The sequence below is a fragment of the Homarus americanus genome, unplaced genomic scaffold, assembly GCF_018991925.1.
Source record: "Homarus americanus isolate GMGI-L3 unplaced genomic scaffold, GMGI_Hamer_2.0 scaffold5086, whole genome shotgun sequence".
Taxonomy (NCBI): domain Eukaryota; kingdom Metazoa; phylum Arthropoda; class Malacostraca; order Decapoda; family Nephropidae; genus Homarus; species Homarus americanus.
In genome coordinates, this window is record NW_024735416.1 from 3193 (window position 1) to 75281 (window position 72089).

General features: G+C 42.3%; 3 protein-coding genes across 3 annotated transcripts; 2 read left to right on the forward strand and 1 right to left on the reverse strand.

Annotated features, from left to right (window-relative positions):
* Positions 1-1849: 1849 nt before the first annotated feature.
* Positions 1850-10715, forward strand: LOC121870866 (aspartyl/asparaginyl beta-hydroxylase-like; the record flags this gene model as incomplete). Its single annotated transcript, XM_042372843.1, is given in 4 exon segments — positions 1850-2017; positions 4969-5096; positions 6435-6666; positions 8367-10715. Coding segments are annotated over 4 exon segments (810 nt in total), but the record flags the coding sequence as incomplete, so codon positions are not given.
* Positions 10716-11936: 1221 nt separating this feature from the next.
* On the reverse strand, positions 11937-27632 carry LOC121870867. The gene is made up of 8 exons (XM_042372844.1): positions 26809-27632; positions 24028-24256; positions 22049-22182; positions 21611-21781; positions 20076-20209; positions 16442-16630; positions 15452-15756; positions 11937-13009 (listed from the first exon to the last, which is right to left on the reverse strand). The coding sequence occupies exons 1-5, from the start codon at positions 27037-27039 to the stop codon at positions 20186-20188; spliced, it is 789 nt and encodes a 262-aa protein (XP_042228778.1). The 5' UTR covers positions 27040-27632; the 3' UTR covers positions 11937-13009; positions 15452-15756; positions 16442-16630; positions 20076-20185.
* A 6820-nt stretch (positions 27633-34452) lies between these two features.
* On the forward strand, positions 34453-41729 carry LOC121870868. The gene is made up of 7 exons (XM_042372845.1): positions 34453-35238; positions 35835-36063; positions 37767-37900; positions 38884-39054; positions 39447-39581; positions 39808-39996; positions 40634-41729. Exons 1-7 carry the CDS (start codon positions 35002-35004, stop codon positions 40928-40930), a joined length of 1392 nt encoding a protein of 463 aa, XP_042228779.1. The 5' UTR covers positions 34453-35001; the 3' UTR covers positions 40931-41729.
* The last annotated feature ends 30360 nt before the right edge of the window (positions 41730-72089 follow it).

A 72089-nucleotide genomic window follows, 5' to 3' on the forward strand; every position in this document is an offset into this window, starting at 1 on the left:
TTGTGTCTCTTCACAGACTTGAGAATTTCCAGGACAAACATCAACTTCCTCTGAACATCTCTTGAGTCTTACAAAAAATGCATCAAAAGATTCTCCATCAAGCTGCTTACATTGGAGGAGTTCTCTTCTAAGTGCTTCGTTGCGCTGTCCCTTAACATGTTCCTGTAACTTGTCAAGCTCGGCCTCTACAGTCAGAGTTGTCGTAGGAGGCACTTGAAGTGTGTGCTCGAGAGTACGTTGTGTCTCTAAGGACAAGCACATACAAAGCTGTATCATCTGTTTAGGCTGTGGTAAACTTAACAGGTCAACCATTGTTGCATAGTCTTGCCAACGTCGATGCCATTCCCGAAATATCTGATAAGAAGCGTCAGACTTCAGAGAGGGAGGCGTTTGTGCTGCAGCCTTTTGAGGAATTGTTGAATCGACTCTGGGAAATGAGGTACCAGTACCTCTAGTCGTATCAGCATTAGTAGTAGCAGAGGAATCTTGTACAGTAGATCGTTGTGGGGAGGCTAACAGGGAAATCAAGACTTCAAATCTGGCTTGATCCTCTCTTCTTCTCAGGTCATCCTCACTTCTACGTATATCTTCTAGTTCTCTGCGTCTTTGTTCATCTTCGTGGCGTCGTCTTTCAGACTTTCTGTACCGAATTTCTTCCTCTTCTCTCCTTGCAACATAATCCTGGCGTCGAGAAGTTTCCATCCACTTAATCAGTTGAAAGAGATCTGTGGACGCAGGCACCGCAGGAGAGCTTGCTCGTGACGAACAAGGAGATTCTGTGGGTGATTGGGCGTTGTCACTGTGGGGAGCGTGGGGCCTGAGTGTGGGTGGGGAGAGGTCTCCCAAGCTTAAACTCATAACCCCGTCGTCCAGGGTATCATTTTGATCCCTGTGAGACATGCCGACAGCTTCTGTACTCTATCTGTGCAAAAGACCGGGTCAACCCCTCGTAATCTATGCACAGAATTACAGAAGCCTAAAGTAATTCGCAAGAATTTAATATAAGGTGGGCCATTGAGTGCGTGTGTGTGTGTATGGCTCGTTGCCGGGAGGCTTGGCGCGCGCTGGCAGCTGGGCAGAGTCGCGCACTGAACCGAAGTTGTCCTCAGTTACCCAATGACCGGAGACGAGAGTGCACGTACTGCTGGACAAGCTCCCTCAGTCATCTGACTGCAGTTTGCACAGACAATTCTGATTAAAATACACAACACAGCACTTCACAAAACACTTCACTTCACAGCACAGCACTGTACACAGCATAGCACTTCACAACACTGTAAGTCCTGAAGCTTGTAGTCTGGCTGTAAATCCTTGAAGCTGAAGACGAGACGCCATTAACACAGTCCGGCGGGAAGGCTTAGTCCTCTGAATCTCACTGAGAAATCTCACTGCGCCATCTATGTTTGTCTTTGGTACCCCCAAAATGTTCTACACTACTGAGGGTATACACAAACACTTATTATCTTGAAAATAGGTTCTTATTCTCGTACGGGAGATATACAGGGGAACTAATAAGACAGAGCACTTCCACACCTTAAGGACTGGTGATCTTCACTCTTTGTATCACTGCGCGCTGGCATGTACAGATGCCAGCATTCACAAGCTGAATACATAAAATGTAAATATGATAATTCACATACATAACATGGTGCATAATAAATGGAAATATTACATTGGATTAATACATGTTCTGTAATACTTTACTATACATAATTAATAGAGTAATATAAGAATACACAGCTTAAGGTACTACTTCGTGTCCATATTATACACTATGTATTTTCATACTCATAAATTTTATTGTACATGCTGTATCTATAATGTGAAATTTCCCTCCATTCCCTTTTAGGTTCATTATGGATTTATCCTGAAAAACACTTACAAAAATAACTCCGGTGGAGCTTTGTACATGCTGAAAGGAATTGAAAGTGGAGCTGAGGGAACGGATGATGGGCGCTTCTACTTCCACCTTGGTGATGCACTACAGCGTGAAGGGAAGGTAGAAGAGGCATACAAGGTATGATTAACAAATTTGTGAGCACCATTTTATGGCCTTTCTTTACTCTTACATGAATTTGCTAAGATACCTGATGATATGGGGTCCTGGTTGTCTTCAGGAAAATTTGAAGCAAGTTCTATGGCTGTATGACATTAACTGTATTATAGAAATCAAGTAAAAACCTAAGAGACCCAGAAATAATACCTTTTCTAACTTACTGCAGTCCATAAAAAAGGATAGCAACTGATGAGCAATTCATTGGAGGCTGAGAGCTAAAAGTCGGCCACTGTCATACTACTGTGTATGTATTGGCAGTCCAAGTGAGCTATAAAATGGGATGTTTGTTCAAATCCTCAATTGCCAGTCACACTTCCTGCTATTTTGATGTCTTCTCAGATGACTCTGCATTGTTGTCAGCTTAGTGCTCCCTTTATGTGTTTCTTATAGCTGTGCACTAATACTACACCTATGATGTATTTATTATTTTGCAAGAGTGTTTTCAATTAAATGATGACCTTGTTGAAAGTTAAATGGTCAATGATCTTCAACACTGCCCAGCATAGTGTTGATGTTAAACAGTGTGTAAATCATTTTTGCTTTGGCCTAAAGCTTCTAAGAAGATCTTCAGGTTTCTGAAATGGGTTTATTTTGAAACCAGTTATCAGGGAAATTCCTTTTTGGGTGTGCATGCTTGTTAACCCTCCTTATTGTAAGTCTGATCTACTTGTAATACAGCAAGTCCTCGCTTAACGTCGGGGTTATGTTCCTGAAAACACGACGTTATACGAAACAACATTAAGAGGATCAATTTCCCCATAAGAAATAAATAAAATATGGGAGTTACGTTCCTGAGCTTCCATTTGCCCCATGAATACAGAAAATTATTGCCAATTCTATGGAAAATAGTGCATGCATATACAACTACTGTACTAAGTTTGTACGGGTACTCACCAATGGGCGGAGGTGTCTGGTGGGTAGTGAAGAGGAAGAGGAGGGTGGCGGGAGCAGAGGAGGAGGGTGGCGAGTCACTGAGACTCTGCGGCTGCCTCCTCCTCCTCCTGCGCTGACTGGGGCTCCTCCGCCACTGCTTGCTCCTCCACCCGTTGATTCTGGTCCTCCATCCACATTGCCAGCAACTTTTCCACCTTCTCTATCACAGTGCTTCTAGTACGAGTTGTCTTAGTAGCACTCAAGAGAAGAACCACTTCCAGCACTAACTTTAATCTTGTCAGCGTTGGTCTGGATAGTACGCACCATTGTGGGGGTTAGACCAAGCACAGCAGCTATGTCCACAGCACATTCCCCCTTTTTCAAAACGGGCTAATGCATCCATTTTCATAGCCAGGGTAATGGTCTTATGTTGCCTCTTCACTAGTAGCACTTGATGGGTACTTGGAAGCCATTTTGAATGGTTAGAGTACAGTTTTAGAGCAACAGCACTTAAGCACACACGAATGAAGTTAAGACATAACAAAGACTGGCTTGGCATCGCGTGGGGACACTGCGACGTTCCGCAAGTGAGGGCAGCGCGCCGAGCCGAGAGAGCGTACCACGGCCAGATGAGAGCGGGTGATGCGCCGTAAAAGTAGTCCCTGACGACACAAAATGACGTAGTATCCAATCACCAGGAAGTTAAACGAATTTTAGGTCTCAAAAAGTTTAGCGACGTAGTACCGAAGCAACGTTAAGCGGGACGACGTTAAGTGAGGACTTACTGTATTGCGGATTTCCTCATACAACAGCCTATGACAGGAATTTTCTCTCATATTTTGACCAAACTACTTTTTTTCTTGCACTTTGAATTTAAGGGGTTTAACCAATTAAGTATTTCCAGAATAACAAAAACACCAAAAGGTCACTTTGGAAACCGATAGTTGGCGAGTAATTAGCATTGATAAAATGTCATTAAAATCTTCTAAGCAACAAGTAATTACCCAACAATCAAATTGTTAACCTTAGATTCAATCAGCATGTTTAGGAGTACAGGTATCTATACTGTGATTTTTAACAAAATCCAATTTTGGGCCATGAGTTAGGGCTCCACCCTCTTGATTATCACCCATTTTGCCTAGTAATTTTTACAGTACTGTACAGTACTTGTAACCGAGTTGTTTCGACCCAAAGCAGTGTGGGAATTTAAATAGTTAATTGGCGATTTGGCGGCTATAATTCGGCTATAATTTTTCAGGGAATATATACTCATCCTTAATGGGTGAATATTAATACAGTGATATCCCCTTTAGCTGGAACAATTGGTGCAGAGCTCTTCCGGGAATGAGAGATTTCGGGGGTAAAGAGACGATTCTCTCAAAGCCGGAAAAAATCCCTCATCCCTGGAATTTTCCGGGTAACGGAAAAATTTTATCGGTAGTTCCAGAAATTGCCCATTACATCATCGCTTAAACCTGGAAAAATATCCCTCATCCCCGGAATTTTTTGGGTAACGGAAAAATTTTCTCAGAATCTTCAGAAAATGGGCCTGATTTTCATCTCTCAAACCTGGAAAAAAACTCCCATCCCCATAATTTTCCAGGTATCGGAAAAAATTTGTGGAATTTTTCGGAAAATCATTACCAAAGCCGGAATTTTCCAAAAAATTCCGGCTTTGGGAATGATTTTCCGAGAAAATTTCAATTCAAGCCATCAGAGAGTTCTGGGTTTGAGGGATTCCGGCGAACGGAGATATTACTGTAATGGATTTGCGGTCTTCAAGAAAGGAAGGGAACGTTTGCCTCTTGCTCTCGATTTCCTTGATGCTAGGCAGAAAGGAGTGATTTTTAGCTGGCCACAGCTAAGAGGCAGGATATGTTTCCAAGGGGGATGGTGTTCCTTAGGTTTATTGTCCAGACTTGATGGCCATTCTTGTACTGGTTTATAGTTAGTGTACAAATCATTCCTGAATTCATGTAATATTGCATAATTATTTGTAGCAGAAGTTTAATTTATTACTACGCATATTTTTTCTTCAGATATATGACCGTGCAGTAGCGAAAGGACTGTTTCTAGGCAGGTACCAGCGGTCTCTCTACAATGTGGATAGGCTCTCTTCAAGACCCTTCTGGACCCCGGAACAGACCACATATCAAATGTTCTTCAGGTGTGTATATGAGCATGTGGGATAAGTCGTCTCTGAGGGGGTCCAGGTGTTTGAACCTGACAAGAAAGTTGTCGTTCAGAGCCTTTATACAGACATTTCCATAAATTATTTAACTAGCACATAAGTGCCTCAGAAATTTTTCTAGGGTAAGGCTAAACAAAAATCAGAGAGCCAGGCCATAAAAAATGGTGGTGATAGAAGCAAGTGGAGTGTACAGTAGTGTTAAAAATGTAGACTTCCACTTTTTGATAGTAGTTTTCCTACCCTTTTAATTTTCTCTCATTGACATGATGTGATGGACCAGACATAGTGAGATAAGATGGACCGGACACAAAGGTTGCGTCGGGGGCCACGCCCTTTGCCTGTGTAGATTCAGAATGATATATGACAGTGCAATACCCAAACTAAATTTTAGCTTTGATCATTTGTTTGGCATCTACACATGTATTAAACTTTCTCTTATCATATGCTTCATTTTATTTGTCGTTTCTGTACCTCTTTACCCGCCCTTACAAAGGTGGGAAAAATTAAGATAGTAAAATGGTAGTCTGTTCGTGAATGGAGAACTTCACTAGTACAAAAAGATCGATGAAAGTATGATACCAGGTATATGATATAACTGTTTCATCTCTTTATGTCCAGTGAATTGTGATATCGTACCAAGTTATTTTGGTATTATGTATTATATAAAGAAATTTAAAAGGAAGAATAGCAGACTGCCAGCCACCTACCACAATTGTGCAGTATCTGTAATGATCCACCAAAATGTCAAGTTATCCACCTTGGAAAGCATAACCATTCATTCTGTTGCTTGTTAGGTGTAGAATACATTAATGCTCAGTCATCACATGAGAAAGTGTGTTCATACCAAGGGCAGGTTTTAGAAGGTTTTACAAGTGAAACTTTATTTACAGTACAATACTATGTTTTTTATAGTTTATAGCAACCCAGTACTGTATATTATAATGCATATAATGTACTAGGTAATTTTCCTACTATCATCTTAGTATTTATAGACATGGGGCCTTCCTAGTAAATGTAAGGAACATTGTTGGGCAAAGGATATTTAATTTTTTTCTTTCTTAGGCTTTTTGCGTAACATGGAAGATAATTAAAATTGACAAAAAATTCCTTTGAAAACATAGTATGGTATTGCTAGGTGATCTTACCAATATGCAAAACTCCAGCCAGTCCCATGGTACAGCTTACCATATAGATATGTAATCAAAGTTGTCATTCATCACCAATGTTTTACAGCCATTTTTCACACTTGCAACCCCTGTATTACCACATATGATGATTGTAAACAGTTTTATAGATTCCCCTAATTTTTTACAGGAAGCTCGAGGAAAATTGGGAGGCCATACGTGATGAGGGTGCAGCACTACTAACAGCTCCACCTCAAGATGGTTTTCGTCCCGAGGCAGAAAATCTTAGAGATGTGGGAGATTGGAAACAATATGACTTGTTCACTCGGGGTCGCAAGATCACAGCTAATTGTGTAAAGGCCCCCAGAACATGTTCTTTGATTGAAAACTTCCCACCAGCTGCTGTTTGTAAAAGAGGGCAGGTATGCATTTATTTTTATTCATGTTGTCCAATGAAAAAGTAGAATGAATGGAGAGCAAATAAGGGGAAGGACGTACAGTATTGAATCAGAAAAGGATAAGAGTGTAAGTATCATGTGTTTTTATTAGGAGTTTATTTATTATGCATATAAGCCTTTTCTTGTTGGCAGGATGCTAGTCCACTGAAGGTTTGTTTTGGCATTGGAAATTGCACCCTAGAGTACATAAATATGGCTATATCTGTATGCTCAAGGGTTGGTTGATCTAATGACCATTCACTTGCAGGGTAGCTATGAGAATAAGATATATACCAGGATAAGAATATGTGTGTGGCATTTATTGATGTGGAAGTAGCATATAGACTAGACTCAATAAAAAAATAATGAGAATTGTTAATACATGTACAGAACAATAGAGAAACTGTTGAATGGTGTTCCCAAGTTTTTTAGTGTGATAGTGAAGCATTTGTTAAGGGAGTCTCAAAAGATGAGAACTGGTTCCTTGTGAAAGTTGGACTGTATCTAGGTTGTTCAGAATTTATGTGGATGGAATGGTAACAGATGAAGACAAGTAAAGTGGAAAAGATGCAAATTTGATTGATAAAAGATGGGGATACATAATGGGATGTAAGACAGCTTCCGTTTTAAGATGACACTATGCATGAGGGTGATTCTGAAGAAAAAAAAGTTGCATATGTTAGTTTGGACGTTTGTGTGTAGTGAGGAGATTGATGGGTAAATATGAAGAAAAAAGATGAAAATAAGAAGAGAATGGAGATGGAGGGCAAGGTTGAATGTCAGCATGAATGGAGGTGTCTGGGATTGGATGTGTCAATAATGGACAGCGAGCGAATGTTGAGTCAGACTTGCAAAGGAAATAGAAAATAATCATTGCTTTGAGAAATGTATAGACAGAATTGTATCAAGGAAGGTTAAGATTAAGATGTATAGAGGAACAGTTGAGTTTGACAGTGATACCTTGGATATAAAAATAAGAAGCAAGCTGGAAATGGCAGAAATTATGTGCTCAAGTTAAATTGGATTGTATAGGATGTAAGAATATATAAAAAGCAAAAAGATAGGAAAGTGAAAGTGGTGTTAGACATAGCTGACATGAGCTTGCTTTGGTCTTCTTGACATTTACAGGATAGAGAATGAAAGATAACTAAAAAGTGTAATACTGTATATAAGTGGATGGTAGGAGAGGGAGGGGAAGACTTTGGCAGTGAAAAGATGGGGTGAAGGAGGGACCAGATGATAAGGAATGGATATCCAAAAAGCATGACATTGAGTGGATTTTGGGGACAGATTCCTCCTGATGAATGATATAGGGTTCAATTGAAGCCATTAGGGTAAATTACAAGGCTATCTTGAGGCATTATTTTGAAAGTAGAACACTGTGGCAAAATGCAGGTTACAGCCATATGAGTTAGGTTGATGGAGAATGAAGGATAAATTGTGTTTGCTCTTAATTTCAACCACCTTGCATTACTTCAGCTATGCCTTGTAGGCACTTCTGTGTAATCTCATTGTACATTCAAGACTCACACTGGTTCCTTGTAATACTCTGTTTAGTTTAAGATCATTGTCATTGGTACTCAAGGTGTTAAAGGTTTATATATTTATGAATTCCTGCTATTCCAATTATTTGAAATGGGTCTCAGTTAAATCAGAATAGAAATTAATTTTTATGTTATTTGTAGGTCAAGTTCAGTGTGATGCATCCAGGTACACATGTACATGCTCACACTGGCCCCACCAACTGTCGCCTGCGTGCTCACCTGGGTCTAGTTGTGCCAGATGGCCTCCGCCTACGAGTTGGAAATGAATTTACCACTTGGCAAGAAGGTAAGATCTTCATATTTGATGACAGCTGGGAACATGAAGTTTGGCATGAAGGAGACTCACCTCGGCTCATTTTGATTGTGGACGTGTGGCATCCAGAGCTCACAGAACACGAGAGAAAAACGCTGGTACCTATATAAATAGTTTGTTTACTCTTTAGAATGAATACATCATTTCTCTGAAATTTTTTTAAGTCATTTAGTGAAATGAGTAATGGCCAGTAATGGTTTTATTCTAAAATTTGCTGTCTATGGACAGTAAACCTGCCATTTTTATATTTTAAATAACTAAACATATTATCACTCCTTGCATGGGCCACTGTAATTAATGTTATGATTTCAGATTTCTTGTGGATTAGGTCATAGTTATATAACCCCCAAAAAGTAGTAAAGCAGTGCAAATCGTTCTTTGGATATATGATCCGTCACTACTTTGTCTATTTTCAATATCTTTTAATGAGCCTGATACAAATATTCACCCTAGTTAATACCAACTAGCTAGCTATGTATTATAACTCCATTGAAGTTGAACCTTTGTTTTCTGTTGAGTGGGGTTTACCTCACTCAGCATTAAAGATCTAACATATTATTGAGCAACTATTTTGAGAATAAAATATTCATAAAGTTTAATTTAACTAATAGGTATCCAAAATTTGAAAAGTGAAACATTGCATATACAAAATACGTGAAAATAAGGGAAATTGACTCACAGAGACAAAGTACTTTGTAGTTTGTAGACCAGAGTTATATTTATCAACATTTGGCGATACCTGTAATTTAAAAATTATTCATAATTTTTTATTTGATGAATAAAAGTCTCATGGCTCAGGTAGGCTTTTATACTCTTTCAAAATATAGAGTGGCTGGCTTTAGCCTACAAGCAATTGACCTTGTAATACTTAAATAAAAGTTATTTTAGCTTACAGGCATGTGACCTAGTAATACTGGAATGACTTGTTTTAGTTACAAGTGTCTGACTTTGTAATACAGGGTTTTAAATATTTTTGTGTTACCTATTGATGGGTTGCAGCTTATTGGTGCTTATAATTAAATTTTATGCACAAATTTAATTTTCATTTGGTGCTTTTTAGTTAAATTTGAAGACAAAAATAAAGCAAATGATTGGTGCTCGAGTTTTTGAATGATGCACACTTCAGAGGTACTGACAGAGATATTTATTTATATGCTTCAGGAAATATGCAGTGCATAGTAATTAACAAGTACATGTTCAGTATTTCTATATTCCACATGCTCTGCTAGTCAGGACCAGGTAATGGTCATAGACTACTTCCTAGTGTGCCTTACCACTGCTCAATATTCAGGAGTCAGTGGCCACGAGAGTTTTTGACTTTCACATAAATTTTATTGGTTTAGTTATTTCCTTGTATTAACTAAAAGTGGTGTCATCTTAAATAACTCTGAGGAACTGGAAGTGTTTTTTCTTGTATAAATGAGTTTTGAATGTGTGCAATTTTGTTCATCTGCTTGTGTGTGTGATCATGATATGTCTAAGTGGTGCACATAGCTACATATGAAATAATCTTTTATTTCCACTTATAGAATATAAAGATTCGTGGCCACTGTACTACACAGAAATGTTAACTAATGTACGAAAGGCTTGATCAAAAGAGAGAACCCTTGAGAAAGTTTGAATGGTACCAGTGTTTAATTTTTTTACATGCATCTCATTATTTATTGAAATTACTGTATGCTACTCTTTTAAACAAGCCTTTCAGATGTTAATATCTTACCATCATTGAAACTGCTAATCATGCAAGATAGTCATAATTATGGTTTGTCAGCATTAAAAAATGTTAGATTAAGGGAAGAAAGTTTGTAAACTCGTACAAATATTTAAAGAAAATCAAGATCGCAATTATATATGGCTGGAAAAGTTTGTGCAATGTGATTTTTTATATACCATTATTCTACGTTATCGACTTCAGTGCTGGATGATCAGCGGCTATTCAATTTTCTCAAGATTAATAGATACAAATTAATAGAGTCTGGTGGAAAGATGGCTTAAGGTAATATTTTGTAGTGTTGTACCTATCCTGCATAATGAGAGCTATATATCCTGCATAAGGGATAATGGGTATTGTATTATTTTCCTCCTATTTTAAGAAGCCTGCTAGGATGGTTTTGTTCTGTGTACAAGGACATTTTTTATGGATGGTTCCTTTTTTGCTAAATAAAGGGATATTGTTATATATTATATTTATTACCCCTAAGAAAGAAAGCTTCCGTGCATTAAAATTAGTGTAATTATCACAAACCCCGGTGGAAATGTAACATCCAATGGAAAACGGGTTATATTAGTTTGCAGCAGTTACAAATGTTAGGCAAAATAATAATGTTAGTGCCACAACAGATGTATTATTGATTACTTATTATTTACAAGCCTCCTTTAAATAGCAATTAGGAACTTTTGGAATTTTAGTTACACATACTTTTCCGTATATTCAGAAACATGGCCTTTCCTTCTTTCCACGAAAGGGAACTAGGTTACATTTCACCCAAGTTAAATACAGTACCACAATTATTTATATTCATTTGCTTACGTTCATTATATATTGGTGATGAATGGTATCGGGTATCACACACATTATAAATTATCATAAAATTTATTGGTATGTGCAGTATTGGTATGTTATGAAGGCTGCTTTAGTTACAAAAACACGTGTATTAATAACTTAACTATTGGTACCAAATAATATTAATTTTGATATATTTATAAAAGAATTTAATAACTTACTGGTACAATACTTAAATCACTTTACTTCTTGATATTTGCAGTAAAACTCCCATAATTTGAAATAATGGGGGCTCTGGCCCTTTTGAATTGGGAGATTTTACGAAATACAGTATGGGGGACACCTCTTCCCGAGGGAAAAACAAATGTTTCTAAGTACAGTACCTTTTGAGGTGCTTGGTCCAGGGCTATCAGATATAATGGCTCAAACACTGGGCAATGATGGAAAAACAAGTGGAAAAAGCTTGTGCAATAGACCATAGATGTGTACTCCACAACTGACCAAAGTGAACTGACCAACACACGTGATGTGTATAGTACTAGTTTACACTCGAGATGGGCCGGACAGTCATATCCCATGGTGACACCTGTGTCATACATATTCGCAAATGTCTCTCATAATCCGAAATTATACCAAATATGAAAATTATGATATACAGTCTCTCCTCGACTTACGACAACCCGGACATACGACGGCCATGGTCGTATAAAATATTTTTCGCGTTACGTATTTTCGAGTCCTGACGTTAGTGATCGTGCTGTGTACTGACAAAATTTTTGTTTGTAATTCCCTTTAAAATGGCTGGCAAGCGTAAAAGTGAGAGCTCTCGTGGTGCTGAGAAGTAAAAGAGACACCCATTTTAGAATTTCTATGTATTATTTTCGCCTTTTTGACTTACGACCAATTCGACTTACGACCTGGTCGTGGGGACGGAAGTCCATCGTAAGTCGAGGAGAGACTGTATATTGTATAGTAATACAGACACTCCCTGGTTTACAGAAATTCGAGGATACAGAATACCTCCCATAAGTCCCATTATAAAATTTTGTGGGCTACGTAAGAGTTTCTGTTACGTAATGTAACTAGTACAGCATAACAACACTATTTGCGGAGGATTATGCTTAAGGCGGCTGAGTGCATCCCCTTGTGAGATGCCATCTGTGATTCAGTACAGAGTACAGTACCCTATACATGTTTACCTTATGGAAGGGTCCTTTTCGGTTTAAAGAAAATTCGGCTTACAGATAGGGTCCAGGAACGGAACCTTTCCGTAAACCAAGGAGTAGAGTGTATTTTAATATGTCGCTCCTACTGTATTTCAAAATTTTAACAAATACTGTACTGTTTTACAAAATTTTTACAGTAATATAAATTTCATAACGGCAAAACGTTACAAATTATGAGTGATTTTGAATTTGAGGGGTAAGAATTATAGAGTTTTACTGCATAGACAAATTTAAATCCTGTACTGTTAATCAATTTGATATTTGTCCTAAAATTCCATTTTGAAATTCTTTTTATAACTGATTTTGTGCTTTATCTATTACTTACTTGTCATCACCCATTCCTTGTGTCATTGTTCCTTGAAGTTTGTTCCAGATTTGCACAATTCTGTCTTTAGTGTCTAGTTGTAGCTTCAGTTATGTAACTTGCAGTGATGCTATTACTTGAGGTTGAAGATATATAACTAATCATTCAACTAATTAATGTAGTCCTGGAGATCTTGAATAGTTTTTCAACATCCTTGATCCAACACAGCATTAGCATAATTTGTGCTTACGATAGTGCAGTAAAATTCACAAATCTTGTGCTGGTCAGTAACATTTCATGATTGCCATCTACATGTGTACAGTACTTCTCTTCTATAAAAATCCATTACTCTTTCATTTTAATCCAGGGCTTGAGAGAGAGGCAATAATACAGCCTCCATGTTGTCATTGGCTGGGCAAACTACCTCCATCTTGAATTCTGCAAATAAAAATTCAGTCTTAATTACAGTTATTCGAAGAGGTTTTCATGTCAATGAACACAGTGAATACAGTACTGTATAAATTAAGATTTTATATCCATCTGAAATTCTTTCTTGTGGAAATTATCTGTGCATACAATATCTTGAAATTTGCTTCCTGACAATGGTGAGATGGATGTGTAATATGACAGAGAGGTTGGAAACCCTGTTCAGAGCTAAGAGGGCAGCTGGGTATTGAGAACATTAGCAAGATTTTGAGCAGAGGCAAGTCGAGTTGGTTCGGGCATGTGGAGAGAATGAAGGAGACCAACTGTATCAAAAGATGCCCAAGTTTGAATGTGAAGAGGAGGAAAGCTAGGGATAGACCATGAATGACATGGGGAAAGGTTATGAGAAATGATCTCAGAGATAAAAACCTGATGAGAGAGGCTGCAAGAGAGAATGCAGTTTGGAGAGCTGCTTGTCATGAGTAACCCCTCTGATTTATGCACCTTAAATACTATTTCAGCCTCAGGGGATGAGTTGCAAAATAGGAATTTAACATTACTAGTTTTCATGAACCAAGGTTACAATAGAATTGCTTCGAACGAAATATGAAACACTGTAATCCAACATTACACTCATTTGCAAATATAAATATAATAATTACATGTGTATTATGATGCCATATCCAATTACAAAGACATAAGGTTTTAGTGCATTTTGATATTATTTCTACTGCAATTGATGAGGTAACATTTATAAATATAAAGTATCATCACATGATTCGTGCTGGCAACAGAACATTATCTGATACACACTATTAGACGATGTTGTCAAGTCCTCCCATTGGATTGACAGTCACTAAGGAGACATCACAGGCAACACGAGGCAGTATCATCCCCCTTCATAACATAGGCCTAAGCAATGAGGTAAACATTATGCTAATTATATATAGCTACTGTTATTCGGAGAGTGACATTTCTCCATGTCTGTTGGTGTATGCTGTGTTTTCCAATGAGTCTCAGGTAGTAGTGATGATCATGGATTTCCAGCAGAAAACGCCCATTATTTGACTGCCGTTGATATATTTTCACTACACTAATATCCTTATATTATTCTACTAAAGATGAATCATGGTGATTCACCATAATTACAACAAATGCCAGAAATAATAACTGGCAACCTTACATACAGTATATATTAGGAAGGCAGCCCTACCAACATATTGTAATGCAGGAATCACAATTTGTGATCAGAAATATTTGTCTATTGTGACATACTGTATCAACGAGAAAAGGGCCCGATACTTTTTTGGTTGTGTAAAAGAGTTCTATAAATGTGCTTAACTCTCCTCGTGCAGAAAATAAAAATGTAATATAGAGTAAACACAGTAACTATTGACTGCATATGGTTCATTCAATAAAATTTACAGTACTGTATTAAATTGCTATTAGTACTATATGCATGACAACCTGGTACAAGACATTCAAAAGAGGGACTTTGCCTGATGCTAGGATTGTAACTCCGTCTTACTACAGAAACATATCTTTACCTACACAGTAATTTTCGGCCTCTTTAGGAATATATCCCCCGGTACAGTGAGAGCAACTTGTACTCGGCTATGTATGGGGTCCCCCAAATTCGCTGGGGTTAGGTTCTAAAAATGGCCGCGAATCGCCAAATCCGTGAATAACATTTGCAAATGTATATTCCCTCTATGTGTTTTCCCTTAGGACAATTATTTCTTTTACTTGTAGTATTGTATATGTTTGTGTGTGTGTGTGTAGACACACATACATACTGTACACACAAAACACTTTCAAATAAATAATAATTGTTAATTGCTCTCAAATAATCAGAAACAAATTTATTAAAAGTGTGACAGTCTACCCTCAAGTCCGTGCTCTATTACAGTACTGTACTTTGTTACTAGAGCACCGACTTGAGAGTAGACTGTCACATTTATAATAAATTTGTTTCTGATTATTTGTGAAAGGATTTTCCAATTACAGTATTATTTATTTGTACAGTATGTGTGTGTGTGTGTGTGTGTCTACACTCGCACACATATATATACAATACAGGTAAAGGAAATTACTGTCTAGAACAAATGGCTCCCTGTCCCAGCTGCGAAAATGCAGGCAACTTTAAAACTACCCACAGCCATTCTTGGGTACATCCAGGGTGTCATCCGCGAAGTAAAAATATGCGAACTTTGGGAGCCCCCTGTATAAGGTAATGTGTAGTTTGCTAGGTGAATGGAAGCATAAGCAACATCAAGTATTAAATAGTCATTCAAAAAGAACATAGGCAACAAGTAGATCAGTAGATGTGCATACTATTGTAATACTGTATTAGCAAGAAGACTGGGAATTTCACTGAACACAAAACTAGAAAATATTCAATTGCATTTCATTCCAAAGAATACTGTAATGTGCAGTGAGCCACTTAGCAATTACATGGAGCAGCTGGGTTCTGTTCCTTCATAGAGAGGGTTTGACATGCCTTCTCCAGGACCTTCTGTCAATGTGTTGACCTCTGGATTATTTGATACATTTTCCTTTGAAGATCTTAGGCCATTAAGAAAGTAGAAGGAGTTGCCTCTTCTATACTCGCATTTCTGTTGATATTGACTTCGCCACTGATACACACAACCAATTATAATGGGCAGAAGCAGGAGCAGCAGAACAGTCAGCAGTACCCAGGTGGCTGTGCTGGTCACCTCCTCAGTTAGTGGTTGTGATGGACTCACTACCATGAATACCTGATGAAAAAATATATATTTACTTTTGTCAACTTATTGGCTATTCCTTTAATGTGTCTTTTTATGCACAGTACAAGTATTATCAGAACGGTATAAGGAGTGAAAATGTAAATAATGGTTTGAGTATACTTCTGTATGGTGTTGTAGATAAATTTAACTCATGTATAATATTAAAAAAATAAAAACAGTACAATACAGTGCTGCATGTGATACTTTGTATGCCACTAGAAATAGGGTTTTTATTTTTAAGAAAAAGAAAGGGTGGCTGGCTAGGCCATTGCTCCTGAACAGTTTCCGATACCATGTTAACCATACAGTATTTGGTTTAATGAAATATGATGAAATTAGTTCTGGATGGTAGCTGTACCCACTATGCCTTTCTCAAGTCTCTTTAATTACCAATACACTTCTAATGCAAGACCTTTCTGATAAAATATGCAGTACAGTACATGACTTCTGTACATTAATTAGTTACCTGAAAAAGATATACATACAGAGCTTGGCTTTATAGGTACAGTACAGAATAGTTTATGAAAAGGTGTAGTGTCCAGCAGCAAATAAAGCATTGATACAGATAGAACAAATATAAATGCACGTGTTTTACAAGTACTATATGTCATCAAATAATTAGAAGGTATACAAAATTCATGAAGGTGAACAACACCTGTGTTTAACTGGTACTGACCTGTGGGTTGCCACATGACACATGAAAAGGGATGGCAGAGGAGTTGTTTGGTACAACTGGTAAGGTGTCAAGGTGTACAGTGTTCTTCTCCAGGGAGGTGAGTTCGTGGCACATAAGACCCTCCAGGGCATGCAGGTCCACAGAGATAGCTATGTTATCTTCAAACTTTAACTCCTTCTTCACATCAACCTGATCAATCATGGAACAAATGCAGTTATTTTATCATTATGTATATATACAGTACATGTTTACTGGTAGTAACAATACTTTGATTTTTTTCTCACAATGAAATTAGCATTAATTGTGGTTTAAATTAATATCAATCATCAGTACTGACAGACTTTCAGGTACCGGTATTTATAGCTGGTAAAACACTTTTTTATTATAATTATAGTGAGGTAATAACACTGATCTCAGGAGCATGACATAAGAACATGAGAATGGAGGAAACAGCAGCAGGCCTATTGGCCCATACTGGGCAGTCCCGTTTACACCCAACCCCTATCACTCATATATCAGTCCAACCTATGTTTGAAGCTGCCCAGCGAGTTATGAGTTAATGATGTTTGGTAACTTGTTCCACTCATCCACTACTCTATTTCCAAACCAGTGTTTACCTATCTTGTGCCTAAATCTAAATTTGTCTAATTTAAAACCATTGCTACGAGTTCGCTCCTGGTTGGACAGTGTAAGTGCCTCTGTTATATCACCTTTGTTTAGCCCTGATTTCCATTTATAAACCTCAATCATTTCGCTCCTCACTCTATATCTCTCAAGGGAGTGCAAATTCATATGCTTTAATCTGTCCCTATACTCAAGGTTCCTAATGCTCGGGATTAACCTTGGCATTCCTCTGTATTCTTTCTAGGGATTCGATATCCATTCTGTAGTACGGTGACCAAAACCGAACTACATAATTGAAGTGAGATCTCACAAGTGCAAGATATAGTTTTAGGATAACCTTGCTAGTCTTGTAACCAACACTCATTTGCATGAATCAAAGTACTTTTTTAGCCTTGTTTCAAGCAAAAACACATTGTTGTCTTGATTTAAGATCCCTACAGTACTTATCATTACCCCTGATTCTTTCAGTCGGATTTCTCTATATCAATGTTGTTTGTCTGATATCTGGTTTCTCTGTTTACATCCCCTAAGCTAAGTACTTCCTCTCATTACAGGTGTCCCCAACTTCATGTAACTTCACTTAATGTGATTTTGTTATGATGCAAAGACCCTATTTCTACCACTTTCTTAGCGTGTAAGAAAAATTTGCAATTATTTGACTTGCCGAGTTGGATATGTGAAGTTTATGCAACCAGTGTAGGTGCACGTAGATTTCACTATGTAGTTTGGGGGATTGAGGCCTTATGGGAGTGGGTAGTCTTGCAAGGCAGCCCACGTCTTCCCTCAGTGTCATGTTGTCCACTGCTGTGTGGGGACCTATGCCACTCATCTCATATTATAGTGCATGGATCTGCCATTACTGTTGAATAGTGCAATGTTGTCTAAGTGACCTAATGCAGTGGTTCTTAACCTGGGCCAGGGGAGTGACCCTCTGTTCATCGCATCTGACTCAATTTTCATTCCCAATTATTCACATACACTTACAGGTATGTACACAGAACAATACTGTAACTAGATTTTAATCTTTGGGGTTCAGGGGTTGAAACTCCACAAAGGTTACAAAATGCTGTTCTAACCAACAAATGAAAACTCAGTGATGCACTCTACATCTCTTTTGGTAAAGATAATGGCAACAATAATATATCCCCAATTCATAAAATGGAAATACTCAAAATGGGGATTGAGTATCAGATTCAGAGGACAATGGCAGACACCAATGGTGTCTGTATTAGGAGTAAGGCCCTAAAGATTACAAGCATTTTGTTTAATTTGTTTTAGTGTTTTTAATACATAGTTAGAATTTTTTATTTCATTAGGGTTTTTTCTCAAGCGATGGGGTGATTAACTGCTTGTATGAACCCCTATTTTCTCATGAGACACTGTACAAAGCCAGTGTAAGATTTAGGGATGCCAACTTTTTGCTCATACCTTATACACAGTGAACAATTTTTTGTTTTTGTTTTTTATGGAATCACTTACATGTGAAGTTGATACCGGTATTAAGAAAAAAATGTCTCCCCTAAATAAATTGTTAAACAATGTATTGTTTTAGTTACCTAATCATTGTATGGAGGAAAGTCAAATACTGTAGATTATTGTATATATATGGTTACAAGGCCACCACAAGCCATTTATTAATTTAGTTTATTCAATAACTCCCTCCCTCCCCCTCTCTCTGACCAACATACTACCTCCACTCTCTCAACAACATACTAACTCCACTCTCTCACCAACATACTACCTCCTCTCTCTCACCAACATACTACCTCCTCTCTCTCACCAACATACTACCTCCTCTCTCTCACCAACATACTACCTCCTCTCTCTCATCAACATACTACCTCCTCTCTCTCATCAACATACTAACCTCCTCTCTCTCACCAACATACTACCTCCTCTCTCTCATCAACATACTACCTCCTCTCTCTCCTCAGCATACTACCTCCTCTCTCTCATCAACATACTACCTCCTCTCTCTCCTCAACATACTACCTCCCTCTCTCTCACCAGCACTACCTCCACTCTCTCCTGCCAACACTACTACCTCCTCTCTCATCAACATACTACCTCCTCTTTCACCAACTTATACTACCTCCTCTCTCTCATCAACACTTACTACCTCCTCTCTCTCGCAACATACTACCTCCTCTCTCAACAACATACTACCTCCTCTCTCTCTCACCAACATACTACCTCCTCTCCTCACCAACATACTACTCCTCTCTCTCATCAACATACTACCTCCTCTCTCTCCTCCAACATACTACCTCCTCTCTCTCAAAAACATACTACCTCCACTCTCTCGCCCAACCATGCCTGCCTCCTCTCTCACACGACCATACTACCTCCTCTCTCTCACTAACATACTACCTCCTCTCTCTCACTAACATACTACCTCCTCTCTCTCACTAACATACTACCTCCTCTCACTCACCAACATACTACCTACTCTCTCTCACCAACATACTACCTACTCTCTCTCACCAACATACTGCCTCCTCTCTCTCACCAACATACTACCTCCTCTCTCTCACCAACATACTACCTCCTCTCTCTCACCAACATACTGTACTACCCTCTCTCTTTAATATACTGTACAGTAATACTCCCTCTCTTCAACGTACTACCCCCTCTTTCTCCAACATAATATCTCTTTTCTCTCTCCAACATATCCGCCCTCTCTCTTTAATACTGTACAGTGTCTCCCTCTTCAACATTACTACCTCTTTCTCCAACATAATATCTCTTTCTCCAACATATCCCCTCTCTTTCTCAACATATCCCCTCTTCTCTCCCTTTTACTATCCCCATCTCTCTCTTCAACATACTATTCACCTCTCTCCAACATTCTATCTCACCTATTTCTCTTTCAAAGTTCAATTTACATCGTGATGCCTCCACCTCCCTCCCAGGTAAGATGCCAATGAGAGGTTATGACCCTCATCCATCTCCCAATGTCTACACCAATGGCCATTTAGCCACAGAGTGCAGAAGATCTGTCATGCCTCACCTTAAAAGCCTCTTTCTCAAGTCTTTGGAAGCGGTTGCCCTTGATGGTAACAGCAATGTCTCCAGTTGCTGCAATGGCCCCTGTGGCCACCCTGCCAAGGTGACAGTTCCTCACTTGGTACTACTCGATCTTCCCTGCCATACAGATACACCATTAAACTCCTCACTGGATACAGGTAATGATATTCTGTCTATGTTTTAAATTCACAGTTTTGTCTATATATTCTAGGCTAAAACTAAATGGTCAAGAAAACAGGTAACAGAAATTCATACAAACTATTAAGCTCTCAAATGGCTAAGAATTATGTTTTACACATGTTCACAAATTGGCTCACCCACTCAAGTGTGGCAAGTGGGCGTAAAAAACAATATTGATGATGAATTAGTTTCATTTACAGGTAAAATAAACAAATAAATAAATAAATAGACAAGAGACAGATGAAGAGCAACACAAGACACCCATGAGTCCATTTATCTCCTCACCGAATATTTGGAATATATATGGACTAAATATCACTTTGAAATTAGCTATAAGAAAGTACTTCTACACACAGTAGTTAGAATGGGTACGAGGTAGGGTGGGTACGAGGTAGGGTGGCAAAGGACTTCAACAGCCCATGTCAAGTTAATTTGATGACATTCTAAAGCCTATGTTATAAAGAAATATGAAACTTTCTCTAAACAACTCAAAATGGATGAAGAGTGGGTGATGGATGAGAAAAGGGTAATGGCATTTGGGTGTTAGGTGAAAAAAGGGTGATGGTAAGTACAGTACTTGATGGGTGAGACAAGTCCAGTAAGTACACATCCTTAGTGTCTGAAACAGCACTCAAAATCTGCTCATGTGAACTGCATTGCAAGATGTACGTAATTCTGAATTAAAATTTTGCTACTCAGGTATTAAAACTGTCATTCAGATTCACAGGTAACAAAAGGTGTTTGGAATTAGTAATTACCTTTACTTTTTTTTTAAAGAACCACAGATACTTAGGGTGATCGGGGGGAGGGGGTCCTGAGGGTCCGGATCCCCCTTTTCATCAGAAAATTACAATACCTTTCCTTTAAAGCAGTATTGTGCTCAGGCATTTTTGGATGGTAAAATGTAATTACTATTGACTTAAGAATATCTCCTAATATCAAGTGCACATGGCTTCAAAGTGGCCATGATATTGGTCAGATTTAAAAAAAAATTCATGTTTGTGCCGGGAGTCATTGTCTAGTAACGTCGATATATTTATTAATGTGTCCGTGTCATTCAGTTAACTAATAAATAGCTGTACTTAGAAGCAGTGCTTAGAAAATTTCCCCTAAGAATATATTAAGTCAAATAACTAATAATCAATGCTACCAACTTTCCTCACTTCACAATCCTACAACTAATAACTCATACTTTACCCTCATTACAAACCTAATGAATGAGATGAGGGTGATGGCACCAACTTGATGAATGAGACAAGGATGATGGCACCAACTTGATGAATGAGACAAGGATGATGGCAGGAACTTGATGAATAAGATGAAGGCGATTTTAGGAACCTGATGGACAAGGTTGAAGGCTTCAGCACCGACATTCTTAATGGTGACATTGGAAAGGAGCAGACCACTCCACTTGTATTCTTGTCTCCTGCTGAGGTTGATGTATCCCTCTGTGGCCACCGATCCCTCGACCGCCTCCACCACCGAGTTCTCCATCACAAGGTACCGCATCTGTTGTGGTAAACGCCTGCTTTTATTCACATCTGTTGTAGAACACACACACATCTGCATCTGTTGTGCCTCTTAGTTAACCTCCATCTGTTATGCCAGTTATATAACCTGCATCTGCTGTGTTAACTCCTATTACTACTTGCATCTGTTGTGACAAACACATTATCAGTTTCTACAGTGGCTGTAACTGATGCCTGGTATTAAAACATTGGTTGTAGGAAACACTCTACAACATACACAATTATTACAAAATACAATTCCACACACCTCATTAACGTTGTGGATAAAGCCTTTTCTAATCACTCCCACTTCACTGTTGATGATTCTGAAACTGCCTGCTTTTCTGTCTCTCAGTAATTTGGGTGGGATTTCCGGCACATAGCAGCCAGCGATGCCGATACCTAAAACATAGTAGGCATGATGTGAGGTTGAACCAAGGTAAATATTATAGATTAATTTTATATACAATAGCTTTGCACAACCGTTTTTATCTTGCATGGTTTATCTTGTGAATTCATTTGATGTTCAGTGAAATCTAGGCTCTATTTATGGGTGCATTTGAAACTACACTTAAAAATTCTTATGAAACACGGTGATAGTATATCCTAGTAGATACTGGTACAATGCCAACAAGAGAAACCCAAATATTTATGGAGCATATGCGCGCGCGCACACGTACACACACACACACACACACACATAAAAAGCTAAAGAATATCTTCTTAAACAAAAGGGAACGTCTTACTCAAGCCCTAGGGTTTATTATTCTACAAGTGTTGCAATTATCTACAACTGTCCAGCAGGGTGGATCATTCACATTAATAACTCATATTCCTTAAAACACTAAATGAATGTTAATGCCGAAGAGGTTGAGTTTAAATAAAGTGGATTTCTAACGAAGTTCAGAAAAAATATTTTGCCATAAATAGGATTTCTGGGGCAAGTATAAAAATTTATATCCCAGAAAAAGGGGAGTAACAAAGAATGATTCTTTAATTTACACTATCCTCTTTGCCACTGATAGGTTTGTTAGCTACTTGGGCGATCGGTGCTGTTGTTCTGCGAAATATCTACTACAACGAAAGAAGCCACATGCACAATACTAAGCAAAATATGTACTGTGATATCAGTGTCGGGATAATGTGCCCCTGTGTGTGTGGTGACTGCTAGCAATATCCCTATTTTAAGCTACATATAATCGACCCTCAATAACTAAAATCACCTACCACCACCTGAATTCCAATATTGGAGCAAAGAGTTGGGGGATATTCTACAATCTGGGTAGTTATTTTGCAGGCCTTTTTTTACGTGCACCGAGCGGGTTTTTTTGGTTCTGCACATATGCAGTGTAGTAAACAGTGATAGGTAATTCGCATGTTCCAGGTATAAACACTTGTTTTGAGTAATGTCCTCTGAGGTGTTTATAGACTTCTATCAAGTCATCCCTTGCCTTAACCGCCTTTGGATATAAGCTAAGCAATTGCAGGTGTTTTCACTACACAGATTTTGGAGAATGTTTAAGAGGCCAAGGTATCACTACAGAAAAATTATATTACAGTACTGTACAGTATGTTTAAGTCTAGATAAATGCTAATGGATTTTGAATATACAGGTACTTCAAATGGGCTTTTAATATCTTGTGTACGGGCTTCCCTCGGAGTCTAATAAAATCGTCTTGCATTAGCCAAATAAAATCTCTGGCATTAGCCAGTGCAGGGGTTAGTGGAGATAGTCTATTAAGTACAGTAGCTTAAGATGTTTGATAACAACAAATGGGGTGACCTAATTTTCTAAACATCTCAGAGGGCACTAGTTAGTCGAGTGTCCATACCTGGAGGACACCCACCCTACAAGAGGTCACAACTCAAGGTTGAAGAAGCCACAAGTCCAGAAAACTCTGAGGGTAAACTTTTTCAGTGTGAAAATTGTGAACTCTTGGTACAATCTGCCAGTGTGTGTTGTGATGGCACTAAATATGAGCTGTTTCAAGACCAGACTTGACCAACACTAGAGCATTAGATGCATTGCCAGTACTGTACTTGTCAACAGTGCGTAACAAAGATGACCTGACCTCCCAAGCGGTTAACGACCTGACCAGTAATGGTAAAACATGTGATTTCTGAGCATGTCAAACAAGTCAAATAAAAAAAAAGAAGGTTTTTAGTGTTTTTGGAGTTAGGTTACCCCCAAAGAGATGCCCAAGTGCCATAAAACAAAGCTTTACCATTTGTTACTTAAAGACTCACCGACATAAGTGGTGAAGAGGGTTGGGTTTCTGTTGGAGGTCAGCTCAGGGGTTGCATCCAGTATGAGTGTCCCACTCCTCCACACATCCAGGGAGGCTGAGGGAGCGTCTTGCCACTCCCGCAGGAATGCGCCCGTCACCTGTACACTAGTCGCATTCACCACCCGCACATAAGCGCTCAACAATTTAGACTCCCGGAAGGGGTACAGAGCATCCGTCAGCAAGACTCCCTGTGAGATGTAAACAAAATGGGTAATATATGTTAACAGGCCATTTAAAAATTTTTCGTCCATTGTGAAAAAAACTGAATAAATAGTATTGAAAGACCGTGGCCATTAAAGACAGAATCATTTGGAATAAGACGATACTCTGGAAAACAATCTACCTGCTCCCTCTGAACAATTCCAGATAGCTGATTCTCAAACCCCTGAAGAAACCCAACATACTTATCCTCTGATTCTGAAGCGGCAGGCAAAAATCCCCCAAAGTTCACAGGGACAGCTTAGAACCTATAAGTCCGACAGGAGTGTCGAACATATGGTCCGCCACACTCGTGTATCCAGGCCGCAGACTATTGGTTGCTCCAGCAACACCGTAAGCCACCAGTAGTCCGGAAGCCGGACTTCATGATCCAAAATTCTCGGTTAAAGTGTTTTTCTCTGCTGATTATTCATCTTTGGGGTGTATATAATGAGATCTAGGGGTGTGTGGAAGTTACACCCTTGGGCAATTTGTGATATAAAAGATGGCCGCTAAAAATACGAAAATATACCCGAAAACCACTTTTTGGCATTTCTTCACAACCACATGTGCCTGTAGAACTCGCCAATGTAATAGTGATAAGATGACATGACATGGCTACAACCCAAGAGGCAGCCGACGCTATAATTATACAACTAAATAAAGCATGTGGTCAAGCAGCTCTTATGGTGACATGATACAGACATCTTCGTTCTCTTATTCCACTTTGTGCGTCATGATGATGTCCCCCATACAAGACCGATCTGTGACTGACATCAACGCCACAGCACTTGAGCACCATGCCATATTTCCTGAATTTGTTGACTGTTTATGGAGCAACTGGTTGTGATACTGTTGCAACTTTCTTCGGAATAGGTAAGGGCGTAGCCTTGAAGGCTCTGGTGCTCATCGCCTCAACTACCTACGGAACACAACCAAGACCATGCACTTCATTTTGGTTTGCTATGAACAATTGTGATGTCAATCAATGACAGAAGCACGTCTAAAAGTGTATCTGGAATCCTTTCTCCACACACTCATCCTGTCACTACATGTAACTTGTTCACATACTCCATGGCCCTTCAGGCACTTGCGTCCTAATTCCACGAGTCAAGAAGGTAAGCATAACTCCACATGCTTCCCTGTTGATCGTTGAATCGGATTCACTTCCTTCCCTCCCCTTTCTTTCTAAATTCAAGGAATGAGAAGATCTGAATGTCTTTCCGTGGGCATGGTAATCAGAGGAGCCGGTTCATTCCTCGATATTTTATGACGAAATTTTACCGATAAATTTTTCATGCAGAGAATACACATCCAGCATGGGAACAACAACAAAATGCAAAACTGACTTGAAAATCACTTGTGAAGAAGAGGAAATAAACCAATCAAAGCTAACTTATTACCTGGCAACCCTGCAGTAATATTGGTCAGGTGTAGTTAGGTCAGGTTGTTTATTGTGGTCTGCTTCCTTATGGTTTTCACTTTTTCTAACTCCACTGCTGGACTTGTATTCTATGCATTACAATAATCGTATTAACGAAGTGTAAGTTTGTGTTGACAATCCAACACGAAAGTCTTGGCTAATTCTCTATCACTCGTGTGTGTGTGTGTGTGTCAAAACATTATGTTTAAGGTTTTACCTTTTAAAAACATTTAACGTTAACCCTAAAGTTGCATAAGTATGTGAATTATAACATCAACAAGATTCCTCCAATAAATAAACTTCCATGAAACCCAGGAAATATTTATATTATTATTTGCAAGATCGCCAGCATGGCGGCCATTCTGAATAATGCACCAAAATGTGACTTTTACAACAGGACTTTGGGGTACGTTTGTGTAAACCTTCACTGGGGTCGTCGCAGTGTGAGTTTGAGAGGACCAAGATGATTTTGAAGATGGCCACCATCTTGGCAGTGTTGTACAAATTATATAGGGCACTAACTACACTGAGAGTTTCATGACAATCAAATTTACTGTTTAGCGATGAAACTTAAAGACCAAAACACTTCGTTAAAAGCTCGCTTAAAAAAAAAACTCGTCTCTTTACCTTTGAGATACATCATGCCTGACATCACCGAATTTCATTCAATAACTTATAAGAATACCTGAAAAAAATCTTACACACTTAAAGGGCCCTGTGGACTCCCGGGATTTCATTTGAACAAATGTGAGATTTCCTTACCCCATGAAAGCTACTAAATATTTAATATGTGAGGAAAAGGTTCATTTAGTTCTATTTATGTTTTTATATTTTTCTTATATTCCCTTCATCCCACGAGGGCACTTCCTGCTATGCTTGGTCCTGGCGATGTTGAAAGAAACCGCCAACACGTAACGGGAAGACGACTGACTGCGTCACGCCCGCCATGACCTAGTGTTTAGCACCGAGCTAGAAGAGCTAAAAGGTAGATACGATGTTAAGTTTTATTGTTTATGTGATTGTGTACACGAGTGAATCTTGTGCGTTTGTGTGTGTATTATGTACTGTGTGGTTATGAAAGATGCAACACGCTCCACTGTGATGACGCCATCATCTTACCTTCATATTTTGGAAATCACAGATGATGGTGACGGTGCGTCCACTGCGTGTCATACCCAGACTACACTCACAGTATGTTTCTGGGTTGTCTAAACTGTCCCTTTGTGGACACTTGGCTACTAACGACTGGCAGGACGCGTATCTGAGAACCCCCGTCAACACCACCAGCAGGTGTACGGAGCTCCTGAAGACCCACCAGGGCCGCTGGACTACGGCAAGGCGGCTCTTCATGATTCACTGGACTGCCTTTCCTTCTCGAGGGTTGAAGACAAACCGAGGACCGACTACTGTCACAGTCACAACCACACACTGCTCCTACACACTAAATATATCTCGTTCTTTACAAAGTGTGTTTTCTTGTCTTCGCAGTATGTGACAATTTTTTTTCCTTCCTGTTATGAGCCCCTTATTCTACACTATAATGGTTCACGATGCACAACTCTTAGTAGTTTTCTCAATCTTGAACTGTTGTTCTTGTCGTTAATATTTGGAGACGTAGTTCAATCGTATACTTTCACTAACGAAAGTACATTATACAAGACTTCAAAAAATTCACTCCGGTGTATCACGTGAACTTTCTCAGTAATACATGGTATGAACACAAAAGTTTATATAGGATTTTCACCTGCCCCGTTCAGTCCGTCCAGGTGTGTTTACATTGTGTGTATACAGGGACAGCGTGAGGGAATGGCTGGAGAGCGTCAGGCACCAGCGGGTCTCACACGGCGTGGCGCCTCACCAACAGGATGATGTGTGACTCCAGAGCCGCCCAGCTTCTGGTGCCCTTGTCCTTACACAGCCTCGGTTGTCAGTACACTATTATGGCACAACACACGTTCACCAGCCATGACCACCCGTTATGTTAATCACCATGTTCCTACAACCTTGTCTTTCACAACTACAATACCACATAAGGAAAATAATGCAGTGGTCAATTTTACCCAAGGTCACACTCCAGCAAGGTCCTACCCTCCCCACTTCCCCCCAGGAGGTCCGACTCTCCTCGAGTCTTTCTTATCATTTTATCAACACACGAGGGAGACAATTGCCCCTCCATGGCCCGGTTATAACACCAACAACGGATAGACACACTAACCTCACTTGAAAAGAAAAACTGGAACTATGTCAGTAGACCATAACTATCTCAGCTATGACAGCTCACAACACGATAAAAAAACTTATACATACTAAATAAAATCACATGCATATATTCAGCCTATACGAGCAATAACTGTCCCCATTTTGTAAAATTCTTAGCAAAATAAAGTTGACTGTATAATATATAAACCCTAATGTGTATGTGTATGTGTGTGTGTGTTTTGCACCCGACACCCAAGAAACGAACGCACTGACGCCCCCTGTACATCGCCCACGGCTCACCACCATTTTCCGCTTGTGTCAGGATGAGCGGGTCGATCATCTATTGCAGTAATCGAGTGCTTGCTATTAGGCTTAATCGAAACCTTCCTTCATGTTTACTTACTATTGTGCGTTTCAAGGGGCTGTCACGCTGGGCAAACCTTCCTCTGATCCTTTACTCCTGACAGAGAGGAGCGAAGATGACTGACGTCCGGCGCAATCATAAAAAATTGATTTTTTCCCCAATGTGAAGTGGCTGCGGAGCGAACTGATTTTTTATCTAAGTCGTGAAAAACTCGGGTGTATTACAAAACTAGTATATCACTAATTATCGAAAAATTCCGCAAAGCGTTAAATTACTTAAACGTGTATCTGTATTTATTCAACTACTGTACTTAAAGCAGATAATACTCCAGGATTGAGGGTGAAGAGATTAAATAAGGATATAATCTATACATCTTTTAAGACTTATTGCACCAGGTAGATATTCTATACAAGTCAAAATACGTGAATCTGTCAAACCACATTATAGACGCATCTGACAGCTCGTGAAAACAAAGCTCCATATTGTTCCACACACGTAACACTCGGTAAAAAAAAACTACCGTTACAATTCCTGCGCGAAACTAACTGACACTACAAACGAAGTGTATAAAAAGACCCCTGAGGCATTCCTCGCACTGGCAGCCCTGCGCGTGTATGGGTTCGGTCACACGTGCTCGAAACAATTGATCGACACACTGAAACAAAATCCAGTACTAGACTTTCCGGAATTATCGACCGTATGGTAAAACGTCGTTAGGCCGGGTTCCATTATGACGGCATACGAAACTGTGGGGCTATTTAGATGTTTCGGAGCAGCATGGTATATTTTCCAATACTAATAAATAATGACAATGTGGCATTAGACCAAAGTGAAGTAGCAATACAAATACAGATTCGAAATTCGGGTGCAAAATAATCTTATACCTTTACTTTATCCGCTAATTCTTCCAAACATATAATGTATTCCTGTATGGCAACTCATCCACTTCCATGGTTACTGTAGTTCACGGTGTGTGGAACATTTAACATACCATAGTTTAACTTGTCTAGATATACTGACATTCTCCAGTCATATTGTAACGAAGTAATTCAATATTGTCAATGAAATAGCTAATTTCGGCCTACCAAATTAAGTACGAAATGTCTCACATTCAAGTCTACCAACCCTCGCGAGACAACGGGAATGTTCAATTGGAAAGTCATCAGACCCCCACCTGTAAGGTAGTTTATTTTTTACCGATTGTTACATAAATCTCCCGCCAAAACCAAACGATAACTTTTAAAAGAGTGTGTCTTGCCTTGATGAGTGGTCCTACACTTCTGTAACTAAAGTACCACGATACTCCTTGTTTCTGTTAACGTCCAACTGAGCTGCCGAGGCCCAGGTCATGAAGGATCTACGGTAGGGACTATTGGCGCTTCCTGGACTGTGGCAACTACTGGGTGTACGGTCAATTGGATGATCAACCGAGAATAATTCGAGTCAAGAGGAAAGGCAAATTTGTCCTTTTATATATATATATATATATATATATATATATATATATATATATATATATATATATATATATATATATATATATATATATATATATATATATATATGGCAATGGGTAATCCACTCTCACCAGTATTAAGCAACCTATATATGGAATTCTTTGAAAAGAAACTATTAAGTAATATTTTACCACCTTCAGCAGTCTGGTTTAGATATGTTGATGATGTATTATGTCTCTGGCCATGTAATGAGGACCTAAAAGCTTTCCTGCCTCAACTTAATAACTTAGCCCCCTCGATCAAATTCACTGTGGAATTAGAGCATGACTGTAAACTGCCTTTCCTAGACGGTCTGATCCACAGAATAGGTAACACCTTTAAGTTCAGTATTTATAGGAAACCTACTATTGTGTGTTCATACATTCATTATTATTCTGCCCACCATAATAGAGTCAAACAGTCAGTATTTTCATCAATGTTTTTACGTGCTTTGAGAATTTGCAGCCAGGAATTCATTGATGAGGAATATAAATATATCTATAATATTGGCTTGAACCTTAAGTACCCTAGATCTTCCATAGACAAATGCCTTAACATTACTAATAAATCTTTCTATAGAACCGATCCCAAGCCCACCCATGACCATAAGAATCTCTTAGTATTACCATTTCACAAAAATTTCTCTCAAATTCCTTTACAACTAAAAACCTGGAACGTCAATGTGGCATTTAAAAACTCATGCACTGTTAAACAAATGTTAATCAAGAACTCTCCCAACAATACAGGTGGCTGCATTTATAAGGTTCCTTGCAAGGAATGTAATATGTTTTACTTAGGCCAGACAGGTAAAGATCTTGTAACTAGACTTAAGCAACATAAATATAGTGTTAGGACAGGCCAGGAATCCAATGCTCTGTTTGTTCATTTGAGGGATAATAAGCATTGCATTGACTGGGATAATGCCTCGTCAATATTACCTTGTAATTCAATTGACAGTAGGAACATTATAGAATCTAGTCTCATTATACATACCGAATCCGTCAACATGACTTTGAGTAATGGTATGTACAAACTGGATAATTTCGTAATTAAGAAGATTTGTAACCAGGTGAGAAGGTTGGGTCAGCTTACCCTCTGATCTGACTACCGACTGCTACAGTGCTCTTTGAAGATTAGTAGGGTCATTACCTAATACCTGACCATTGTGGACTTGATCTCACCCTCCTATATAAGAACATAAGAAAATAAGGAGTCTGCAATAGGCCGGTTGGCCTGTGCAATGTGCATGGCAGCTCCTGTCGAGAGTTACTACCACTCTCTATCATCCATGAATCTATCTAGCCTCCTTTTGAAACTTTCCAGAGTTCCCGCACTTACTACAAAGCTGCTAAGCTTGTTCCACTCGTCCACCACCCTATTTGTGAACCAGTTTCTTCCTATCTCCCTCCTAAACCTAAACTTATCCAACTTGAATCCGTTGCTCCGAGTCCTATCCTGCTCGGATATTATAAGAACTTTATCTATATCCCCTTTATTGATTCCTTTCACCCACTTAAATACTTCTATCATATCTCCCGCACTCTTCGTCTTTCTAGGGAATGCAAGTTAAGTTTCTTTAACCTATCCTGATATGGAAGGTTTCTAAGTCCCGGAATCATTTTTGTCAATCTTCGCTGCACCGACTCTAGTGAATTTATATCCATTCTATAATAAGGGCACCAGAACTGAACCGCATAATCGAGGTGCGGCCTGACTAGCGCAAGATATAGTTGCAATAAGACCTCTGCACTCTTGTTACTTACACTTTTAGATATAAAACCCAATACTCTGTTTGCCTTATTTCGAACATTAACGCACTGTTTTCTAGGCCGCAGGTCCGGGCTTACAAATACCCCTAGGTCTCTTTCACAAGTCGACTTCTCTAGGTTGATGTTGTTAAGGCTGTATACATTATCAGTATTTGTTCTTCCAATATTAAGTACACTGCACTTGCTGGTGTTGAATTTCATTTGTCATTTTTCAGACCACCCCTGCAGTTTATTTAGATCCTCCTGTAATACATTTGCATCCTGCCCTGAATTAATCTGCCGCCCTATTTTGAAGTCATCCGCAAACTTGCTTATGTCACTGCTGATCCCAGTATCTAGATCGTTTATGTAGATTATGAACAAGAGTGGGCCTAGTACTGACCCCTGGGGAACCCCACTGGTTACACGGCCCCACTCAGATTTAACACCATCTACGCTGACCCTCTGCGTTCTATCGGTGAGCCATGATTTTATCCAATTTAAAACTTTCCCCTCGATACCATGAGCCTTAATTTTTCTCAGAAGCCTCTGATGCGGTACTCTGTCAAATGCTATGCTAAAGTCTAAGTAAATAACATCGTAATTTTCGTCATTATCTACTACCTCGAAGACTTTCCTAAAAACGTCAGCAGATTTGTTAGACAAGATTTTCCCTTCGTAAACCCATGTTGAGAGTCGTAGATTAATTTGCTTTTCTCTAGATGCTATCTGCTATATTTGATTCAAGAAATTTCCCCACTACTGACATGAACGAAATGTTCGTTTAACAAAAGCGTTTCAGTTTAGTTACAGGAGGAGGAGGCGGCAAGAAGTGGACATACAAGTTATCGATGAATCGTTGATTTTCACAATGGTTGGAATGTGTTCTTCTCGTAGCTATTACTGAGAGGTGGTACAGGCTGGATACAGTTGTGGGGGGTGGGCATACTTGTTTCTTAAAAAGTACAAGTAGAATTTTGTGTGTGCCTGTGTGTCAGCGCGCGCGTGCGTCACAGGAAGTGCAAGGGGTGGGGCTCTTATCTTAGTCAGGACGATAGACAGACGCCTCTATATGCTAACAACCGTTACCCGCTGACACTCAGTTTGCCGACATCTATTTGATGACACACACACTATCTGACCCCTAATTGCTAATGACAATGAGCTGGCATACACAAGCCGACTTCTATTTGCTGACGCACACTAACTGACTACACTTCCTGATAGACAGTTACAGTCATCGCCTAATGACGCCCGAAAAGCAGGTGCCACTTTTCCACAAAGGTGCCTGGCGAAGTGGCACTTTGTGGGTCATATTTGTTTACCTACTGACCTTGATAGTTAGCGGTACATGGTGAGTAGGATGTTCAATCCAATATCGTCAATACGTGTCAGTTTGTCTCTCTTATTCATTAAGAGTTATGTTGGTGTGTAATCACAAAAAGAAAGAAGAGATTCCAGTCACGAAGTGTTGTCAAGTCACTGCTACAACTATTGTTTGTCTATTTACTTCGTCAGACTCCGCTGTACGTACGACTCGCCACAGAGAGACTTGTTGCCATGTCTTGAGATGGAGAGTAGTGGCAGGACCCCTTCTCCCTCTCATGATTTCATTTCTCCCTCTTAATCGTCACACAGTTGTTGTTCGTCATTTAAGCGCATTAACATTCAGAGTAAGTGTGTGGATTACACTCTTCATCTGGTTTATCCTCCTGGGCCTTAGTCAACCTTTTTAAAAACCTTCAACTCGTCCTCTCCTTCCAAATAGCGCCCTCATCAATCTGTCTCAACTTACTATACTCTTTTCAGCTCCCCATTATCCCCGAATGTTCTTCTGTACGACTTCACCTCCCCCGATCCTCCTTCATCGCCTCCTGCGTAATAAAATGCTCTCCAATGTTAATTGAGTGTAAGTTCCACAGTGGCCGATCGTCCTTCGAGGAGGCCAAGGTTTACTATTTATAGATAGGCGGCTTCCCTCCCCGGGAATTAAGGGAGTACGCATCCGAAATGGCCCTTGTTCTTACCAGTCATGGGGCCTCAGACTATATACACTCCTAACCTTTAATGAGTAACAGATCTAATAAACCCCATTTTAATGGTTAGGTTACGCTTGGTTAGTCTATTAGGAAACAGAGGGCGGGGACCCCGACCTTTACAGCAGTGACATTTGTTAAACTCATGATAGCGAGTTTGTTGGGTTTTGGTTCATCGTGTATACAACTCCGTTCGGTAATAGTTATGGTGAACATCTCACCGGGTTACTCCGTGTCTGCAGAGCAGCAAGGTGGTACAAAGCATTCACACCATAACTAGCTCCTGGTGCCGCAAGGCATCAGTGTAATTGAGGATTTGTAGAAAAACTTTGTTTTTCTCAAGGTACAGTCTCGTTCAATATTCTTCGAACACTACTGGAGACAGCTGGAAACTCAAGGCCGTTTGTTTGCTATAGTACGTAGTAAAAATTATGAATGAATGTAAGAGGTTATCTGTGATTGGTTACTTAGTTCCCCGTTGCTTAATTAATGGTTGGGCTTTGTTGTTTTGTATCATATTATACTACGTACTATAGTAAACAAGTGGCCTTGAGTTGCCAGCTGTCTCCAGCAGTGTTCGAAGAATCTTGAAGGAGACTGTACATGTAGACGGTGTGTGTGTGTGTGTGATACTCTCCTGGGGCAGTTATGATCTACTGCGGTTCTTCTATGTTTAGCCGAGATCACCTCCATCTTACGAAGGGAAGGTACAAGTCTGGCAACACTGGTGTACCCGTTTGGGGTAATGCTGAGGATTATGAGTATCATGCTAAATGATCAGCATTCAACGTGGTTCTTTGACAGTATTACTTTGTGATTTAAAACAAGTAAGAAATTAGAGTATTGGTGAACATGTTGACCATAATTGAGTACTGACAACCGAGGCTGTGTAAAGGACAAGCGTACCGGAGTCGCCCAGGGACAGCTCTCTCACACATCCTGTTGGTGAAGAGCCGTGTAGGATCCCTGCAGTTACTGCCTGACGCTAGTCAAATTTTCACCATTCATTGTCTCCGCTCGATTCCTGCTTCAGCTTACCCTCAAAGAAAACAATGGGGACGAAGTGACGGACTCTCGCGGTTCATTCAGATCTTTATTTAAAGTTATTTCAACAAACGGGAGAATGTTCTTCGTTATCGTGTTTGTGATCACTTTTGCCTCTGTTGTCATATGGCAGTTTGGCTAGTAGGGAAAGCCGAAACTGTTTTCACTATAACGTCAGAAAAATATGAGAAGAGACGTCGGGGCAGACTTGGCTGAAGTCACACATACAAACACACCCATGAAAAAATAATCTGTAGAGTATTTCACAAGATAAATGTGTTCACAGATTAAGTGACAGATACAGTATGTTGAAGAAACAAACATTGTTCTGACGCGGACAATTACAAGTCTATCCGAGGCGTAAACATCATAAAGGAACCTGCTGCCTCCCGTGTTCCACCCCTCTCACTGGTGGACGCTACACCATGAGGAACCGACAGGACCAACAGTGTAGGGGGGGTGTGAGGGGCGTCGCGACCCTGCTGCTGCTGATGGTGGTGACAGGTTTGCTGCGGCCTGCATCGTGCGATCCCATTGTAGCTAAGTGTCCTTCGGGGGGGCCTCTCGACAATCAAGACGCGTTCTGCAAGTGCATCCTCAAGCAACTTCCTCGCTCTAGAAGCAACACCGTCAACATCAAATGTGACTTCGACAATATGGAGGTAAGACCTGGTTGATGATAGGGTCATCACAACGAGAATCAAAGGTGATGTGTCAGTGACCGGCCTTGTGGTGCCGTCACTGTTGATGATGCCAATACAGGGACCAATCTTGATTACATTCTGGTCTTATAGTATACGGCAGTGTAAGTCAACCTTAAGAGGAAGATGGAAAAAAAAGATGGGGAGGAAGTGAATTTGTGAGGTGGGTATGTGGGTGATGCTGGATGGTGTGAGTGGGTGTGTAGGTTATGCTGGAGGGCGTGGGTGGGTGTGTGGGGTACTAACAGGTTATTTAGGCAGGAGTAACTCGGTGATGGGGTGACCAGTACTGTATATTAAAGGTGGGATAATGTCCAGCTGGGGACTGTATAAATGGACGGTTATGAACTGGTTATGTTGGTGACTTTTCTATGGTACATTCCTGAGGGTAAATTAAAAAGAACGCGCTTGCAGGCAGGCATTGGACGAGCGTTTGTCTGGCGTAGTTTCCAGGAGCAGCTATCCCTACGGGGTAGCGGGAACGCCAGGTGTTATAATAAGTTTTTATTGCCACTGTTTATTCCCGGGAGTAACGAGTTCAACTTCTTGTGTTACAGGACGTGGTGCTCAACAAGGAGCTCTTCCCATTCCGTAACGCGAGCCTGGTGAGCGCCTACGTCAGGATGGTGAACGCCACTAGCGTCCACGTGACGAAAGAGTTTCTGAAGGAATGGCTGCAGGCGCCCTCAGCGGCTCTGGACATTTGGCGGGGTGGCAACCTGACGCTGGAATCCACACCTCCCCTCGACAACCTGGATAAGTTCTCATCGTTCAGGACCTTCGCCGGTGAGACATATTGTTCATTATGTGTTTATCGTTTGGATAACGTGTCTCTGTGGGTAAGAGTTTCGTCTTGGATGTTGATGGCAGAGCGTCTGTGTCTCACCGCTACCACCTAGGGTCCAACCCGGAGATGAGAGACGAGCGATGTCTAACCCTAAAGGGTTGTTAGGTGACCCTATAAATGTTAAAGGTTTTCTCCTGGTACTCGGGTTTCCTCTTGTACGAACACACACCATGAAGAACAAGTCATTACCAACCAATGGAGGGCATATATCTCCTTATATAAGACCTTCACGATGCCTCACCACCTGTCACATACCATGGGAATGTTGTAATTTATCGTCACATGTTGTATCCCTTCAGTCATCCTTTACCGTTCATAGTAATTACTAATTACGATGGAGTTACTGTATACGATATAAATTCCCGCCCACTGATAACGACCAGTACGGTGAGCGAGGGTGTGGCCAATAGACCATTGATTGGCGAGGTTTTCCCGCTCCTGTTCAGCAAAGAGGAGTATGTGTACAATGTGCATGTGAGGAGGAGTGTGGATGTGCAGCAGCTGACCGAGAAGTGGATGTGCAGCAGCTGACCGAGAAGTGGATGTGTAGCAGCTGGTCGAGAAGTTAACATTAACAACAGTACAATGCACAACACGACCACCGTATTGAGATATACAAACAGTTTATAACAATTCATATACTAAAATCTTCATACAAGTTTGCGTTGGTTAAGCATGTACTGTACTGTACTGTATAGACGCTGAAGGTAAACATACCTCTAAGGATAACACAGGAGACCCATTAAAGCTCATCTCCATTAAAGTTCTTTATGAAACACCAGAAAAATCGTAGCATTACATCATTAAGAACAAGACGCCGGTAAAAACAACCGTTCACTAGGGGCTGGAGTCTGTATCTACTGTACTGCATTTTGTTCCTCTTTAATAACGGTCAGGCGCGGCGCTGCTCACATTCTGAGTGATGTTATCTTGAGTCTGAATAAACTTCTCGGATGAACCAGGTTAGGGCCTCGTGTCACCAAGTAGCACTTTTAACAAGCTCGGTGAATGATATTCTTGGTGGCCACTTCACTCGGTAGCGCAAACAGGATTACGTAGAAAAGATCACAAAGGGTGCGTGTATAAGAGACCCCAGTGGTCAGGAATTGTGGCTTTGAATTTTAGAGTATTTCTAGTACATTGTTTGTTTAGTTTTATATATAGAAGATTGACTTAATATATAGGGTATACAGCCAGAGGAGTGTGGTGTTCGCGTGTACGTGATGTACATTCAAGTTAGTTCTGTACCTAAGAATTAACTTCGTATCTAGGTGCAAAATGTGCACGAATAGTCTTAATATATCAGCTGTCTTGCCATCTGAGATAAGTGTTGAGCCACCCCACCGACAGTTCGACTTGTCCATAAAAGGTTCTAATATCTCAGTCCAGGACATAGTGTTGGAGTGTGGCCGTATATGTCTGACCCTAACACACTACATTTAGTTTTGTTCACATCTTCACGAAGGGCAAAATGCCAGAGGGAGTTGCAGCCGAACCTTGGTCTACATCTTGTAATATTGTTACTTGCTCCATATGCATGTTCACTTGATGCAGTCCATCAAGGTAGAGAATAGACTGACTGCTGTCAGTTACCCCGTATCAGGAATTTTCAGAATATGACGTCATCTCGCGTCCATTTCAGGGATCGGCATCGTCAGCTGTTACATCCCGGAGATCCCCCCCAAGTTCCTGCGGGACCGGACAAGGGCCGGCTTCAGGATCAAGACCAGCAGTGTGGGCACCTTCCGCACGGGCTTCCTGCACAACATCAAGGAGGTCAGTCGGTAGGCGGAATGACCAGGTCACTCGGGAGGAGGAGGAGGAACGCATCAGGAGGGTTGATATTGGCGCTATATATATATATATATATATATATATATATATATATATATATATATATATATATATATATATATATATATATATATATATATATATATATATATATATTATATTTCATGTAAATCCACAATGAAAACGTGGATAAGATAAATCTTGATAAATTCACACGGGAAAATGGAAACAACAGGTACCTTAGCTTTCGTCTTTATTCAAGACATCTTCAGAGGCAGTTGCCTCTGAAGTTGTCTTGAATAAAACAAAAACATTTTCCCCGATATATATATATATATATATATATATATATATATATATATATATATATATATATATATATATATATATATATATATATATATATATATCTCATATGTGTCACTACTGCCTTTGATTTGAGCACCATTTTTTTATGGGGAATAAATTTTATTCTAATAGTGGTCTCCTACCATTGGTGTTGGTAGTGAGGTCTCCTACTGGGACGATAGGATCAGAATGTACAGTAGCTAAAACAACTATGTGCATATCGACCCCCCACCTGCACAGATAGTTGTTTTAGGTACTGTACATGATCACGAGGGTCTATATATTACTGTATAATGAAACTGATCTGAAGGAGCATACAGTAGGCGTTTAGCGCGTCGAGTGTTGGGTTGCCGAGAGGGATAGTGACTGCACGACATTGTAAGTTGGTAGTCTTTTCGAGTACAAGAGGTACATGTGATAATTAAATTTTTACATACATTAGACATATATGGGTAGAACAGGGATCATAGTATACACGTTGAACAGACTGGGTGGAGCTTATCAGTTGGTACGACACATTCTTGTAGGCACACAGGGTCCTCGGACAACATAGTGGAGGCGGTGGAGGGGTCAAGTGGAGGTGGTCGTAGTAACAGTTAACAGGTGTTTTCCTCCAGATGCGGTACCTGGTGATGGAGGACTCGGTGGTAAAGTCGGTGGAAGGGTCGGTGGCCAGTGAGGGCTACGTCATTCTCAGCAAGCGACAAGTACACACGTGGAGCGGCGTGAGCTTGTCCAACGTGACCTTCCAGAACATCGGCGCTGGAGCTTTCAACCTCACTCATCACGTAACGAGAGAGAGAGAGTCCCATGTCTTTTGTTTTTATTAATAATATATGACGAGTTTTAGACTGCAGTGACAAGTCATAAGTTGGGAATATTGTGTTGTAAACCGATGAGACAAACTACTGAAGAATCACACATGTTCGAACTGAACAGTCCAGGGTTCAGAAGTTTCAAGGTACCGTTTTTGGCAGTGTGTGTGTGTGTGTGTGTGTGTGTCTCCACTGGACTTAAATTTCAACGTTGTGCCATCATTAATTTACTGGGGGTTCCTTAAACATTCTATAAACACCTCTCCTTTACACAAACAGGATTGAAGGTGTCTTAGTCAAATATGAACTACTGATATGGACCTTTAAAACAAGGACAGTTCTAACTACCTGTCTCTTCATGACAGTCGGACATGGAATCGCTGAATGTGACCAACTGCCGCCTGGGGACGGTGGGGACGGAGGCCTTCACCGTGGTCGGGGACATCGAAGTGAACATCACGGGAAACTACGTCCAGAAACTCGAAAAAGAAGCCTTTAAGGTGACCGAGTGGTTGATGCTCTAGGACCAACCCTCCCTACTCTAAACCTTCCTACTCTAATATTAAACTTAAATTTGAGTTAGTGGTATTCTGTCTTTATACCGTAATTCTGTGCTGAGGATATCTTATGTATCTGGTGAGTTGAGTCTGAATACCGTAAGTCTTGGCGCGATATATTGATTATTTCAATCCTAACGGGAAGCTCAAGCTAGTGTGCTGCCTACAGGTGAAGGTGACGGGTGACGTCAAGTTTGATGAGAACGTGATTGAGTCCTGGGAGCCGGACGCCCTAGAGGGTCTCATGTGCCACAACAGGACATCCCTAGAAAGGAACACCATACACGTTTCTTCTGCCCAGGACGCAGCGATCAACGAGTCCTTCACGCTCTTCCACAACACCTGCGGTAACCCACAGGTAACTCCCACACGCCCTGAAGTTAGGTTATCATTGGTAATCTTTTTTGTTCATTTTTTCGTAATACAGAAAACTGTCTTAGGCGTTAGACCTCAAACACCAGTTTCTTTGTAAGTTTTTCCTCACTTCTCCCTCGACCCTTGTCTGTCATACACAGGCAGTGTTCCTCTTTAGCTGTACCGTCAGTTATGTGGTTCACTGTGTAAGTTGCTCATATGACTTAAAATAGTGAGCTGTGCCTGTCAGCCAGCGATTATATAATTGACTCACTCACTGACAGTCAGACACTCAGAGAATATTTTTATTTCCATGTTGTGACATCGAAGGAGTAAAGTCATATTTATTATTTTACCGCCGGTATTCCCGAACATCTGTTCCAAACCAATACTTTTCTCATCTCCCACATACATATGATGGACGGCAGGTTGGTAAAGGTGTGTAACAGCACGAGTAGGCGGCAGACCGCACCACATAATATATGAATGTCACCAGTTAAGAGTCGCTAAGATCTGGTCATAAGCCACAGGAATGACTGAAGAGACTGTTCGATGGAGACAATTATGTGTGTGACTGGAGAATGTGTGAGTCACAAATGACAGCGTCTCCTGATCTAATTGTCTTTCGCCTACACCACCAGCTCTTCCTGATCATCAACCCGACCCACCCGGTGAAGCTTCGGGTCAACACCACCTCCACCTGGGTGTTGACTACACTGCTGGTGCTCGTGGTGGCCGTGGGTCTTGGCGTCGTCTTCAACTTGAAAACCAAGGGAGGTATTACACGCTACTACACCCGCGGCAGATTACCCATCATCCTCAACGGGCGCAAGTCCTCCCAGGAGAACCTCCCCAACAGTGCCGAGGTCAACCTGCCTACTGGAGGTTCTACTGAAGAAGGCCATACCAACCCTATGTCGGGCACATGGAAGCTATAATGCCTTAGTGACTTATTCTTGTCAGATACAGTCTAGCTATTCTAGCTTAAACCAAGACCACTCTTAACTTAAAGCTAACTCCACACATGACTTAGCTGCCTTGAAGACAGGACTTGGACAACTCAAAATAATGTTTAGCGGAGTCAAAAAACAGGATCCAACTAAATCCTATCTTGAGTCAACTCTTAACACTGCTTAGATGACTCAAAACAAGATGTCGGCTCAGTCTGAAACCTCGGGTAACACACTTGCTTAGATGATTTAGAGGTAGAACGCAAGACGAACCTCAGAATTTAAGTGAAACACAAATTATCTTACATAAACAATTAATCTAAAATTCGGTTAATTTATGACAAAATTCAGCACAATAAGACTGAGGACGCGACATATTTAAGACATAACCTTTCTAAATGAAGTCGAGACTCAACCATAAATAGGGAAATAATCTGAAGTTGGACCATTATAAAATTAAATACTGTTATCATCTCATAGGAAAACTGTCAACATTACACACATCTGTTTATTATATCTGAGGACCTGACAACTTGACGTAAAGATGTAAACTATTCTGAACATTGTTGTTTGTTCCCCTTGATCTGTCTCTACACTTTCCACACTTGTCTTGAACCTCCCATAGCTAATAGATGTATTCTAGTATTTCTAAACAATTTACAGCCATCAGGTAAACAAGACAGACGCACATAATAGCTATACTTACAATAAAAAAAAAGTATTTCGCTTTGCATGTATGATTCGTTGTATTCTGTATATGCAATGATGTAATAAAGTTCACCCCTTATCTCGACCTATACTGAATAAAGCCTTGACCTATATCTTACAAAAGTTGGAAGGCGTTTTTTTAAATAATTATGACAGGATGATCCATAAGTCACTTTCCTCTCCTCCAGTTATAGGGTCGAGTTATTAGATGGTACAAGCTGAGGAGCTCTCATGGGCGAGTTATAATGCTGGGTGTCGCGTATGAGGAGGAGGAGAGGGGGGAAGCGGGGATAGGGGTAGAAATGGAGAGGAGGGGAGGAAGGAGAAAGGTGGAGAGAGGAGGCCGGAGATGATAACAAAAAAAGCATGAAAAATAAACAGTATCCTCACGATAAAGCCACACACACACGTTCAAATTTTCAAGCAACAACTACCCAATCCACTGAAAACAATAAGACATAAATTCCACAAAACGTCATACCAGTATTTGAGTGAGGAGCCGGAAAAAAAAGTTCAATTGGACGGTAATCAATCCACTGACCAACTGCAAATGATTCCACTCAATATTACCGTCGGGCGGATTCACCAATGGAACCTTTTGCTCTATCCTGCAGCTAGGTTAGTAATAATTGTAATCTATCCTTACATCAGGGCAAAACATATAAAAAGAAACGTGAAGCCACAACAAGAATAGGAATTGTAATATGAACCATCACAAACAACAAACACCCAGCAAGAGAAGGCTTAAATTATGGAGCCTCGTATCGCCTCTAGAATGTAAACTGTTACTTCCTAGTGTGGCCAACCTCCCCTTCCTGCCCCCCCCCCCTCCTCCCCCAGTTAACTCTGTCTGTCTGCCTCCAGCTCTCTTTTCCTCCTTACGAACCTACCAAAGTAGTATTAGAAGAAGGTGAAACATCAGGCATTTGTGCGAGAAATCAGCATAATTTAAATATGTTTTTTAATGGTTTATCTTATACGCACTTCCAAAAGCGTTCTCTCTCTTATTTATAGAAAACGATTACACTTGTGCCGAAAATTTACCACTAACTTAAGTATTCAGTACGAGCCACGTTTTATTTGACTAGTGCTTATTCCATTTCATATCTCCTTATAGAGTTAATGAAGATTTGTTCTTTTCTTTATTTCATGTAAACATTTCGTCGGTAATGTAGAACAAATGTTTAATAACGTTATTTGTAAGAACAAGATTATCTGTCCGACGGATGGTCATACTTGGCGGCATTAATGAGAATGTGGAACAAGGTAATAATTTAGTATGATCAAGGAAAGCCCAAGAGCGCCATTACAAGCTTTACACTCGCTTCACACCGCATTAGCAACGCGACCAGCGATGTCTAGGCTTTTACCTTGAAGTCTTAACTCTGCCTACCGAGACTTAACCTCCGGATCTCATGAAGATTAGGAACCTCCACTTATTTTATCCGATGATTAAACACTACTGCTAGTTTACAATATTGTCATGTGCTGTTTCTGAATAATAATAATAATAATAATAATAATAATAATAATCATAATAATAATAATAATAATAAGAATGTGATTAATGAGCAAAGGATCAACTTGATTCGGTTCTGGTCAATGTGACTGGTATCTCGAGAACACAAGATGCCTCGTCTTGCCAAACACCCTGTCGCAAGTGGGACACAACTCGTCAGAATATGGGTTATAATCACACACAATTTCATTAAAAGCTTTGTTTCCTGTGTATGTTAAAATTATCTTCTTCATAAAGCCAGACGCACAGTGGACACAACCCCAAGAAACCTGAACGAGAAAATACTAAACCCATCCGAAGGGTACAAATAAGGTTCCTTTATACTCCTGATCAAAAATCTTGTTCAGCTCGTTCTTAGTTGTCGCGTTCACAGCTCTAACACACAGACGCAACCAAGGACGAACAGACACCATCTCCAGGTGCCCCCCGGCAACGCGGCTGAGAACAAGTGCGAGAAGTAGTATACACTTCCTGGTTAAGACTGACTCCCGCTGGTAACACAAGACAAGTACAGTACTGTACTGTACTCTGAGGGTGACTTATACGAGTACCACACCACCAACGCCAGGAACTTTCCCACGGGTGGCAGCTGAGCCACGCCTTGATATACTGCCACCACTCCCGTCAATACCTTCCCTGGAATGCTCAATAGTTTATTGAGTAATGGACCAGAGGGTCAGGAAAGTCAAGAAGATACCAGAGGAGGTTAGGAGGGGGCCAGGCAGGGTCAGGAAAGGGCCATAGAGGGTCAGGTGGGCCAAGAAAAGTCAGAAAGTTTACCAATGGACCAGAGAAGTTTAAGGAAGGCCCAGAGGGGGTCAGGAGGAGATAAGGAAGGGTAAGCAAAATAAGGAAGGAGTCATGTAGGGTCAGGAGAATCAGGAAGATCCCAAAGTCAGGCAGGAGTCAGAAAGAACCAGAAAAACCAGGAAGAAAAGCAGAACCAGAAGGTCAGCAGGGGTAGGGAGGGGAATAAGATCTCGGGGGGCTGTTTGGGGTCAGTCAGGGATCAGTGTGTGTGTCGGGCAGGTCTGGAATGGTCAGGGAGGGACAGGGGGGGGTAAGGGAGGGTCGGGGAGGGACATGTAGGTCAAAGATACCGGCAGGGAAAGGAAAAGGGAGAGAATCAAGGGGGATTATAGGGAGACGAAAGAGGGCCAGGAGGTGAGGGAGGGTAAAGGAAAAGACCTAATTACTAAGTCAGGATAGATGCTTCCACAAGTATGAAACTGGGAGATAAGATAGATGTAGTGACAACCGCGATACGTTTCATTTAACGAATAAGTAAATTAATATAAAAAAAAGCATAATTTTTTACTGTAACCGACACAGACTACAATGTCGGTCAGAAAGTAACTCCTTAAATTTAGTACACACCCGCAGGATAAATATTGAAAAAAAATATTACATTAAAATATAAAATCCATCTTGGGAGTGACGTACAGTAACCCTGGGTAAGTGTTTGTGTATTGTTATTCTGAAAATCTCTCTACTTGTATCTATAATGTTCTCTCAAACTATAAAATCAAAATCTATGAGAGAATCATCCGGGCTACATGTTCACCGTACACCACCCACCAGACGCTCTCTCACGACACACAATACCCGGAGTTGTGATGGCCTGTGTCCACTCCCCGTGACAGTGGCCACCATCTTAGTCACCAAGACACTGACCTTAAGGCATCGTGAAGTTACCATTCAAATGAGGCTATTAACATCTTACCTGGTGATGTAAAAGTGACCTTATTCGTCTCTCTGGTAAGGCTCGTTATCCCGTGGAGGGGCGTCATGAGTATTTAGACCGGTGGGGATTGTTGTGTAAGTAGCGTGATGCTGAGGGGTGTATACAAGGCTCTGTTGTCCCCCCGTGAAAATAACAAGAGCTTGACCGCCGACTCCATACGGGCTCTAAGGTACCCTCACTTACATCGTCCTAAAATTACTTCTCACTTAACTGCTCGCCTCTAGAGTCTACATAAAACTAACAAAGGATGATTCGGTATTTCAAACAATGGTGGTGGTGATGTAGAGGTGCCGTGGGTGTGTCCTGGGCAGTGGTGTGTGTTGATGAGAAATAAAGGAGACAAGTATGTGGGGCGCGGGAATGTGAGGCGGGTGTTGTGTTGTGTCCCGACACTGACCATTGCTGGGCTCACCTCCTCCTCCTCCTCCTCCCCCGCCCCCACACCACTCAAGGTCTGTCAACATCCCACAAGGTGTGCCAACATCCCACAAGGTGTGCCAACATCCCACAAGGTGTGTCAACATCCCACAAGGCGTGTCAACATCCCACAAGGTGTGTCAACATCCCACAGGGTCTGTCAACATCCCACAGGGTCTGTCAACATCCCACAAGGTGTGTCAACATCCCACAAGGTGTGCCAACATCCCACAGGGTCTGTCAACATCCCACAAGGTGTGTCAACATCCCACAAGGTGTGCCAACATCCCACAGGGTCTGTCAACATCCCACAAGGTGTGTCAACATCCCACAAGGTGTGTCAACATCCCACAAGGTGTGTCAAATGATACAGTATGGTAATGTTTCTGAAATGGGTAAGTGGGGGTGTCAGGTGCACGAGTGACGGGAGAGGAGCGGCAGCTGGATGGTTCAGTTTTCTGGTACAGATAGATAACATTATACTATGGACTATCTCCCACGCCCTCCCCGACATCACTTAGTCGCCATTTTCCCCTACCATCCTTCCCATTTCCCCTACCATCCTTCCCATTTTCCCCTACCATCCTTCCCATTTTCCCCTACCATCCTTCCCATTTTCCCCTACCATCCTTTCCATTTTCCCCTACCATCCTTCCCATTTCCCCTACCATCCTTCCCATTTTCCCCTACCATCCTTCCCATTTTCCCCTACCATCCTTCCCATTTTCCCCTACCATCCTTTCCATTTTCCCCTACCATCCTTCACCTCCACCCCACTATTCTTCCCATCCTCTCCATTCTTCCTCCCATCCTCCCCCACCATCCTTTTCATCTCTCCCCACCCCTCCAGGGCCGTGACATGGGGTGTTCACACCACCGTCGGGTCGGTTTTGGTTAAGAAATCATTAGGCTTTTCGGTTCATTTGTTACAGATGGCTTTTGAACGCGTCGAGTAATTCGGAAATTTTGGTGCGCTCTCGCGTTCCAAAAATATTAACAGTACAATATATATCTACTAAAATAAATGAAATGCCATCCCCAAAAATAATAATGATAAACGAATTATCAAAATATAGAATTAAGATCAAACATAATAAATAAATAAATAAATAAAATAAATATAATACAAATAGAAAATAAGTAACGAAATAAGTATAAACGCTAAAGTAGAGGCTTCCTTACTTTTACCGCGGTGTCAGATGGCAAGAAAACAAATGAGAATCTATTTACAAGAGAAAAGGGGAGGACTAGTGGCGGCGCGGCGTAAAAAAATGGGAGGTGAAGGAGTCCGTCTCACCTTAACACTAAAAGTTTCATGCCCCTCGAACCTACAGGAAAAACCTAATGACAACTCTCATTTATCCTCCTGGGAACCACATTCCTCGCTCGCTCTTGCTCGCTGACAAAATTTCCAGCTCATTTTTCCCAAACAAACTCTATAAAGGGCAGAATAACGCCAAATTGCCCGCATATTTTCTGTATATCCGCTATATAAGGGATAGAATAGCCACAAAATTGTCCGAGTAAAAAAATATATATGCAAAAATACCCAAACAATATTTCTTTAGTTTTCAGTGATATATTTATTATTATTGGTTATGCGTTAGAGATCATCCAATGTCAGTGGCCGCTCAATCCTACCGAGTCTGTCTATAATGTAAACCACAGTACAACGATAATTTTGTGGACCCCGACGACAGTTCAGAAATCGCAAGGCTGATCAAAGTTTACGGTTGCAGGAAAGTGATGCGTCAGTCCTAACAGACTCAAATCGAACCTAACTTAACCATTAAAATTCAGACCCATTACTAGTAGGATCCATTAGTATTAGACCCTATTAAATTGGGCCCCAAACCTCGTTGCCTATTACGTCTCCAACTAGGTTCCTCTTGCGCACCACTGCCATGTCTCCTGCCTGGCGTCGTGACCTATGACAGAAGGAGGCTCCCACGAGGTGTCCAGCAAGAAATATGACCCAATACTCGAGGGGCGCGGCTCTCAGTCCAAATGGAGTTTCAGACTACTTGTTATGGCAGTGTCTCCTTACCTTTTCATCGTTTTTTCGGCCGCCTCACTGGTGTGGTAGCTTAAGTAACAAACGCGGCCCCGAAAGAAAAATAGATGGACGCAGGTGAGTTTTCCTGGTGATGCCAAGGAACAACCTGCCACTGCCAGTTCCTCCCTCTGGCAGCACCGTCCTCCTCTCCTTCTCTGACTCACCTGTACTCCCTCCTTCACCCAATACCGACTCCCTTCACCGCTACGAGACACCCACCCACCACACACTCCCATTAGGGTGTAAATACGCAACATGTCACAGTATCTAAGGGGACACAGACGACACAGTACGTATGACAGGCATTGTGTACATCTTGGGTGACTCGACTCCATTTCGTAAGAAACCACAAAACCTACCCATTTTCGGCACACACGTAAAGGATTTGAACCTTCATCATTATGTCTCTTTGTATGGATAATACTCTGCCACAACAGCAGGGGGGGAGGGGGGTGGGGTGGGACGCGTATGTGGACCTGGTCACTTTCACACACCTGATCATAGACAGTCCAGAAAATAAAGGAAAACAATAGCAATTATTTTCTTTATAAATGAATAAGACAACATACACTTAGTTGCAGTGGAGTCCGAGTGTAATGTTGACACCCAATGAACCGGATGTGCTCTCGTGACACACTAGTTACGGGTACAAATTTATCATAACCATATGAAATCCGGATCTTGAACGACGAACGGCATGACGTTATCTCGCACCTGGCTTGTAATGATATCGACAATACTGCTTCAAACATCAGTAGTCCAGGTATCAAACTAATATTTATTAATACGATCATCATCATCGGATCCCACTGTCTATCACCTTCGTCGCATTCATGATTGACTTTCATTAAGACGCGTTAACTAAAGGATCAGAAAAATAATAAAAGGTATATAACCAAAATTTTACATAAAAAGAAAACCTTTAGAAAAACGTTTAGATAAGGTAGAATCCTAATTTAATTTCGATAAGTTGTTTTATTGTTTTAGCCAAAGTTAATCAGTTGAGAGAGAAGTATTTATCGTAAGAACCTCTGAGGATGTGGCAGCTCCTACAGGACACCCAGGGAGGAGGACTACCATTCCCAGTGTCATGGTGGGCGGCAGGTGATGGAGGAGAGGTAAAGGAAGGACGTGTGGGCGTGGCGTGTAGGGGCGTGTGGTGTGGGTGTGGCGTAGTGGGCGTGCAGGAGTGGCTGTGGTGATTCCTCTTCACTGCCACACACATCGCTCGGTTCTTTCCTCTTTGCATCTCCATATAGATCGTGTGTGTGTGTGTGTGTGTGTGTGTGTGTGTGTGTTCGTCAGTCAAAAGTTGAGGGTCAGTGGCTCGAGTGAGGCAGACTGGGGTCCTTTTTACGGTTTATCCTTCCATTGTCCTCCAGCTGATTAATGACTCTCACCAACACTCCGCTTACACACACACACACACACACACGTTGGGGTGTTCAATCATCAGGAGCACTAAGCTACACCATGAGACACACACGACAGACATAATGGGCATTATTTCCCACTACAATTAAAATGTCCCGTTAATAATTATCTTTCACTCACTGGTCAAAGTCCTTTCACTGGTCACTGTAAGAAATTCCTTCGCAACAGAAAAAAGCGGCTGGTTTTCTCTCGAGAATTTCATCACGTAACTGTACAATACCACCAACACTTTTTGTGGGTCACAGTTCAGACTATTGTTTACCCTTTACTCGCCAGATGGCAGCACTAAACCCAACTGGAATTTACCGTCTGTTGTATTCTTACGTGAATTTTACACTGTACCTAACCAAACCAAACCAAACCAAACCTAATCAAATCAAATCAAATCAAATCAAACCAAACCAAACCAAACCAAATCTAACCAAACCTAACCTAACCTAACCTAACCAAACCAAACCAAATCTAACCAAACCTAAAGTTTTACATCCTTTCAAGAGCACTACTGAAAAAAAAGGTCACATGGCCATTACAAAAAAAAAAAAAACTCGGTCGGAGGAAGAATTACCCAACACCTATAATGGTCTCTAGTGTTCCTTCTCTTTTGGGTACTGAGGGGCCACGAGTCTAACAGGGCACTAATTGGAAGGGTCTCTGTACCTGCTGTTCTTTATTAGTCTCTCTCAGGTGTGTGGCTCCTTGTGGATCTTGCCTTCCATGTTGTTCGTCTGCTTGTGGCTCACTGTCACAGCCCGACACGGAAAAGGGAATATAATATCGCCCACACACACACACACACACACACACGTCATACCTCCAGGTGTTGTCCATGTAGGAGGGTTTTATTTTTTTCATACGATTTTTTTTTTTTTAAGACGGATTGATTTTTTTTTCGTCAAACTCAGGTCTACATGAGAGTGTGTACCAGTGCGTCAGTAGTAGTGTCGACATGTGTGTACGTGTGCAGTGAGGAACACGTGTGGTGACGAGTATCAGTGACACTTTGACGCAATTTTGGTGAGACTTCTTGAAGCAATCTGACATCGCCACTCAGCGAATTGCCTCCCACCACTCGCTCTCTCTCTTCTCCCCACTCTGCTTCCTTCCCTCCCACTCACCTCGTTTCTCTCTTCTCCCACTCACTGTTTCTCTTCCCTCCCCACTCACTGCTCTCTTCTCCTCCCCCCATCACTCACTTCTTCCCTCCCCACTCTCTCTCTCTCTTCTTCCCTCTCCCACTCGCTGCCTGCCTCTTCCTCCCACCACTCTCTCTCTTTCCTCCCCACTGCTCTCTCTTCCTCTCACTTCTTCCCCTCCCCACTCACTCATCAGAAGTCGGTAGTGGCAAGAGGGTCGGGTCCCTGACTAGCTGACGGGCTGGGGGCTGGTGGCTGGGGGCTGACGGGCTGGGTGGCTGACGGGCTGGGGCTGGGCTGGGTGGCTAATGGTGGGGTAAGGAAGGAAACTGAGGTGGGTGGTTGGGTTGTCAGTGGGGGTGGCTGGGGGGTAGGTGCTGACGGGCTGGGTGGCAAATGGTGGGTAAGGAAGGAAACTGAGGTGGGTGGTTGGGTGGCTGGTCAGTAGGTGGCTGGTCAGGGGTAGGTGGCTGGTCAGGGGTAGGTGGGGCTGGGGCAGGTGGGCAGGGGTGGGTAGGTGGCAGGGCCGGTGGCTGGTCAGGGGCTGGTGGTGGGGGGTAGGTGGCTGGTCAGTAGGTGGCTGGTCAGGGGTAGGCTGGTCAGGGTAGGTGGCTGTCAGTAGGGGTAGGTGGCTGGTCAGGGGTAGGTGGCTGGTAGGTGGCTGGGGGTAGGTGGCTGGTCAGGGTAGGTGGCTGGTCAGGGGTAGGTGGCTGGTCAGGGGTGGAGGTGGTGGGCTGATGAATGAATGGATGGGCATATAGGCGGGCGTAGGATGGGTGGGCGTGGGTGTGGGCGTATGGGGTGTCAATGAGGAAGGACTTGAGTAATTGTTTTAATGGAGTAGTTGGCATAGGAGCAGAGGGTGATGAGGACTCCCAGCCAGGGGCGGTCGACGGCCTCTACCTCCCCTGGGGGTAGTTTGTGTCATGAGGGACCAAAATGGAGGAGGTGGTGGTGAGGGGATGGTGGTGGTGAGGGGATGGTGAGGGGGTGGTGGTGGTGGGGTGGTGGTGAGGGGGTGGGTGAAGGTGTGGGTGCGTGGATGAAGTAGAATACAGAGAGTGATGGATGTAACGCCTAGAATTGTCTTAATTAGCAGGAAGTGTGTGTGTGTGTGTGTGTGTGTGTGTGTGTGTGTACGTTAGCTTCCCAGGAATATATAAACAACAACAAATAAACAGAACAAGAGAAACAAGACAAAACTAACGTTAACTTTTCTCTCTTAAGACTTATTACTAAAGTTTTTTCTCAACTTCCTGGTGCCTGACCTGTCGCTGCTACGCCAAGGGTGTCGTTCACAACCTTGAGGGGGGGGGGGATAGGTGTCACAGCCGCTCATTACCAACAGGTGTCGCGCCATGCACAAAAAATTTAATGGCTCACTACATAATTAAATCGCTTGGTCATCCTGAGGGTAAAAAAATAGGATGACTTGTGGTACATTAATACGCACATGTGTAAGTATGCACGAAAACTCGAACATTCATATCTACACACACACACACACACACACACACACAGGTATGAAAATAAATCCGCGTGCGTCTACCGCCTCCTTTCTCCGGTTTTTTAGGGATTAACTTCAGGGGTTAGCAGACCAGTTCAGGGGCTAACAGACCAGTTCAGGGACCAGTTCTAACAGACCAGTTCCCAGGGGGCTAACAGACCAGTTCAGAGCTCAGGCTACTGTTCAGGGGGCTAACAGGAGGGGCCACAGTTCAGGGGGCTAACAGACCAGTTCAGGGGGCTAACAGGCCCGTTCAGGGGACTAACAGGCCCGTTCAGGGGACTAACAGGCCCGTTCAGGGGGCTAACAGACCTTTTCAGGGGCTAACAGACCAGTTTAGGGGGCTAACAGACCAGTTCAGGGGCAAACAGACCAGTTCAGGGGCTAACAGACCACCCCTGAGACTAATGCGACGACAATTAAAGAAATGAAATAGAGGAGAAATCCCAATCAACAAAAGAATAACTAACAACAACAATACTACAAATAATAACTACAGGCCAACAGGTTCAGCTGCTATGGTCATCCAGGGACAGGTCCTTGAAAGCCCTCCAGATACTCGTGAGGGCAAAAGCAAATAACGAGAGAGAGAGGAATAATGAAGAAATCACAATGAAAGTATAATAAGGGAAAGCGACTCTCTTCTACAGCACAGTTTATAAGCTTCTCCCTGGATCCTGGAGGAGAATTGTTACACCGGGAGAAACCTTGAGATTAACAACAAGGATAATCCCTCCCCTTCCCTCAGCCAGCCTGGGGGATTGGAGGAGTGATCGGAGAGGAGGGAAGGTTCTCCTGGTGGTCTAATCATTAAGAAGCTTCCGATCCTATCTGTGAAATGGTTTAAATAAGATGAATAGCCGTGAGATGACGCTGTAAGGTGCTGGCCAATGCTCTTGTTTACACGGCACAGTTTGTTGAGTATAAGTAACATTCGACAATTATTTCCATTACCGATTTATATTAGATATTCTGATATATAAATTATGGGAGGGGGGGATTTATCTTTATATTGGTGGTGGTGGTGGTGTGTGTGTGTGTGCGTGTGTGTGTGTGTGTGTGTGTGTGTGTGTAAGTTAAACAAGATCCAGGTCCCCAAACAGGATGGGATCAATACCTCCCCTTGCGGCCCTCCTTCACTTTGGGAGCCTGGAGAACAGTAACGAGGCGATGGCGATAATGAAAGAATAAAGATAACGAGAGGCTTAGTAACGAGATGAATAACGAAAGACTACAGTAAGGGTATGAAAGTAATGAAATACTAGATAACGAGGGAATGATAACGAAAAAAGATAAATATCGAGTTGATGGAATAATTAAAAACTTTACTAACGAGACGAGACAGAAGTAACGAGGTGGTGATAACGAAACACAAGGTGACGAGGTAATAACGAAAAACTAAGAAATAATGAGTCAAAACAAAATAACGAAACTATAGAAAAATAACGAGAACGTTAATAAAAAACTGATGATGATGATGATGATATACTAACGAAATGGTGATAACGAGAGATTAAGACAACGAGGTGATAAAAAACAAGACCAATAACGAGGAGACGATAATAACAGACAACAAAGACAATACTGAATACTGTGTACGCGCTTCGAGGGGCACGTGGAGACGGTAGTATGGGGGGGAGGGGAAGGGGGGAATGGGGTAGGGGAATGGGGTAGGGAATGGGTAGGGGGAGGAGGGAGAGGGGAATGGGAGGGAAAGGGAAGGAAATGGGGAGGGGAATGGGGAGGAAAAGGGGAAGGATATGGGGAGGGGAGATGGTTGGTGGTATACAATAATGAATTAATGATAGGCCTAATAACGAGAAGATTACGAAAGATTAAAGCAACATAATGATGGTAATGAAGCGACGTAACCGAGGATAACGATGAGGTAGAATAAAGGAGGAGAAGGAGGAAGGACCGACAGTCATTAACGAAGGAAGAGGGACCGGAAGTCATGTGAGGAGGAGGAGAAGGAGGAGGGCAAGTTATGACTCACTACATGGATTAAGGTGCTTGTGTTCCGCCCTTCCTGGTCTGCTGGTGGAGGGCATCGAGAGAGAGAGAGAGAGAGAGAGAGAGAGAGAGAGAGAGAGAGAGAAAATTTAAAGAGGCTCTCAGGACCTGGGTAACCCCCCCCCCCTCAGTGAACCTGCTCTGCCGCGAGTCAAAGGAACAAGAGACCCAAATAAAGAAGATGAAATGTTTACGTTGAAAAAATCTTCCTCTTTTGGTCTTGGTGAGGGAGCCACCTTATGTGCTCTCTCTCTCTCTCTCTCTCTCTCATCCAGTCGTGGTGATTTCTGCTGACTCAGCCTATGTTTACATAATTACGCATTCGTACTTGCTTTAATTTTTCATAACTCAGCATGAAATCAAATAATAGCACAAATTTCAATAACTGTGGAATATAATAGATGATATTTCCCATTAATATATTAAGAGATTAATTGATTATCATCCGTCCCGTAGTTGAATGAGCTCCATCGTCCAATTCTTTCAGACTCGAATGCTCTTCTTGTTATGATCGACATGAAAATGGCGGGAAATGAATGGCGTTTGAGTTTCATTCATAAAATCGAGGGTGCGGTCTTTCACTCCCGCCTTTCATAGGACCCCGCGTCGTTTTCTTGGTTAGGAGTTTGATCATCAGAACCCCTTAGATGGCACGTTTGTGTGTGTGTGTGTGTGTGTGTGTATTCGTTCTTTCACCCGGGGAGGCAAACTTGGAGGCGGCGGCAATACCAAAGTTTGACGAGATATAAACGTACTTAAAATGGAATTACCCAAGAAAAGTGACATCATCTTACTTCCTCGGTACTTTAAACCCTTTGTTAGTTACATTATATTACTCAGGGACACGCACAGTACAGCTCTGACATAACACAGGTCTGACTCACTCAACACAAGGGCCCCGTCTTAGGCTACGATCTGAAGTCGAATGCAAAATTACTACAACGCCAAACTTCCGTAAACCAGCCATTTTTTTTCTCCACAGTTTGCTCCAAGATTTCTTTCTACTCACTTGGTCACTCACTCACTGACTGACGGAGAATACATGGCTTCTTCTCTGTGTTTGGATATTATTGAACTTGGAGAGGTGTGAGTGACAGATATGAGGAACAGGAGCAGTCGGCTAGATATCAGTCAGTACCGTCTCACCCTCCAACTTTACGCGAGATACCCTGAGGCGTCTTGTTCACATCTGCTATATATAAGAGAGGGTAATTGTGTCCTTCGTGCTGCGTCCTTCGTGCTGTGTCCTTCGTGCTGTGTCCTTCGTGCTGTGTCCTTCGTGCTGTGTCCTTCGTGCTGTGTCCTTCGTGCTGCGTCCTTCGTGCTGCGTCCTTCGTGCTGCGTCCTTCGTACTGCTCTCTCGCTAATGCCGCTTCACACAGTTCACATATCACGTTTATTCAAAGTCACTAAGTCATTTTACAAGGCTTCAGAACCTTAGTCATGCGAGGAATCATCACCGTAATAAAAGATACGATACAAAGCTTCCCGATTCACACACACACACACACAGAAAGACAGTGTTTTAAGTACATTTCTGTGCCTCAAGGAGTAAAATCCTGAAGCGCGTAAACTAAATCAATTCATATATATATATATATATAACAACTATTAGAAATTATAGTAGATTATAACCATGTTCGTAGGATGAATATTCCTTGTAAGTGAAATTGTAAAACTTTACGTAATTACCTGACTTAGGGTAAAAAACGGAATTGGAATCCAAATATGGCACCGAGACCCAACCTTAACTACGTAACCTCAGCAACAGACATAAATAAGGCACAAATTATGTTCCTAAATATTTTGTATCCTGATTTATCCCGTATCCTTACTAAATCCTCAGCTAGGAGATATAATTAACCGTAAGTACCAATACATTAATACACTAATTCAACTCGATCAGTAAACAGTGTTACGAACCCCTCCACCCAGCACTACGAACCACGCCATCTATTGTCTTGATCTATCCACCCAGCACCACGAGCAACGCCATCTAGGGACGAGATACGAGTATGACTCGTCTTAGTTAACACTCCGGGGTTTCCCTTCTCCATATCCTGGTTGTTGCGTCACTTCCTCCAAGTCTTCTTTGTGAGCTCCAATTCGAGGAGAGAGCACTTGGCTCTGGGAAGTGACCACAGGATCATCAATCCTCTAAACCTACGGACAGTGACTACCTACCGTCTTCTACAATACTCAGCCTTACTCGTCAGCCATCTCAGCTCCTCACTTAAGTACTTGTATTGCCTCCCCCACGTCCACTTGCTTCAAGATTGTTTTATGTTTTATTAATATGTATATACTGTTAATGTTTAGGTTAAGTTTGGTTAAGGGTAATTTATAAGCTGAATATTTTGTTTAGGGATTTATGGTACTTTATTATACACAACAAAAACTCGCATCCTTTGTCTACCCTTTTATAGTCCGATTGTCTGTTTTTTGTTGTTGTTACCTGTTGGGATCTGGGTAGACGTATAACTATATTCTAAATCCCCAACTCGTAACAACAGCTTTCGGTAAACACTCATCTCTGCATCTGTACACAAAAGCAGAAATAAAACCCGGTTTTTATCTAAGGTTCATATAAATTACAAGTTGTGTTTTTTCCCCGCTTGAGAATAACAAAACCTAGATTCTCGTTTTCTCTTGGGGTTTTTCCCTCGAGTGTGGGAACCCTGTGCGTAGCGACATCCAGACCACAAACCACTTATTTCCTTTAACCTGTCCATTGACGACTTTCATCTCTATCCACTTACGTTCTGCCATTTCTCCTTACCATTCATCATCCAGACTTTCACTAAGAGGAGAGGGGGGGGGGATCATTCTCCTTCACCTAGTGGGGGCAATTTGTCCTCAACAGGTAGGTCCTCTGCCCCCCCCCAGATTTCCTGAAGGGACCCCTCTGTGTGTGTGTGTGCGTGTGCGTGCGTTCACTATAAATAAACAAATCTCGATATTCTGAATGATTGGTCTCCTAGCCATGAAACCTGATATTTAGGGTGCGTTTAGCGAGATGTACATACAATAGTGTAGCTTCAAGTTCTTAACGCAGGCGCTGGCTAACAAAAAAAGCGTATCGACCAAGGTCCGGTTTTCAATTTATTTTTATTTTTTTGCCTGACCACTGGGTGCATGTAGCTCGTGTGCCCGGCTACCGACCATGACAGCGGACACCAACCAATTATACCTAACCTAACCTAACCCAACCCAACCTAACTTAGCCAGTCTCTAGAGTTCGATTCAGTCCTCCCCTTACTTACTGTTGGCAGGTATACTGAGCGTTCACAGAGCCTTGAGTATAACCAGAAAATATGCGTTAGTATATTAGTTTTAATTATGGAATATTTTGGGTATTTAATGAGGAAGGTAATAAAGGAACAGGTAAATACAGGTGAAGAAGGCGTGGGAATGAAAGATTGGAGACATTCTTTAAACATTGCAAGTACATCCTTCTCCCGCCCCCCAATAAGCATAAGTAGAAGGTAGTTAAAAAACGCCAAAAAAAAAGAAATAAAATAAAAATACAGTTTCCGACCCCATAGAATTCATTGTGTATGTAGATTGGTTTGTTAGTAAGCAGGTGCCGCCATCACGCTCAGGTGCAAGCCCCAGCACACCTACAATGATGGATAACTCTCTACTGAAGCAACTATTAACTGTGCCACGGCCGACCTGCACGCCTGCATCATGGGTACTGCGGTGGGCGAGATGGTGTTCTGGTGTGGTAGTGAGGGTGTAGTGTGGTGGTGTGTGGTATGGTAGTGAAGTGTGGTATGGTGGTAGTGGTGTGGTATGGTAGTGGGGGTGAAGTGTGGTATGGTGGTAGTAGTGTGGTATGGTGTAGTAGTGTGGTATGGTGTAGTAGTGTCATAGTACAAAGTGTCTTATTTCATCATTCCTCTCTGTCTATACTTTCTTGGACGGAGCGAATGGAGGATGGACAGAGGAACAAACAGACGCGGACAATGAAGAGGACAGATTAAAGGAGGGAAGAGACAGAGACAGGCAGACAGAGACAGACAGACAGGCCAGCGCTACACATACCCTACACTTTCCAGCTTTACCTAATTACTAACCAGCATATTAAAAAAAAACCACTCCATCGATAATTCTAATTTATTTAACTTACAATTTCACTTCCTGGACAATGAGAGGCGTAGTTGAGGTAAGAGGGGACAACACACGGTCTTCCTGGGATAAACACAACAGAGTAAACAAGACTACTTTCCTCCATCCTGTATTAAGTAAGATAAATTGAAGGTGTGTTCCATCAATTAGGGCCGGACACCTGGGCTAAAAAAGAAAAAACACCTACAATTAACCTCCCTAATAACATCTCCCCAAAGGAAAGTCTGTCCTTATTCACATGTTATTTAATCTATTATCACTAAGTTGGATGGGTTAGTTTGTGTTAGGTTATGATAGGTGGGTGAGTCAGTGATAGACTAGTGGTACAACAGGATACAAGAATATACTGCACCAATATGTCTCCTGAAACACCTCTCTCATCTTACACCTACAAGCCCTGCAATATGTCTTGGTACACTACGACACCGTGTACAGTCGTAGTGTGAACTCGAGCGTAGCGCAGGTAATCTAAATCAAGAAGGTTTAGTGTAGCCTGAGGCCTTTCCCACCACAGAGAGACGGCTTGTATCACACACCCAGCTGAAATATGGTGTAATTGCCACCGCTGTATCCTTGTAATGTGTTATGAAGTTACTGATTGCACTTAGAAAGAAAAATCTTGAGGCGAGAGGACAATTATTGAGTCCTATAATACAAGACGGTGCGGATATTATACAAAGTTACACTATTATGTTTACGTGCGCATTAACGTGTCATCTCTAGAGAACACAGATTGCGTATTTGTTATCTGTGTAGGTTAGTGCAGTCTAGTTCATGATCTTATAAAACGAAATAAAACGTGAGAAAAACAGTGTTGAGGGTTGTGGTCCCAGTAGAGCAGTAGGGCAGGAGAGCAGCAGTTCAGTCCACCCTGTACACAATGCCATGGCGGACGACACGAATACCGTATCTTAACTACACATACACAACCTCGACCGTAACTCATTCTCTAGTTACTCCTGAAGCTCGTAACGACAGCCTGACCTCTACTAACACTAGTCAGAATATAGTTAACAGATAGTGTTGATGAGCGAGGCTGGTGTTGAGTGTTACGGAGAGAGGGGCAGGTAGTAGGTCCGGAGTGAGGGGCCCGTCAGGGAGGTAGGAGGAGGAGGAGTGAGGGGCCCGTCAGGGAGGTCGGAGGAGGAGGAGTGAGGGGCCCGTCAGGGAGGTCGGAGGAGGAGTGAGGGGCCCAGGGAGGTCAGGGAGGTAGGGAGGCCCAGCAGGGAGGTAGGGGAGGAGGTGAGGCCCAGCAGGGAGATGAAATGAGGAGGAGTGAGAGGCCCAGCAGGGAGGTAGGAGGAGGAGGAGATGGCCCAGCAGGGAGTAGGAGGAGGAGTGAGGGGCCCAGCAGGGAGGTAGGAGGAGGAGGCCCAGCAGGGGAGGTAGGAGGAGGAGAGCCCAGCAGGAGGTAGGAGGACGACGAATGAGGCCCAGTAGGGAGGTAAAGAGGAGGGCTAGTGAGGGCAGGGAGGTAGGAGGAGGAGGGCCCAGCAGGAGATGAGATGAGGAGGAGGAGGTGAGGCCCAGCAGGGAGGTAGGAGGAGGAGAGGCCCAGCAGGGGAGGCAGGAGGAGTGGGGCCCAGCAGGGAGGTAGGAGGAGGAGGGCCCAGCAGGAGGTAGGAGGAGGAGGAGTAGGAGAAGGAGGAGGGAGAGAGGGAAGGAGAGGAGGGGGGGGCTATGTGTACTGAAGTGGGCATCAGTGGACGTCCAGGGAAAGGTTGGCCGAGGTTATTGAACGCTACCTGTCAACAACACCTGGTGAAAGCTACAGGTACACGTGAATCATGGCTCATAAAATGGAACTTTTCTACTAATTATAGACCGAAAGTCGTGTAAGTACTAATACCTACGTAAAGAGATGGCTTATGGGTCTTTACACGCGTTCTTGTCTTGTGGTGTGTGTGTGTGTGCGTGTGTGCGTGTGTGCGTGTGCGTGTTCATGTCTAGTTTTAGTGCATCAAATCTGTATTTTAGATAATATAGAATTCTTAAAGGTTTCTCAAATTCTTTCACTAAAGCGTATTTTTTATTATTCCCTCTTGGTGTACAATTTTGTTCTTCAGTGTTCCCTACTAAGAAGAGGGGGTATATTCTTCTCCCCATACTGTGTGGTTTCAGCTCGTATTGCGTTCATATTTAACTATAAATCTAACCTTCCAGTAAATGTAGACTCATTTCACTGTGTGTTAAAGGAGTTGCTGCTGATGTGAACAAATATATTAAAATTTGTCGGTACCTTCTTGACCGTCCAACTCCCACAGGAATAACGTAATGTAATCATTGTCTGAAAACACACACCAGGTGGTCCAGTACACACACACGCGCTCATATTACGGAACATAACGCCAGCACGAGCAGTCACAAACGCCAACACGAGCAGTCACTTACACCAGGCATTCCCTTACAATGTGATACGTTTATAGATACTTAAGGACGAGCTAACGTGACCACATACAACAGTTCTTTACACACCAAGAATCACACCATCACTCGCTCCACTAAAGGAGAAATTACCCAATAAAACTCAAGATAAAACTGTAGTTGAGAGATGCCAGTTAACGGATTAACTTCCTACATAACACGACTAATCCTCAATATAATCCTTAGTATAATCCATTAAGAGATTATTCTGATTTTACTTATAAAGGACAGGTATACTTCCTTCACGTGCCCAGGCGAATGAAGACAGACCATTACCGAGCTATAGACCTGATTTTAACACGCACGAACCGCTGAGCTGCTGCTAAACACTGTGGTCTGTTCCTGCTTGAAATGATCTGTGTTGAGTCCAGTTCTCACTTCAAAAGACTAAGTAAATTCAAAGTAACGAGAAGATCAAGTCGTTTCCTTAATTGAATCCTACTACGAGAGGCATTTTGGGGTATTTTTGGTATAGACTTTGTTGTTCTAAGTTAACGAGTTCCTAAAAGTTGTTGTCCTCTGTAACTACTAAGATTTAATAACCGGTGGTGGAGGACTTTACACCCCTGAGAGATATTGTACTGGAGTCAAGGTGATGTACCAGAAGAGATGATGACCTCACAACATAGACTTCACTTCCAGGTAAGACAAAAACATCGTAAAAACTAAATCAAAATAATCCTCCATAAACAGCAAGACAGTAACATAGGAATGAATAGTTATGTAACATATTGTCTTAAGAGTCTTTAGAGGCTCGCACTCGTAACCTTCCTCTCTTAACGGCAAGTGTTATGACGCACCTAACAGCTTCACAAACTCTACGGCAAAAAAATATGACATAAAAGACAAAATTTACACTGAATATCTATCGTGACTGACTGACTGTATTGTCTTGTACCACGCAATGAGAGGGAAGGAATAAAGCCTCTTGAGTATATGGAGCCTCTGGTTATAAGTCTAGTTATACGTGTGTTTACTTTGAACTCTATAGACTCCTGTGTGACACTATACAGCAGTCATGGTCTGGTGACACAGGATATAAGGTGTCACTCAGAGGCAAGCTAACGGATATTAATTAATAAGTTAACACGACAAAAAAATCTTGCAAAGCTGTGTTGAGTAATTCGAACGGGTGCACCGGCCAGGCAGCGGCGTAGGGGTAGGGGAGGGTATAGGCAGCGGCGTAGGGGTAGGGGAGGGTATAGGCAGCGGGATCAATCACACGTACAGCCGTGAACATTGACAAACACGTAACGTAATCGATGAGCAGTCCGGGCTCAGGCGGGGGTAAAACTCCATGAATAAGATATGAGGCAGTGGACGCCATATGGGAGAATATCACCGTCATTGTACGATACTAAACCTTCCCCTGACGACACCTAAACCCCAGCCCTTTGTTTACCTGACGTGTTTAATCAACTACTGGTAACTTACTACAGTGATAAAATCGTTCAAATCTATGTTGACTGTGATATAATGAGGGTCGATAAGACGGCGGTTTGCAACAAGGGGTCTTATAGGGATCAAAAGTGCCTGAGATCGTTATATAAAACACATCTTCCTTGTATAGTTATCGGACCTTTGCAACCACAGCCCGCCACGGGACAGAAGGGGCCAAGTGCGTGTTGTGTGTTAATGACAATGGCGACGTTATTCCCTCTCGTCGCTGAGGTGAGTGTTCCGTATTTCCCACAGGTGCTTCAACATACTCTGACGTAGATTCTTTCAATTAGTCCGCCTGAGCATGCGTCGGGACATCAAAGAGAAACGATGTGATTATGTCCATGGTTGAAAATCTCGGCCATGGTAAACGATTCATGGCACTGAATCACATATCACCTTTAAATGCACAGAGCAGTTGTGTTCATATGACAATAGCGGGTAAGGGGGCCACTTATTCACACAATTACAAAGTGTACTTTTTGCCTGCCTAAGCGAGTAAATATTTTCCTTTAAATAACGTCCATTTTCCAGCCGTCTCACGAGTCCCCGAACAACAATGTCTGATAGATGGTCGTGGTCACAACCTCTTTAATCTCCGCCTGTAAATATCCTCACAGAGGTTGATGAATCCCATAACCCATTGTCTCAGAAGCAGAAAAATAATGGGAGGATTGTTCGAACAGTCACATTTCGCCTGCCTGTTGTAGAGACGCCTGTGTCCGTGATAGAGCTTTGCAAAGGTGAGTTCCCCGCCACTTTGCAAAAATGGTCGAGTAATCAGCTGGTCAGCGGGGCGAGGCTAGGAGAATAAAGAGCTGTTGGTGGGCGGCCCAGGTGATTAAGACAGATCTCTCCCCTGTTTGTCTTTCCTCACAAGAGTCTCGGAGAGTGTTTGACCAGGGTAGGGACGGCCTTACACAATGGAATACCAGCTTCACTTTTTGGGTCGGCGACTGCTATGAAAGACTCGTCCGCGGAGACTCGAGGGGAGCTGTTTTCTCTTCGTCTGCTGAAAAGAAAAAAAATGCACAGTATTTTCATCACTGGGCTTGTCTGATACATTAGTTGGTAAACATGCCGGGCCTGAGTAGCCTTTGAGGGCCAGATTTAAAGGGCCACCAACGTCTTATTTGTGGGCGAGGCGTCCTGGCCGGTAGTTATATAGTGGAAGCGCGCTAATTTAGCTTTATTGTGTATTTTGGATCGGCGTCCCATCTATGCTAGGCAACAGCTGGTGGCTAATTGGCCATTTGAGTGAAGAAATCCCCTATAAGATATACGACTTGGTCGCTGACTGGTCCGTGGTGCGCAGACGTCCCCTACACGGGATAGGAACTGGTTGCTGATTGGCTTGAAGGACGATGACGTCTGGAGTGCAAGACATGAACTTGTCCATAACTGGCTCATGGTGCGCTGACTTCCCCGACCTGGGAAAATATCTGGTTGTTCACTGGTTCGAAGGCGTTCTTGTAGGAGACAGGAACCTTACTGCTGCTTGGCTTGTCAAACAATGTGTAATATACAAACTGACTGTTGATTTATCCATGCAATTCGAAAGTTTATTTACGAACACGAAGTAGAAGCATATTTTTCATTGGGTCGTAGAGAGACAGTGCACGAGACACTGATTCAGTAGCTAGTTGGCTCGTGGACAGAAGCGAGTTGCCTGAAATCAGTAATCTCAGAATGTAGCCAATTAGTAGAGATACGCGTGTGACGCCTGACACGGGGGTTGGCTGCCAAGATATTTATGCATTATGGCTGTCTGAGCTTACTTATCATGCGGGGCAATCTAAACAGCCTTGAATTCTTGACTCTGGAACTATGATGTCATGTAAAAACAGACTCCTAGTATGACAAGAGAACAATGTGGATGTGACGTATCTCTCCCAGTCAGGCAGACACAACACACCTGTACCTGAGTGACAATGTTCCTCCTTATCATTGTCGAACCGCAGACCAAATCATAGGCTATGTGACACTCCTGTTCTTGACACTAGATGAGGAGCGAGGTGACACTTCCCTTCCTTACTCCTAAAACAAGTACACAACAGGCCACTATTAACATCACACTGGCCACACTACCACCACACACACTGGCCGCACTACCACCACACACGCTGGCCACACTACCACCACACGCTGGCCACACTACACACACTGGCTGCACTACCACCACACACACTGGCTGCACTACCACCACACACACTGGCTGCACTACCACCACACACGCTGGCTGCACTACCACCACACACGCTGGCCACACTACCACCACACACGCTGGCCGCACTACCACCACACACGCTGGCCACATTACCACCACACACATTGGCCACATTTGGTAATACAGAGCACCACAATGGCCACTTTAACAATCATAAGACAAATTCATTTTACATCCCACTCATCATGTTACCCTAAGAATCAAAATCCCTTCCACTGAATCTCAACTACTACTTATGAATCCCCTCCAGTACGTGTTCAGAATCCCTACAGGTCACCCCAGGTCCCAGCAGCAACAAGATGTTTTATGAATGCGAACCCAAAGAATCCGAGCCTCTAATTTGCTGATTGTTACTAACATTCAAATCCCATTTAAGAGGTTCAACTCCAAGGTGCCGCCCCGTAGATGTGATCTCTACCCTCCCGATTCTCATTTGTTATTCCGGTCACGTGATCCTTGCTCACATAGGCGAAAGTGCTTTGTTTGCAAATGGCGAAGGAACGCGCTAATTCAACCGGAATCTCACGGTGTTGGTTAGTTGGAAAGTGTTTTGTTTGTTGACGGCGGGAGAAAGGAGGCGCTTATTGAATTGTGATGGTCAAAGGCGACGGTGGTTAGTTTTGTAAGCCAATTTGTTTGCCAATGACGAAGGACTACCCAGGTACCCTAGGTGAGCTGGAACCTCCCGGGGATTCGCATCCATCTTTGTCCTCTTAAACTATTGGTCAAGGTAGAGTCTCTGCGTAGTTTTGACGCCGTTTTACACTTCCATTGAATGCCTCGCCGTAAAAATAAAAGGCGGCCATTTAGATGCTTCTGACATCCACAGTTACGAGGAAATATATAAAGTGCGAACCTTGAAGAATCCGAAGCCTTGTTGGTACGCAAGGCGGTCGTCACCAGAAGGCATAAAGAGTCCACGTATCTGATTCGATTAATTGAGACGCAGATGAGAGTTATGGTGGAAAGATGCGGTTGTATTTTGACGCGACATTTAATACTGTGTACTGGTGAGGGAGGGAGAGAAGGGGGTTGAGGTAGGGGAGGTGAGGGAGGAAGTGTTGGACAGGGGAAGAGGAGGAGGCTACTGAGGAGGGGAGGGAAGGGATCGGGGAAGGGTGCTGGTGAGGGAGAGGGGTAGGAAAAGGCGGCTGATGGTAGGGGTGGAGGACGTACATGCTACCTCCATCTCCCCTAATGAGTCGCTGGGAGATGGTTGGGTGATGGTCTGACACGCCCTTCTACCTCTCTCCGTAACACACGCCCACCACGCCACCCTGCCCTGCATACGTGCTCCCTCCACACGCCCAACATGCCTCAATGGACACACACCTTCCTTCTACACGCCCGACACGCCTCCTTCATTTACATGCTCAACCTTCCATCTACACCCCCCCCCACCCCCTGCACGCCGCGCCAGGCACCTAAGTCCCATCCCAACTTACACTTTTCATATAACTGTTAAAAGTACCACACTGTGTATCAAATGTTTAGGTGAAGAGACTTTAACACCGGCCAAAGCCAAGTTCACTCTCAAGATAAACTGTTTCAATATCAGTTTCAATAACAATCATTTAATCGTCAGATCAAAAGGTCAAGGAAGTCAAAGGAAATAAAAACTTGATTTTCTCCCGATTTTTTCCTTTAACTTTTATCATTCTCAAGGTTTATTCGCGACAGGAAACGGCACAACACAAAATTCCCGGTCATGTGTGTGTGTGTGTGTGTGTGTGTGTGTGTGTGTACAATGGGTCCTGCTCGGGTAGGAACGGCTTGGAATAGTCTGGTGTGAAGGGAAATTACACACATATATGCTCCTAGATAAAAATGCTCCACAATTCTCGGTAAGTCAAATTACAACACACCCACACAAACTATTATTAAACACACATACATACACACACACACGGGAAATACTTAACGACATGATCTCAAACAACTTAGTAATGGAACAGATAAGAGAAGATAATTTAAGCTCTAAATGTTTAGCATAGATTTAGAACAAGTTTCGAATTCTTAGAAACTCCCAAGATCACTGTATGGGTGGTAGGAGAACGTTAGAACGCATCCACCTACAGTAACATCATTGAGTAGGTGGTGGGAGAACGTTAGAACGCATCGAGCTACAGTAGTCTCCGTGCCTATTACACCCTCCTGAGACTACTATTAATGATGTCACTATTTAAGTGTTTTTTTGTGATTCCTTAAGGATAAACAGAGCAGATTAGAGCCTGTTCTTGTGTCTGATTAATGGTATTCTTATGTCGGGTCTTATTAAGGAGGTTCACTTAATAATACCTGCAATAATTAGGTGACAGGTGACTTGTCAAATTAGATCTCTCAGTTTTAATTGGGACTGACCTAACCTAACCTAACCTAACCATATCCAAAGTTGGGGCCCAGTCATAACCTACACCAATTTCAGTGGTTAGTAAAATGCCACCAGGTACAGTTAAATGCCCACCAGTTACAGTTAAATGCCTACCAGGTACAGTTAAATGCCTACCATGTACAGTTAAATGCCCACCAGGTACAGTTAAATGCCACCAGGTACAGTTAAATGCCCACCAGGTACAGTTAAATGCCACCAGGTACCGTTAAATGACCACCAGTTATTGTTAAATGCCTACCAGGTACAGTTAAATGCCCAGCAGGTACAGTTAAATGACCACCAGTTACTGTTAAATGCCCACCAGGTACAGTTAAATGCCCACCAGATACAGTTAAATGCCCACCAGGTACAGTTAAATGACCACCAGTTACAGTTAAATAACCACCAGTTACAGTTAAATGACCACCAGTTACTGTTAAATGACCACCAGTTACTGTTAAATGACCACCAGTTACAGTTAAATGACCACCAGTTACAGTTAAATGACCACCAGTTACAGTTAAATGACCACCAGTTACTGTTAAATGACCACCAGTTACTGTTAAATGACCACCAGTTACTGTTAAATGACCACCAGTTAGTTAAATAACCACCAGTTACAGTTAAATGACCATCAGTTACAGTTAAATGACCACCAGTTACTGTTAAATAACCACCAGTTACTGTTAAATGACCACCAGTTACAGTTAAATGACCACCAGTTACAGTTAAATGACCACCAGTTACAGTTAAATGACCACCAGTTACAGTTAAATGACCTTACAGTTAAATGACCACCAGTTACTGTTAAATGACCACCAGTTATTAAATGACCACCAGTTACTGTTAAATGACCACCACTGTTACCACCAGTTACTGTTAAATGACCACCAGTTACTGTTAAATGACCACCAGTTACTGTTAAATGACCACCAGTTACTGTTAAGTGACCACCAGTTACTGTTAAGTGACCACCAGTTACTGCTAAATGACCACCAGTTACTGTTAAATTACCACCAGTTACTGCTAAATGACCACCAGTTACTGTTAAATAACAACCAGTTACTGTTAAATGACCACCAATTACTGTTAAATAACAACCAGTTACTGTTAAATGACCACCAATTACTGTTAAATTACCACCAGTTACTGCTAAATGACCACCAGTTACTGTTAAATGACCACCAGTTACTGTTAAATTACCACCAGTTACTGCTAAATGACCACCAGTTACTGTTAAATGACCACCAGTTACTGCTAAATGACCACCAGTTACTGCTAAATGACCACCAGTTACTGTTAAATGACCACCAGTTACTGTTAAATGACCATCAGTTACTGTTAAATGACCACCAGTTACTGCTAAATGACCACCAGTTACTGTTAAATGACCACCAGTTACTGCTAAATGACCACCAGTTACTGTTAAATGACCACCAGTTACTGTTAAATGACCACCAGTTACTGTTAAATTACCACCAGTTACTGATTACTGTTAAATGACCACCAGTTACTGTTAAATTACCACCAGTTACTGCTAAATGACCACCAGTTACTGTTAAATGACCACCAGTTACTGCTAAATGACCACCAGTTACAGTTAAATGACCACCAGTTACTGTTAAATGACCATCAGTTACTGTTAAATGACCACCAGTTACAGTTAAATGACCACCAGTTACTGTTAAATGACCATCAGTTACAGTTAAATGACCACCAGTTACTGCTAAATGACCACCAGTTACTGTTAAATTACCACTAGTTACTGTTAAATGACCACCAGTTACTGTTAAATGACCACCAGTTACAGTTAAATGGCCACCAGTTACTGTTAAATGACCATCAGTTACAGTTAAATGACCATCAGTTACAGTTAAATGACCACCAGTTACTGTTAAATGACCACCAGTTACTGTTAAATGACCATCAGTTACAGTTAAATGACCACCAGTTACTGCTAAATTACCACCAGTTACTGCTAAATTACCACCAGTTAGCTAAATAGTCAATGACCGAGTTTTTGAGAGGTGAAGCAGAGGTAGAGAGACGAGCTTATGTAATACGAGGGCGTTGGTGAGCTAATGAAGGGAGTGTGAGAGAGACGGGCTACTCTCCTCACCAACTCTGCTTTCGACGAACATGAGAACGGAGGAAACTGCAGCGGGCCTATTGGCCCATACTGGGCAGTCCCATTTACACCCAACCTTTATCGCTCATATATCCGTCCAACCTATGTTTGAAGCTATCCAGCGTATTCGAGTTAATGATGATGTTTGGTAACTTGTTCCACTCGTCCACTACTCTATTTCCAAACCAGTGTTTACCTATTTCGCGTCTAAATCTAAATTTGTCTTATTTAAAAACATTCAGATACCTCGCGCGCACGCGCGCGTGTGTGTGTGTGTGTGTGTGTGTGCGCGCGCGCGCGCATGAATAGAGAGGCGTGAGTGTTAAGAAGTACACAAGATGCTAAGTCGGTGAGAGGTTCAGTTCTACGTTGGTCTGTTCAATGAGTACCAACTTGAAGGTCAAGCGGCGGCCTTATGATGGTAAGGGATTAAAGATGTGAATGAATAGATAGGAGAGATGAAAGTAAGGAGGATGAAGGATGACCGAGATGTAGGGGCGTGTTTGTGCATTAACCTGGCAGGAGAAGTATGGGGCGGGCGAGGCGACTCCCTCACCCAGCAGCCTTACGCCTCGCCACCCAGATTATCTCCGGCCTCATACTGTTGCCGGCAGCACAGTAATGAATTCCATGGGTGTGTTTACACATATGCTTGGCGACGGTGGGTGACTGCAGACAAGGATTACTGATTGTAAACACGGCCGGTCACGGGGTGATGGTTCGTACCCTGCCTCTGACGATCCTCCACGCCGCCGCCGCCCACACACACACCGCCACGCAACCTAGTGACGGGTGTACCACAGGGCGGACACCCTCGGCCAAGTTTAGGTAAGAGTCATCCTGGAGGAGATGCGTCGCCCTCTAGCTGTCATTGCTGCGGCCAGTGATTGATAACTACTTACGTCACTATATTTCAATGAAGTCATTAATTTTCCTACAGCAAAATCTCACAACTTTACCACTAAAATAGGTGGAATATGTTTTAACACTTCTCATTAAGCAAATTTGTAAGAATCTCTTTAATTTTTAGGGATGGTTTGCTCCCTAGGCACCAGCCAAGACCCCGGGTCTGGGCGGCTCCCTGACCCCTGACCTACTTTGGGTACAGAGAGTTTACTGGAAACAGCCTCGCGGGTTCTCAACGCCTCCTCCTCCCCCACTGGAAATCCATCATAACAATAGACAAGACCAAACACACACAATCTTATGTCCATAGGCACACAGCCACACGCACACACCGCCACACGCACACACTGCCACACGCACATACACCCAAGCACCAGGCGCACACACTCCCACAGACACGTACCGCCTGCATTGTCCCGGGAGCAGGACTTTAAATTTACGCTCAAGGCCACAGTTGTAGACAAAAAACCGAAGTTTACACCGTAAGGTCCAGAGGTTCGTTTCCAAGACGTTTCCTCCAGAAGAAAGGAAACAACACGTTACTAGCGGGACTGTGGTGTAGAAAGGAGCACCACACGCCTTCGCAGACCGTCTCCCGGGGTTCAGGGTCACACCCGTTGACCAATTTCTTGTTAATTACACATAATTGCAGGGCGTCATTGAGTAGTGAAGGACCTATAGGACAGGGCAACATTCACTAGTATTTAACCAGAGTGAGGACCCTATTGTTCCACGCTGACGTGGTGAAGACTCCAAGGACACAGGTTCGAACCTAGTGAGGTCCTTTCCACACACTCGTTGACAATGATCGTTAAGTGTCACTCAGCGGCGTCCACACAAGTACAGTTTTAAGCTTTCTCGTTATTATGAAGTTAGAAGTCTTCAAGGATCCTAATTTACGAAGTTTTACTCGCGTATAAAGATACAACGATTTTCACACGTTGACTATCACCTCTCTGGAACACGTGGAGGTTAAGCAACACCCCCCCCCCCCCACAAGTAATGATCAGCGGGGTATCGACTCACACGACCAATCATTATAACAAAGGACAACTTTACACCCACACAACTAAACATTGGGTAACGTATGACTGGTGTTACGAACATAGCACGGGGGTGGAGGAGACTGCAGTGGGAGCGGGTAAACAAAGTGAAAGATTAGAGGGAAATAGTGTTAGGAATGAAGACAAAACTAAATTAGACTGGGAGTTTAAACCTAATCGCGGCAAAGGGAGGACTCAGAACACGACTAACTTAAATGTCTACTACGCAAACAGTAGAAGTATGAGAAACAAAATGGATGATATTAGGGCCTTGGTATGTACCGAAAAAATCGATATAATAGCATTCACTGAAACATGGATCAACCTAGACTCACGTGAGTTACCGGTCGAATACCAAATTGCGGGTTACAAATTGTTCCATACAGATAAGCAGACCAGGAAAGGAGGTGGAGTAGCAATCTATGTCAGGGATAATCTGAAGTGTGAAATAAATAAGGAAATAAAAACTGAACGGAATACAGAAACAATTTGGATAAAATTAATCGACGGTAGGGAAAAATTAATCACAGGAGTAATATATAGACCTCCCAATCTTGATAGAGTTAATGAGCGACTTATCTGGGATGAAATGCGCAGGGCTTCCATACACAACAAAGTCTGTATAGTAGGCGACTTTAACCTTCGCCAAATAGATTGGACTGACCTTTCGGGTAACTCAGAATCAGAGGATTTTCTCGAAACGATCCAGGACTGTTTCCTAAGTCAACATATAACCGAACCCACCCAGGGTAATAATATGCTCTATTTAGTTCTGTCAAACAGAGAAAACCTCATTAGCAATGTCGAGGCAGGGAACGAACTTGATTACATAGCTATGATTGTTATGTTAATATATATTGGATTAGACATTTATGTGATTGCCTATGTATGATTTATGTGAAATACTAAAAGGAATTGTATCCAACAGGTTTGACCAAATTATAATGTTTGAGTCAAACGTCACAAGTTTCACTAAACCCTCTAACCGTCTGATTGGCGGTTACACTTATGTTCTTATAATTTATGGTCTTCCGTCCGTAGTAGTGTGCATGGGTGTGCGGGTGTCCCCTTCTGAGCATCTTGTCAACGAGGTAACGTGACCAAACAGGATTTCGGTGACACTCGGCTCGTGAATGTTAGTCATGATGTTATGACCCCTGCAGTCAACCTGTCCGGACGCTGCCTCTCGTGGCCTGGCGCCCGTCTCACCTCAGGACAAGTTATTACCTGCAAATTATTGATATATTTTTTATTTTTTTATTGGGCACTCCCCTACATCCTTGTGTAAGGTGAAGCGCAAAAGCGTTTACAGCGCCCAACAGGGAAGCATGCTAAGTTCATGCTTGCCTTTATGTCTCATGAGTTAAGGGCCCGCCCCACCCCGTGTATGACCCCCACCCCACCCCGCCCCATCCCGCGTGTGACTCCGCCCCGCCCCGCGTACAACTACGCTCCGGCATTGGTCAAGCATATAGGTAAACAGAGTAGACATACAAACAATGACACCGTCATTCTTTTTGACCAATGGGAGCCCAAGAAAATCTTTAAAGATTTATTTCCTTTGGATTTTGATAAACACTGAATGAGTTTGGTATTTGTATATGTTTCGTTGGTCCCGGAGCTTCAACAAAGTACTTCAATTAATGTTGGGTGGTGGCTGCCCCTCCCCCTCGGATGGGTGGTAGCCGCTCTCTCCCCCGGGTGAAGACTGGCCGCCCCTCCTCCAATGATGGGTGGTGCCCCCTCCCCCTTGGGTGAGGAATGGCCACCCCTCCTCAATAACCCCTCACAACATAGGAGCAGCCCGTCACCCTTCCTTACACCCTTCAATATATTTCTCCTCTTCATAGTTCGAGAAATGACCTTATTTTCATCCCCACCTCGCGTCCATAACCGAGAACCGTAACTCCAAGTGTGAAAAATAATATTCCTAGTACGGCCCACAA

Excerpts from the sequence above, each read along its gene's own strand:
- LOC121870868 (XM_042372845.1), top strand. The coding sequence starts at position 35,002 with ATGAGGAACCGACAGGACCAACAGTGTAGGGGGGGTGTGAGGGGCGTC. Across the intron at positions 39,055-39,446 it reads CTTTCAACCTCACTCATCAC|TCGGACATGGAATCGCTGAA; the intron begins GTAACGAGAGAG and ends TCTTCATGACAG. Across the intron at positions 39,582-39,807 it reads TCGAAAAAGAAGCCTTTAAG|GTGAAGGTGACGGGTGACGT; the intron begins GTGACCGAGTGG and ends TGCTGCCTACAG.
- LOC121870867 (XM_042372844.1), bottom strand. The coding sequence starts at position 27,039 with ATGAAGAGCCGCCTTGCCGTAGTCCAGCGGCCCTGGTGGGTCTTCAGG. Across the intron at positions 21,782-22,048 it reads TTATCCACAACGTTAATGAG|ATGCGGTACCTTGTGATGGA; the intron begins GTGTGTGGAATT and ends TTACCACAACAG. Across the intron at positions 20,210-21,610 it reads CCTTCAACCTTGTCCATCAG|GGAAGATCGAGTAGTACCAA; the intron begins GTTCCTAAAATC and ends TCTGTATGGCAG.